This window comes from Aythya ferina, assembly GCF_964211825.1.
Source record: "Aythya ferina genome assembly, chromosome: 6".
In the NCBI taxonomy this organism is placed as follows: domain Eukaryota; kingdom Metazoa; phylum Chordata; class Aves; order Anseriformes; family Anatidae; genus Aythya; species Aythya ferina.
The window spans coordinates 34,033,145-34,094,092 of NC_140303.1; the positions used below are offsets into that span (position 1 = coordinate 34,033,145).

A 60,948-nucleotide genomic window follows, 5' to 3' on the forward strand; every position below is an offset into this window, starting at 1 on the left:
CCATATTAGTAATTTCCCTCTATCTCGGAGTCATGGTTAATCAACACCCTGAACTCAACACACACACTCCTTTTAAATTAAATATTGAGCACAAGGAGCGAGAGCCTCCTTAATGAAATCACAGCTGGATTCTGCTCTGCGCTGAAACCCTCGTCCAGTATTGGAGCAAATTTTGGTCCCTGGGGTAGGGAGTTTGTCCTCCCCACCCCTGGCACGAGCACTCCCAAAGCCCCTTTCCCTTGAAAGTCATGGGACAAGGGGCATGGAGATGTGAACAGGGATGGGGACAGGGATAGGGATGGGGACAAGGATGTCACCAGGGCTAGTGGGAACCCCAGCTCAAGGCATCTGTCGCCGGGAGGAGGACACCAGTCGCTGGATGTGCTATTGAAAAGGGTGTAGCAGCCAAGTGGGCATAAAGAAACATGGGGAGGGGAGTGCACTAAAGCACCCCAGTGCCTTCAGGAGAACTCCCTGGGTATAAAGATACTTGGGAAATAATATATATATATATATATAAATATACACTTTAAATTAAGCCCTTCTTCACATTTATGCTGTATCCAATATATTTTTGCCATTTTTGCTGTGAATAAGAACTGCTCATTTTGCCTCAAACTATTTCCTTATCAATTGGGCTTTCAGGAGCTGGAGCACGAGCTGCCTACCCTGCACATGGCCCAGAGAGCACAGCGCTGTGCACTGCACCAAGATGCCCAATTCTGACACCCGGGGGACAGGCTAATGCCCTCCTGCCACCAGCAGCACTGCTGGGAGTATGAAAGCCTTGGATCAAGCGTTACCATTTCCCTGTATGTGGCCAAACCTCCCCCAATCCTATCAGATCAGAAGAGAACCCCATTTCCCTGTGGTTTGTAACCCTCTCCAAAAAAAAAGTTAAAATTTTAAAGGGGAGCGTTCCTTCTTTTTTTTTTTTAACTATCCTGATACAAACAGAACTGGAACCCAGATGCAAAATAAAACCATTTTCATCCTCCAGTTTCTTTCTTCAGGCAATCAGCTTGTTTCTTTAATCCAAATTAGCTCTTCATATTCGAGTCTCATTTTATTTAATCTTCTTTTTCAATTAAATTCAATTGTCTGTGATCTTTTTAACTTCCCATGCTTCCCTGCATCGCTAATACTGACAAATTTTACATTTGTTCATTTCTCTTCCCTTTTTTTGGTGGTGATCTTCTGGCCTGGTGATGTGTCCCTGAATAAGTCAGGTTTCTCCTCCCTGATGCTGGCCGAGCTTTTTCCACTGGGTGATGCTGGGGCAGGAGTGCTGCTTGAGTGGACCCAGGGCTGTGAGGCTGGAAAAGGCTTTCCCCCTCTGTCTGCCAGCACTGAGACAAGGAAAAAGCCACGTCCCGCTGCTTTTTGAGGTGTCCCAAGCAAGTTCCCCATGCTCACTTTGTTGGGACACAAGTGCCGAGGGTGGATAAACAGCCCTGTGTTGTATGAAAGAGCACAGATGTTGATTCCTGAGCCTCCCAGGAAAAATTAAAGTAAGTGTCTCGAGGAACACAGGGTTTGAAACATCGGTTTCTGGTACCTGGTGGAGTTCAGGCAAGGTGAGACCCTGGTGGAGTTCAGGTGAGGTAAGGCTCCTGATTTACTCCAATATTTACTGCATGGCCTGCAATGAAACTGGGCAAGCTCTGGACAACGCTGTCAAAGTGGGATAAAGTCAGGAAAGCTGCAGAGGATAAACCCCCACACATACAGAGGTGATGCAAAGAGCCAGGCACATCTCCACCTGGCCGCTTCCCTGATGCAAGAGTGCAAAATGGATCTCAGAGCATCCTGCCCTGCACGGCTGCCACTAGGCCTGGCACTTTGCAGCAGGACTTGCTCAGCCATTGCCCTGCAGGTGTTTTGCTGCTCTCACCCTGCAGCAAAGTCCAGTTCTTTCACCACCAGCATCACCCTGAGGTTCTCGGTGCTTCTGCGAAAGGTTACAGGAACCAGCAGACCAGTGATCAGGTGAGACATTCAATTTCCACCACATCTTAAATACTAATAAATGTTCTTCTCTCTGATGAGGTGAAAAAGCTAGGAGCATTCCCCTTGTGCATTTCAAAGACTGAAAGACCAGAAGGCAAAGAATACAAAGCCCCCGATTTTATTATTTTGAATAATCAGAGTGTAATTGGAGAGCAGACGCTGTCTGTAGCTTGCTGGCACTAGGGATCCTGGATTTCTAATAAGAAATCCACGAGGGAATCGGACGCTGTTCAGGGTTTTGTGGCTGGTTCACGGGGATGCACCTGCAGACAGATCCCTGCCCCGAGTCACTGCATTGCACCAGGAGCAGGAAATTTGGGCACCGTTTGTAAATCCCTGCACAAAGTGGGTCTGCAGCAGAAACAGCAACAGCCCCTCAATTATTGCAGCACTGGTGGGAGCTATGATAATTAGGAGTTTCTGGTATTCTGGAAATCAAAGTGATTTCTATTCTCTTCTTTAATTAATTCAGGCTTTTATCGAAGAAGGCGGAGAAGAATTAAGGCTCTGCTCCAGGCAAAGTGCAACCATGCTGGTGCAGTGTCCAGCACGGTGAAGCTGCTGGACCGAGCATCCCTGGCCTCCAGTTCTTGGTGTTTTGGGAAAAAAAAATAAGGCGAAAAGCCAGAGGGAGCCGTGCTCCTTGGCACATGTGTGTCACAGGGACCCGCTGGATGGGGACACGCATGTATCCCCAGCAGAAGGGGGAATTCCCCCACTGCCAGTGGGAATTTGTGGGCCACAGATAACACACACCTGGCATTATCACCTCCCCATGCTGAGAAGGGCGAGTCAGGCTGCATAAAAATCATGGGACTGCTATAAAATCATGTTTGTTTGTTTGTTTTTTTAATACAAATTAATGTTGTGGGTCTCTGTTACTTAGCCCTGGGGGGTTCATGCAGGGAGGTTTCTCTGGCTCACCCCGAGGGCTGGGAATTCACGTAGAAAGACATCAGAGGCGCTTCCGAGGCACCCATGTGACTGTCAGAAAACGGCGGCGGCACTGTTATGGGATCTGTGGTGAAATCATGCGGTACGACGAGAGCAGATGCCTTTGCGATGGGAAATCACACACGCACGGATGGCAGGAAGAGGTTTCCGATGCGACCTCAGCGCTGGAAATGGCAGCGCCTGGCACCAACCAGAGCCTGTCTGAACACAGCAACCCAAGACAGTACACTGCAATTAATCCATGCGGATAATTAACAGGATCCAACCCTGATAATGCTATCAAGGAGCAGCCTGGAAAGGATGCATTTTGCCAGAGGCTCCTAAACCAGCCCCAGTGGTCTGCATGGTGGTTATATGGAGAGGTGCCAGCCTCTAGTTTTATATTTTCTGTATTTTAATATTCAGCAAATCAGGGCCCATTCTGGACAAGTTGCTTAATTTTGGGAGGTTTTCATACCCTAACCATTTGCTGCAGATTCCCACGAGCACTGTCCCCAGTCTGAACCTGCACAGCCCCAAAGCACCTCTGCTTTGGATTAAGCTATTTTCCTGCCCCAGGTGGATGCTCCTGCAAGAAACCCCTTTTCAACTTTCCACCGTTTCTTTTTCGGTGTTTTTCTCCTTTTCCTACTAGATGGCGCCTGCACGACAGGCGGGGACGAGCCCCGGCAGCGCCAGCGCTGAGCATCTCCACCAGGTCTCCTCCGCAGAGGGCTGATAAAATACATTTTTCTCCGAAAAGCCAGGCGGCTGCGAAGGCGATAACCTGACGGGAGCTGATTAGTGGCAGGAGTCGGTTTTCTGGTAGCTCTGCGTTATGTTTTCCAACCGACCTCCCCGAGGGATGCTGCTAGCCCCTTGGGAGGTCCAGGGGGGGCTGAGGATGGGGAGCGACCCAAAATGGGACCATAGGGTGCACGGGTTAGGTGGGGTGGGGGCGGAAGGCAGATCTCCATAAGCCACAAAGTGGTGTCGTGGATTTAGTGGTGAATTTGGGGTACCCGGATTTGGGTAAGCTCTACTGGGACATGGGCACTTACAGCCCAAGCATCCTCCTGGGTGTCACAGCAACACTTGTGTGTGGTGAGATGCATCCCAAATGCAGGCAGTTCACAGGTTGGAGTGATAGATGGAGGGCGAAATGAAGTCCCTAAAAAATGTGCTCACTAACACCATACATCCCTGAGGTCCAGCAAGCGGAGAGCAGTGATGGGGAGGAAGGAACAATCCTGCACCTGGATTTGGGGAGACTTCAGCTCAATGTCTGCAGCAAAAAAAAAAATAAACTGCAAGGCCTGAGATACTTAGCAAACTCATGGCCTGTTCGGATCCAGGAGATGGAGAAAGTAATAAAACAGGTGTTAATCCTGGCACATTTCTTTCTGAAAGAAAAGTGGTGACATTTTGGTGAAAATGATGGAGGGGAGAATCAGAAAGGTTACTATATTATGAAAAGGGAGTGACAATGCAGGTGTCAGCACTTTGGGATGAGGGCAGTGGTCGCTGCTGAGCCCCACACGACCCACAGAGACCTGAAACCCGAATGGGGAACTGTGCGGAATGAAATCTCCTTGACCAAGGGAGAAACAGGCAATGGCTGAGGGGTCTGTAATAAACTAAAAGGGCAGAAAAAGGGGGGAAAAGAATGCCTGATGCAGGAGGGCAGGCAGCAGGGTCCATAAAGCTTGGTGGTGCTCAATGATTTCTTTCTTTCTGCCTCCACGCCAGGCCGTGGCGCAGCAATAAAAGTGCACGGGACACCCCGTCAGGCCACGCCAGCCTCCTTGCTGCTGGCGGCACAATGGGTTGTTTCAGGAAGCCACGGGCAGGAATCACACCGGCCTCTGGGAACGGCTCAGGAAGCCTCGAGAGGAGCGGCTGCACAAAGCCGTGCCCAAAGATGCTTTTGGGAAAACTTCGCAAAGCCTCTGAGGGAAGGGGCAGGTGAGGCAGCTGAGCAGAGAGAGAGCGGTTTTGGGGAGACTGTTAGTGAATACCTGGCGCTGCGGTTTTATTTGTAGGGCCATCGCTGGGAAGGGAGCAGGGCCGTGCCGAGCCTTGGGGCGGCTGCACAAGGACGGGGCTCCCTCTCCCCATTATCTACCCCCCGGCACAGGCTGTAGGGACAAGTGCACGGCCCCCGATAGCGCCGAGCCGCACCCTCCGGGCCAAACGAAGGCGCCTCCAAAACGCGCCCCTATAGCGGGGAGCCGAGCCGTGCCCGGCCTCCTGCCCCCATATAGGGGCGGCCGGGGGGGAGCCGTGCCGTGCCGTGCCGAGCCGTGCCCAGCCGAGCCGTGCCGAGCCGGGCACATGGGCAGGGAGGGCGGAGCTGGCGACCTGACATCAGAGCGCCTCCCTCGCAGCCCCCGGACGGCTCCGTTCGCCCTCCTGCTGCCCGGCCCGGCGCAGAGGTGAGTACGGGGAGCAGCAGCAGGAGGAGGAGGAGGAGGAGGAAGAGGAGGAGGCGGCGGGGATCGAACCCGCGGCCCCGGGGCCGGGCGCGGCTCTGCCCGCAGGGGGTCAGCGGCACCCCCGGCGCTGCGAGCCCCCAGCCCCACGCTGGGACCCCCCCGATCCCGGGGATGAAACCCCCTCAACCCGAGGCTGGGATCCCCAGATGCCGGGGCTGGGATTCACCCGCAGGGCGTTGCGGAGGGGCTGAGGTTTGGGTTTTGCAGGAGCGGGGCGCGCTGCCCTGTGGCTGTGCAGGGCCGTGATTACGGAGCGCTCTGCCCGGGTTGCAATGGGAAACGCTGCGAGCTGGGAGCCTGCGGGGACAGCTCCGAGCACGGGGGTTTGGGGTGTGCTCGGAGCCCACCCGAGAGCCGGGGTTATCTGGGTGTGGGGCAGGGAGCTGCAGGTGGATGCCCAGCAGTGGGATGCGGCGCTTCTCCCTCGGAGCAGGGCGCGCTCGGCTTTCACTTTCTCATCAGCAGCTTTTTGGGGAGGGTAAGGACTTCTTCCAGCTCGGGAGAAATCAGGAACTGAGATATTAAAAATAAATAAATCTCAGTCCCCAGTGGGTGAGTGGGGAGCGGCTGCCAAGCTGCCTTACTTGTGTAGGGTTCCTAAAAGGCAGCAGGGTTGGATGCTCCGTGAGGTGGCTTCGGCATTTGCCCCGTGTCAGAGTGCTGAAGGGTGAAAGCTGTGAATGAGCTGGGGAGGCAGCATTCAAATAGGACTGTCCCATAGGCAAGGTGACCCGGCATGGGACTGTCCCTGCACGGTGACCCTTGCTGGGACAGCACGAGGTTGTGACATCCCCGTTTTGGGGAGAGCCTGGAGGCCTGCACCCTGCAGAGCCGGGCAGAGGATGGACGTGCACCAAGAACCCCAGGTCACTGCCGTCCATGTGCTCTAGATAAAACTGGTGCATTGGAAAATGTCTCCCATGGAGAGAAATCAAAACTGAGATGGCGAGAGAGGAAGGCCATCGTCTACAGTATCATTATCCTGCGGGCTGAGGAGATGGAGGGCTAACAAGATTTAAATACTACATCAGGCTTAAGATTTCTCCTCTCTTAAAATCTCATTTGCTATAAAACAAATGTACGGTAATACAGGATCCGATACTCACTGCACGTATTTGATTTCCTCCATAATTGTAGAGAAGAAAATGTTGGTGACTCAACAAGTCTTTGTTTAAAAAGAAAACACAGCGTGCCTCGGGAAAACATGCTTCTTGAAAGCATAATTTCTGTTTGTCTTGGGTTTTATTTTTGCTTTTTGTTTGTTTTGCTTTTTATTGTCAGGAACTATGCTTTGACTGCGACCTTGTAGCATTACACCCATAAATAGAAGCAGCTTTAGATTCATGGGAAACACATTTTTTCCGATGGTGGAAGAAGTAGGCCAGCCATGCCGGCTCTCCGGAGAGGTGTGAAAGGCACGGGCAGCCGTGGCAATGGGATGTCACGTAACAAGAATTAAAACCCACCAATTAGTTATCTAGGCGTTTACCATCACCGATTAGAATTACCTCTCCTGCCAACCTCACAATGGAGACAAGTGCTAATTATTTCTAAGCTTTAAGTTACTGCTTCTTCACAGGGTCACTTCCCTTGCAGTGGATTAAGCTGTTTCCCATCTGCATCTAAGTGAAATGTAGCTTAAAAGAAAGGATAAAATGTTTGGAAAGCATGTCAGTGATGTGGGTGCTTACATCCTATTTCAAAAGCCCTTAGGTACTTTGGTGCCCAATCAATTGAACATTTTTGAAAATTTTGGCTAGGGTTTAAGGAGTTCAGACAAAAACTCCTTCCATTTTTTCCAAGTTCTCAGATTTTCGCTGCATCTATCTAAAGACTCGATTGCGATAACACTTGCATATGCATTTCAGTTTAGTTTGTATAAATACACCACTGTACTCTCTGAAAAATGACCTAAGAGTTCCCCACAGACCTCAGGCTAAAGGAATGGGGGTCTGTAGATAACGTGTCCACCAGAGAAGTATGCTGATCCCACTGATCATCACTAGCAGATACCAACCTGCACCTCTTCGGTTACTTAAAGTAAATGAACTTCTTACCGCGAGGAAGTTCTTGGAAAGGTGGGTGCAGGAGACAGTGCTCCAGTAGATCTCCCATTAAAAAAAAATGCATTAAAACCCATGAAAGAGGGATCCCAGCTGGACAAAACCTAAAAACCAGACAGCACCAACTCCCTTGGCCAGCCACAGGCCCTCGGCTGTTGCGAGCACAGCGTGCAGCACAGCACAGGATGGCTGATGGCTCAGTGCTGAAATATTTGCTGGATGCACTCGTCTGGCACATGCTGCATCACTGGGGTCCTGTGTGCATGGTGTGCACCCCTGCACCATGCTTCCCTCATCCTGGAGAACCTACCATGGAATTATTTTGTGCTGTTTTACCCAGAGGAGTTTCCTCCCCAGACACCTCTCCTGCCCATCGCAGCTGCTCAGCAGAGCAGGTATGTCCATCACATACCTTGAACCTACCCCAAAGGACATACATTGTATTTGGGAAAGCAAGGGCTGCGTTCATAAGGCAGCATGATCACTGTAGTCATCGTCCTTCTGTGGTTAGTTCCCAGTGAAGCCACCTATCCTCTTCTCTTGCTTTTCCTCCAGTTCCTCAGACAGTAACAATTCCTCCTTTCCTGGTGGTCTCAGCACCCACCTGAAAGAGTGAAGAAAAATAGACAGAAGCATATAACAGCTGGCCAGAACTACACATACACCACTGCTTCACAGCAAGACGTTAGCAGCTCAGTGTCCCTGAAGAAAAGGGACCGAGGGAATTCACCTCCCCAAAGTGACCAGCAAGACCCTGTGAGCTTCAGAGCTCACCGCGTGCTGTGCCTGGGCTTTGGGAGGTGACAGCAGAGTCTGCAGGAGCCGGGCTGACCCCATGCTATGGGCTTCACCTCCCTGCCACCCTCTCCACTGCAGGGCCCTGTGCATCCTCTGAGTCGCTGCAAGAGGCAGAGCCAGAGATGCGAGGGCGTGCTGATCTTGGAGACCCTTCTAACAGGCGGCAATGGCCAAACCAAATGTTTGCATGCGCAGGCAGCGCAATTCCTCTGCGTCTTTCCTGGAAAGAAGTACGAGTTTTCAAACAGCCAGGGTCTGCCAGCTCCCTGGGGTGGCCGCTGGGCTCAGAGCTCGCGGCCACCAGCAGCAGAGCAGGAGCGGAGACTTTCCCCTGCTCGTTTCAGGTAGCAGCACCTCCTCCAGTCAGGCCTAGCTGCAGGCTGCCGTTAGATCTACCCAAAAGATTTTGCCATCCATGCTTTTGGCTACTTACCTGCTCTCCGTGCATTTCAGAAAGGTGAAAGCTCAAGAGCAGGTGCGTCACTGAGAGAGAGTCCTTAACTTGGAAAGAGCAGCAAGGCAATTAAGACCCCAAAAGAAAGCAATAGAAGCCCCCCAGGACTTCACTACAGCACTTAATGTTGCTGTAAACTGTCCCTCGATGATAAGCTGGGGAAATAACCTTCTTATTCAGGGACACATCAGCAAGATAAAGTTGTGTGTGCTATGCCTGTAGCACGGGAGACGTGAGCTGCTCTTTGGAGGCAAAATTGGGAGAGGAGAGTTTGGGGATATCTGTGACACAGCTTGGTGGTATCTGCTTAAAAGTGTGTAGTTTGGATAAAAACAGTCAGCCAAAAGTTTGTTTTCCGGTTTAGTCGAGTCACAGCCAATATTGCAAATGGGTGATTTTTCTGCCCAGCGTCAGCACTGCCCATTTAACCTCACCAGGTGCCAACAGGCTGTTGCATTTCTATAGGAAAAACGTGGCCAAAATGTCTGAGCTTGCGTGGGAAAAACTGACTTAAGTCGTTCCAGCGGAAAATTCTGGGAGCCCTCTCTCCTCCACTTTCCCCTGTTTTGAAACATGTTTTTGAGTTCTGAACATGGCAAAGAACATCCTGTGGTCAGGGACGTACCTTTGGCTTCAAAAACCAACATCCTCAATATTCATCAATGTTTAAACCGGAGGGTGCATGGAGCAGGGGGGGGCCAGCGCCCGCTTTGTGGGTGACCCAGAGGAAACGTTCGAGAGGAGAGGCTCAGAATTAAGGCTGTGACAAACTGGAGGGAGGGTCTAAAAAAGCAGGGCACGAGCTGTGTCCCGTGGGGTTGGACTGACCGACCGTGCGGACAGCAGGTGAGGGACCGGCTAGGCAGGGGATGGGGACGGGGTTAGGGGCATCACAGAGCACAAGTCAGCGGTGCCGTGTGGTTGTGCAAAAGCAAACAGCGTGCTGGGAGGTAGGAGCAGACGTGGCATGTGGGGGAAGCGGCGTGTGCTCCCGCCACTGCCTTTCGGGGGCTCAAATGGAAAATTCAGCTCCTCCAGGAAAACATGAAACTCATCCTCAAAGCGCAAAATGTGTCCACAGAGAAGGAGGGGGTGAATCACATGCTGTGACCTTTGGGGGTTAGAAAGGAAGCAGCAAGGGAGATTGATTCACTGGATCAAGAGACGCTGAGGGGAGAAAGCTGGGCTCTGTGTGAACTTATGGAAGTGGTTTTAACAACTGATCTGAAACACCAGCCCAGGGGTTCGGAGAGGGATGAAGGCACAGCATGGTGTAGTGGCAGGGGCATGCTGCAGCCCCGGGAGCCCACAGCAGGTCTGTTCCCACTGCATGGCCGGGGACAGCCTCAGCACCCAGCAGTTCCTGCCCGGGATGTCCCTCTCTGGCAAATGGGGACCTGGGGGACCCCGCTGCTGGCATTTCCTCATTCTTACCGCCTGGCTGGCATCCCACGGAGGTTTGCAACATTGCTTTTCTGGATGAAGCAACACAGACCGTTGGTTAATTGCATTTGCTGGTTCCTGGTTTACACTGGTGGGGAGCTAGCTCAGTCTGTTTTGAAAGGAGTAAGAGGGAAAGAGGCAGCAAGCCTGGTTTTCCCCTCTTCCTCCCTCTTCTGCAAGCCACCCACAGAGCAGACGTGTTATTTCCAGTCAGCCAGGACAGGACTAAGAGTTATCCTGAAGTGTGAGCAGAGCTGGGGTTAACCAGCTTTGGATAAGCCCTTTTATTACTTCAATCCGTGCCAATCGTAGCAGGTACATGGTACTGGCAGTGCTCTTTGTAGGGACTTTCTGGGTGTGAGAGAGACTTAAATGCTTTATTTTCCTTGGAAACAAAGCAGCTGTAGCCAAAAAGTAGGTATTTCTATGGACAGCAAGACCTGAACAGAAACTTCTGGCACTGAATGAATCTATTCAGCTGTGACTTCTTGGTGTGTTGACTTCATAGAGAATGCCAGGCTCTGCAAAGAGGAGCTGCAGGGCTGTGGTTTTGTGGTCAGTCTGGGAGGTACAAAGGTCCGTGTCTGCAGACTGAATCACCTGGGGGCAGAGACCACTGCCATCCCTCAGCCGTGTGTGTACGTATGGGACCATGCTCCATGGCACACAGGGAGCATCACGGTGCAGACACCAGGACATTCCTTGTGTGGAAGTGCCTTTCATCAGTGCCTTGATGAAGGAAGAGCTCTTCTACATCACCTGTTTCCTCCTGCTGCTTGACCCCAAAGCTTATTAGTGTATGTAGATAATAATCATGTGCTTTATCTCAGATAACCCACAATGCTGAAACTGAAGCCCTGATGAGGCTCTGTAAGGACATGCACCAGGTTGAATCTACAGCTACTCAAGACTCAGTTGTGGTCAGTCTAAACAAAATCTGACCTCAGGGGATGACACAGAAGTGGTTATTGTAGCCAAGGTGCTGCCTGCTAAGACTCTGTACGTGATGCTGAGCTCAGAGATGAGGCTTTATGCAAATAGGAACCAGTTTCATTGTGCTGTACAGCACCATTACATGGAGCTCCTTATGAGATTGCTGCCATGTTCTTTGGCACAGTTTGACTCAGTGATATCTTTGAGATATTGTGTTTGGTTTTTTGTTTGTTTGTTTTTAATCAGAGCTATTGTAAAACTAGATTGACTTCTATCTGCTAAACGCTAATACCAAGACAGTGAAATGGATCTCAATTTGGTTTTGTTTTTCCAAAAAGTAAAGCAAAGCCTGTGCCTTGCCATGATGGGTACATCCTGGTCCAGGGTTTACAAGCCAAGCACCACCAGACTGTGAATTATGGGAACCAGTGAGGCTATAGTTCTCTGCCCAGAATAACTGAAAGGGTCCTGAAAAGATGGTCTTGTTGTTAAAGACGTGGCCAAGGATATCAGGGTCTTCCCAGGCAAATGTGCTGGAGCCCTGCTATCATTGCTATCTCAGTCACCACAGTCTGTGGAGGGCGGATAACGATAGCACCAGCTTCCCATTAGCAGTGGGGTGTTATCTGAGTGCAGATTGACGTTGCTGGGAGTGCAGCCACACCTGGAGGGGCTCCTGCAGCCCTGCTCAGCCCAGAACTGCCGTCCTGCTGCAGAACCCTGCTGCATGGCAGCAAAGCTTTGTTTCCTGGCACCGAGCCTAAGCTAACAGCTTCTGCCAAACCTCAAGTGAAAAATACATCAAGTTATCCTCGCTTTTCTTCTGCAAGAGCCCCTCCTGCCCTCCACCTGGGCAGCAGAGATTTGACTGCTTCGTTTCACCCAGCTTTTGTCTGTCTGATCCCATTCTTTGGGGCAGGAGCTGCCTTCTATCCAGTTTTGGTTTGGTGCCTGGAGCTCCTGATCTTGCTCACTGCTGTCACCGCTATTGTACTGCAAATAATAGAAGTCATTGAGATGCAATAGGTGAACTGCAGGCAGTAACAAGCACAATGCATCTGGGTGCAGCATCCCCAAGCAGTGATATAAGGGTGTCATTAATAGTCTAGCTGAAGGGCAGCTTTACTTTGTATTAGATATTTTAATTACAGAACTGCTTCCCGGTTAGGAGTGAAGCTAGTTTACTTCCACTGGGCTGCGCTTTAAATCATCCCGCAGCTTTCTTGGTAAGACACCGATCTCCTTGAACTTCACACGCCGTAACTCAGCAGGGGTGCAGTTTCCTTGATGGGGAAGATCAATAAATGAGGTTTATCCAAGGCTGCGGTATAGTAAAGCTGTGTCCGGCCCCTGTGGCTTCCACCCCCGGGTGACTCTACAGTAACCTGGGTGGGCTGGCCTGGCCGTGAGGAGCCAGCCTTGGCAGGGAGCGTTGCGGGCAGGGTTTGTAGGTAAATGTGAGCACGTTTACCCCTGGCTTCACAGGGCCGAGCCCGAGGTGAGGGGCAGGCGGCCTGGAGAGGAGCCAGGTGGCAAAGCAGGGTACTGAGGGGGCGGCAGAAGCGGGACTGGTGGCAGGAGAGATGGTGTCTGTGTGTTCTGCAGAGATACAGAAGTTCAAAAGAACTGTTACCTAATCACAAGCTCCATTTCCCGGCATCTGTTAGCCAGAGACCACGGCATTTCTCTCAACAAAATGTGTTTACTGCCATAGAGAGATTTTCTCCCCCTCCCTCACAAGAGTCTCTTGTGGCGAGAAGGCGTGAGGTGGCCATGGCTCGTGGTGGCACAGGGCCGGCGCCAAGCAGGGACAGACCCCTTGCCAGAGACCTGACGGGCAGCATATGACCGAAATAACAGCACAAAAACCCACACCTCCAGTCCAAAGACGTTCTGAGGAGCCTTGCTTTTTAACTGTTGTGGTGACTTCACAGGCTGTTTGGTTCTGTCAGCCTTTTTAATCAAAATAACGGGGCATCGAGGCTGTTTACCCCCCAGCACTGCAAACACCGCAGTGCATTTTCAGCGGCAGTAACAGGACGGGCAAAACACACCACAAGAAGACTTGCTTGCAGCAGGATCCACACCCCTGCAGACCCATTTCATAATCACCTGCTCTGTTACCCTGAACATTGATTCCTCTCCCCGTGGCCGGGAGCCAGAGATGTGTCTCTATTGCAGGGTAACAGTTTGTGCACACAGGTTGTTGGAAAGGAGGGGGTTGCGTAGGCAGGAGAGCCTGTTAAGCTAAACAATAGCTCTGGCCCTAGAACAAATAGTGCTGGCCACAAATAAATCTAGGTGGAGCAAGAAAGTTTCTTAAAAGAGAAGCAGTGAACTTTTGATAAAGTGCCCGATAAAAAAGGGGAAAAAAATCTTTTGAAACAGAGCTGGCGTATTTACTGTGTGGTTTTGTGGCCTGGTTGGTTGCGGATGAAGAGGACTGGCCTTGCTATGTTGCTCTCAAGCCTTCTCAGGATCAGGGCACAAGGGTTGGCATTGACCTGAGCTCCTACCATGAGGTTGTTCTTCACTTGGAGAAGTTCTGGGTGGTCTCTTCTCCATCCTCACCTACCTGTTTCTTTTTGCAGTTGGCAGGCCCTGTCTCCTCTCTCACTCATTCCCTATGGGCCTTTTCTAATTTTATTCCCTCGTCTTTGCAGTGGAGTGAGCAGAACTGCAGTGTGCTGTTCGGTGTATGGGCTTATACAGTGGTATAGTTGTGTTTTTTGTTGTTTTGCAGTGACTGTGATACATACAGGCTATACCTAATGCAGGTGAGTGTGCGTAGGTAGCAGCCTTGATTAACCCGCCTGACCTGACCTGCATAACCAAGTCAGCCTTCAGGCGTACAAATCCTTCCATGGGTCTGGAACAGAAGCAGAAACCTTCAGAGTGAAATATGAATAATTCTCTCTTACTCATCCAGCCCATGAGAGGAAGTCTACGTGATATGTAGAAAGCAGAGAAGAGGTGTTCTTAAAGGGGAAGAAAGCTTGTCTTTTCTTGGCACTTGTTTATCTTCCAAGAGCACTTCTTCCACATACATGTATCTTCTGACTCTTGGTGAGAGAAAAGGAGAGCAGACAGAGAATAGTGAATTATAATTTTTAAGGTCCATCTTCTGAAGGTGTTTGTAGGCTTTCCATGACGGACGGGGCTGAGAGACCAGAGATGGCAGTGGCTGTTGTATCAGAAATCTCCCTGCCTGGTAACTCAGGCTGTGTTTGCAGTGTGACTATCAGGGAGCCCTGAGCTGGTACCTGCAAAGAGCTGTGGCTCTCAGATCTTTTTTTTTTTTTTTTTCCTGAGTGTTTTTAACAAATTTACAGCTCATTAAAGCATACTGATAGGGCTTTTTATATGCCCATATGATGCACTTGGCATGTGCCAGCAGTCAATTTTGGTGCTCAAGCACTTTGAATGAGGAGATCCTTCTGCACATTTCTCATAATAAAGATTGACTGTACTAAACAATTATCACCCATAAACTCAATCTTCTCAGTATTCAATCCCTTTCCCAGCTCACTTATGAGCATGTTGAACAACACAGATCCTTGGGGATATCCCTTGACAACCCATTCCCATTATGAAAATTATTTATTTATTCTTACCCTTTGTTTCCCATTGGTAACTATTCATGCAGGAGCACCCTTCCTCTTTGTACCAATATTGCTTCAATCCCAGAAGAGCATTTTCAAACATTTTTAGAGCATTTTTAAACATAAAGAACATTTGCAAAAGCCTATGAAAAACAAAGCCTAGTGACTAGGTCACCCTGTCCGAGTGGTCACCTTCACTTTCAAAGACCTGCATCAGCTCTAAGGCCAGACTGTACTCTGCCAAAACCAACTGTCTCTTTCCCAGTATTTCATGAGGCTGTTAATTCTGCTCATTATTATTATTTCTACCAGCATGCCCAATAGCAAAGCCATGTGTCCTGGTACGTAAGTTCTCCAAGCCATCTCCTGAGCACTTTAAAAGTATGGTGCCACATTTGCTATTTGCCATTCTTTAAGCACGAAGGCAGATTTTTGTAGGTGACACGTCCCGTGAACAGCCTGGCAGTTCCCTGATTGAGCTTCTCCTGACCTCCAGGCTTGGCTGGCTTGCTGCTGTTGAGTTCATTGATCTGCTTAAAGCCCCTTCATGGTCTCAATATCTAATCTGTTACGGAGAGCAGAGTGTAACAGGGCAAAATTCATTAATGTTTGTAAAGCTCGTCAAGATCTTTCATGAGCAAATCTCATCATATTTTAATATATTGTTTTAAATGTCATGAGTAAGTTCTCATTATTCATTGAAGAGATGAAGCAAACAGACCCAAATATTGGAACAGGCAAAGGCTGCAACTCTCTTCATTTACCACTTCTAGGATGCTTTCATTTCACCTCAAACTCCTTGCCTTGATTCTGCTCCCACAAAACAAAAGCACCCCTTGCCACTCCCAAATGTGGGCTTTGAGATCCCCCTGGACTCCAGGGCTTTCAAGAAGATCTCCCCTGGTTCCTTGGGGCTCCAAGAGCTGCCATTGCTGGTGGCTGTTAGGATTGCTCTGGCTTTGTAGTGCGAGGTGAAGAACCACAAAGGACAAATGAGTGCAGCCAGCAGGTGTTTGATCACTCAAACCAGGGAAACTCGTTCCTAAAACCATCTCCGTGCGGTGTCTTGTCCCCCTCCAACGGTGGCTGGACATTACTGCACACATGCTGGCGGGTTTAGCAGATGGGTCCTGGGTTACTGGGACCCAGAGCTGTATCAGGGATTTCCTTCCTTGCCCAAGGAAGAAAATGCACTTCTATTCATGCGGCATAACTACATTTTCCCCTTGAACACAGTTGTGGTCTGGGCATCTGCAAGAGCTTCACAGTGAACTTGCATTTCCCCTTGTTCTTTCCCCCAGGATGTCCGGAGGAGACATGGCCAAACCCCTCCTTGGCCACCGGAGCGTGGAGGGTGACCCCACGGCACCCGCAGCCGGCCGCACCATCGGGGTGCTGGGGAGCGGGGACTTTGCACGGTCGCTGGCCATCCGCCTGGTGTGCTCCGGCTTCAAGGTGGTGGTCGGCAGCCGCAACCCCAAGCGCAAAGCCGGCCTCTTCCCTTCTGCAGCAGAAGTCACCTTCCAGGCTGAGGCGGTGAAGAAGACGGATGTCATTTTCGTGGCGGTTTTCAGGGAACATTACTCCACGCTCTGTGACCTGGCCGACGTGCTGGTGGGCAAGATCCTGGTGGATGTCAGTAACAACACTGAAATCAACCACCACAAAGAGTCCAATGCCGAGTACCTGGCCTCCCTGTTTCCAGCCTGCACCGTGGTCAAGGGCTTTAACGTGGTTTCTGCATGGACGCTGCAGTCAGGTGCCAGGGATGGTAATAAGCAGGTATTGTTTTCTCCTGGCAAGGGCTAAATCCACAGTATTTCAGCAGCTGAGGCCTGACTTCAACAGTAAATGGCCTGAGGCTCCCGCAGGTTCTGCATTTCTTTGCTCAGAAATGAAATACCCCACTTACTCCTTGTTTTGTAGTCTTTGAAGTCTCTGTGTAAGTGAAAAGTACTATTTATTTGTCTGCTTATCTAAACACAGACAGTAAAACAAACTGGTGGTGCACACATGAAAGGAAACCCGTCCAGGAGAGAGGTCCTTGGCAGCCACAGTAAATCCCCATCAGAAAGCCTGCCAAGAAGCAAGATGCTTGGTGATAACACGGGCTTCCTTTAGCATAGCAGCCCTCCCGCCACACTCGTTCCTGCAGCCTGATCTCTCTTTGCCCTGTGTGTATCCTTCCGTTTGTTGCAGGTCCTGATCTGCTCAAATAACCAAGAAGCCAAGCGCACCATTGCAGAGATTGCTCAGGTCATGGGATTCACCCCCGTGGACATGGGCTGCATGTCCTCAGCCTGTGAGATCGAGAACATTCCCCTGCGCCTCCTGCCAGCCTGGAAAATCCCCATCTTTTTGTCTCTGGGGCTTTTTCTTTGCTTCTTCACGTACAACCTGGTGCGGCAGGTCATCCACCCGTACATCAGGGAGCAAAAGAACAAGTTCTACAAGATACCCATCGAGGTGGTCAACACCACGCTGCCCTGCGTGGCCTACGTCATGCTGTCCCTCGTCTACCTGCCTGGCGTGCTGGCAGCCTGCTTGCAGCTCTACTACGGCACCAAGTACCGGCGTTTCCCGGATTGGCTCGACCAGTGGCTCCAGCACAGAAAGCAGATCGGCCTCCTCAGCTTCTTCTGCGCTGCCCTGCACGCCGTGTACAGCCTGTGTCTGCCCATGCGCCGCTCCCACCGCTACCAGTTAATCGAGACGGCCGTCAAGCAGGTAACGTTGGCACCCTCCAGGTGTCAGCAACCCTAGTAATCTTCTGCACACCTCCAGATGTCGGTTAGCAGGTTTCCTATCTCGGCCTTTGCACTCACTTTCCAAAGCACGTGGGGGAAGGAGCTGTTATCTCTGTGAGCACTTCTCTCACGAGGTAACTGTGCCCCGCTGCGGCACGCCGTCCACGAGGCACACACCCATCCGTCCACACTAAGGACCAGGCACACTAGCGGGATGTTGTCCAGGTGTTTGCAGCCAGGTTTAGGATCAAAATCCCTCATGCCAGTGTGCCAGAGGAGCATAAAGAAGCCTTTGAATCGAGCATTGCCTAGCACCTGGCTTGCCTGAGATTAGATGTCCAGGGGAATCCCTGTTTGCTCGCACTGACGGTCACAGCAGATGCCTGCTGGAGAGACCAAGCCATAACCCTGAGGATTTGTTTATGTAGGAGGTGTGTCCTCATTACAATGTGCCTCCAGGAGCATAACAAAATATTGGTGAAGAGTTGGTCATAGTCTAAGGGAATGAGGAAATGTAAAAGTACTTTATTGCCTTGTTGAGGCTCTCGGCAGTGTTTATCCAGCGTGGGATTGCCAACCTTCAGGCAATCCAGCCAGCTCTGGAGCCTGGCAGTGCCATGGATCAGTGTGACTGCCCTTCCTCTGCCCCGGCTTCTTGCTGCTCCTCCCTGCTTCTCCTGGGATGGCAGAAGAAGCTTTGTGCAGCTGAGAGGTGAGATCGAGGAACTGCCCCCAAGCCAGTCTCCTTTCTGTGCTGGGATATTTTCCAAGCGTTCCTCACTGCGGCCACCCAAACGCTTATCCCAGCACAGAGGAGGGAAGGGGCTGTGGAGGCAGCTAGGAGCAGGGTGGCTGGTTTTGGCAGCAGTGCCTGCTCAAAATATCCATCAGATGACACCCCCAGCCTCCCAGTTCCAGCCTGGCACAGGCCCTTCTCGATTGCCAGTTGCACATTAATCTCGGGCAAGCATCCTCTGTTCATTTCCCTTCTACCTCCTGTTTTCTAGCAACATCTTTGTTTAGTAAATTAAACCCATTTAATGGGCTAAAGAGGATGGTTCTAAATGTTGTTCTCTGCCATGCAGCATAAAGCCCATCTTCCTTTCCATTAGCATGAACAATTTCCCCCCCCAAAATGCACTTAAAATGAAGGTTATTAGGAGACTGCTGCATATTCAAGCATCTGTATTTGTTTTCATGGCTTTAAACTGAGTTCTTATTCCAATTATCTTTCCAAATGCAACTTTGGGGCTTGCTGCTGTGGTTACAGGCTGTGGGAGCTGTGATCATCCAGCAGTTCTTCCCAGCAGGCTTCAAATCTGACCTAGCTGGGACAAGCAGCAGGGGGATAAAAGAGCATTTTCACACCTCCCAAAAGGCAGAGGCCAGTAGCACCTGAGGTGGGTCTAGGAACCAGCCTTCATCCAGGGAATCTGCTCCCAGAACCCAAATGAATACAGATAAAAATCAATTCCTCTATTCCTAAGCGCTCCATTTTAACGAAACTTCATTGTCATGCCAGGCTGTGGAGAAGAAGATGAATATCTGGGTAGAGGAGGAAGTCTGGAGGATGGAGATTTATATCTCTGTTGGAATAATTGCCCTGGGCTTGCTGTCGTTACTTGCCATCACTTCACTTCCATCCATCGCAAACTCTCTCAACTGGAGGGAATTCAGTTTCATCCAGGTAAAGTTGACATTTGCCAATGTCACCAAGTGATTCTGCAGCCAGGGTCAGGCCCTCACACACCACAGAGGGCAGGGGTCGGCCTGCTATCCCCGCGCGTGGCCACCTCTGCCACTCCACACATCCCTGGTCGGGATGTGAGCCCGGTAGACACCTCGGGGCAGCGGGATGTGGTGTGTCCTGGAGACCACCCCGCTGTCACGCAGGATGCGTGCCGTCCGCTGCTGTGTCAGGGGAAGGGAAAACGTAACCCATCGTGTGCGTCCACGTGGCGCTTAGTGGTGAGCTTTGCAAGAGCGAGTCTTTAATGTGCTGGCTGAAATTCTTCCTCACCCTGCTTCTAGCAGCATTAGCCAGAGATCCTGAGCAAAACCAGCCTGGACTTTGCCTGTGGGATGTCCCCATGCAGAGTCCTTGAGGCTCCTTTCCCCCTCACTCTGTGCCCCTGAGGAGCGCTGCTGTTCACAGGTTCACAGCTAAAACGCCCCTGAAGTCACACAAAGTAGAAAGGCAGAAAGCCTCGGGGCAGTTTAGAGAAGGCAGGGTTATTCCCTTCTGTGCTCAAGGTCCCCCGGGAGCTGGCCGTGTGTCAGCCATGCCCAGCAGGCTGGAGGTGCTGCGGGGAGTTTGCAGGCAGGTAACAAGCCGGGGAGACAGCTGGTGCAGGACACAGATCCGAGTGATCAGTGAAAAGTCCCCGTCTTCTAAAATGTGAATTAGGACTATAAGGGTAGTTCTTCTTTCTCCAGATTTTCTCAGTGGTTTAGGAACCTTCTTCCCACTTGCAGAGATGTCCAGATCCCCAGAGTGACCTGAGTACCCTGTGTGGGACATTCCCAAAAGCTCCCAGCACAGGGACACACATGGAGCCAGGCTTCAGGCTAACAGGGATAGCAGGAAATAAAACTTCTAATACCCTCTGCACTTGAGACCAAATTCACCAAATTCAGAGGCCTAAATCCCGTGATTAATTGTTCCTCCTACACTGCCGCTACTTAGCCTGCTCCACGTTTCGGGTGATGCTGCAGTGACCAGCGTGGCACCCAGCACACACAAACCCCATGGGACACATCCCCCAACACCTCCCCTGCGGAGCCTCTTTACCCGTGGCACCAGTGCACGCCCAGGGATTAGGGGATGCAGGGTTAGGGCATGCGGAGGTGCAAATCTGTCACTCATTCTCCCCTGCTGAAGCTCTTCAGCTGCACATAAATAATTCAATATTCATTAGAGCAGGAGTTTGAAGCTTGCTCTCCCACAAGTGCCCTGATCTCCAAGCTAGCAAGTCAGTTAGGGTTTTTTGTGGGTGTTTTTATTTGGTGTATTTTTTTTTTCCTCCTATCTTGCTGTGGGCTGGTGAGTAATTATTTACACTGCGTAGAAGAGCCTCACCTGGAGAGCTCGACCCCAGGAGATTGTCCCTCGGGGAGAATAGAGATCTGACTTTAAATATCTCTTTCAGACCGGACAACGGGAGCATATTAACGCTCACCATCACATCTCAGGGGAGGGCTGCAGCCGCCGAGACAGCGGATAAATTCTTGTCCTGGTTTAGGCATCTCATACCAGGAATCCCAAACGAAGGGAAAAACTTCCTTGCAGCCTGGAATGAGCTTTTGAAGCTCCCTGCATCTCCCTCTGGCTCCCCAGGCAGCTCTCCTGGTGGTGCTGGCACTGTGTCATGTAACACGTACATTGTCTCCTACCCGTGCACCTCACACAACTGTCACATCTCTGCCCTCTGTGATCCCTTCCCAGCTCTCTCTAACGATATGTCAGCAGTGGCACCAGACAAATACGTGACACTGGGCTCCAAAATAGCTCTTGGCTGCCCCACGTAGTGGCTGCCTGGCTTAGGACATGGAAATACCACTCAGAGCTCTATCTGTAGGTGCGGGATGAGGCATGGCAGCACTACACAAGCCCCCAGCTGAGGACATGCAGGAGATGCACGGGTGGCATTGTGCCTGAAAGGGAATACAGGTCTCCTAGCATGTTAGCTTCCAGCTCGTTAGTTTTTGTTTTTAATTAGAAATACTTTATTATTTTTTTTCTTCCATAAGTTGGTGATACCTTTCTTAAGGAAATGAATTGGAGATAGGGGTGCTGCTCAGGACATCCAGCATGTGACCCTATTACAGTGCATCAGAGGCATCGTGGCTTCCCATAGAAAAGGGAGTAACTAGGTAACAGGAATGATTCGTATGCAATTCAACTTATAGGAGACATTTTTAATGTTCCCCAGTGATTTACAAATCCAGTCTAATTGGCGCAGAAGTAAAACATGTATGATTGCCTTTACCTCCCCACCCTGAAAAGTCCTCCTGGAATCTGAAGGTTGAATTGACCTGGTTTCTTGCTTAGCTCCTGATTGCAGGATACAAAGAATCTGTCATCGGACCCTTTCTGGCGTTCCTGTCAATGAAACCAGAGCCAGAGCCAACTTCCACACAGCTAATGACTTTTTAGGGCTAATGGCAGCAGAAATCAGAAGCGTATTTGGGTCAGGAAGGGGTCTTTTGCTTCGGATGCTGCACTCATTTCTAAATGAGCCACGTGTGACAGAGTCACCTCTGCTGATGCATTGCAGGGAGCCTTCCGGACACTGAGGAGATGGAGGAGAGAGAAAAATCAATACAGAACAGAAAATGCATGCCAAGCCTGCATTAGGAAGATGCCATCCTCATACAGCCATCACTCTGAGGGCTTTAACACCTTCCCTGGCAGGCGGCCCCATATTCCCCACGCTGTGACAGTGCAAAAATCCCTGTTTAAAACATTAAAGTTTCACAGCCAGGAGCTGCGTGGAGAAGACAAACAAGACCAGAGCTTCCAAACTCTGGCTGTGTCAGGGCAAGGCACGTGGGCAAATCGGCTCCAGCACGGGGCTCAGAGCTGCAATCTGCAAAACTTTTTTGTCTTCTCACGTGCCTGCAGCTCGAGCCCTGCCCTGTGACAGCCTGCTGGGTGGCTGCAGCTGTGGGGCCGGTGTGCTCTGCAGAGCTGCCAGCCCCGTGTCCAGCTGCCAGCCCCGTGTCCTGCTGCCACCCACTTCCCCCAATTTCTTACCAATTAGCTTTTTTGCTCCACGTGACCCACCGCCTGCACACGAGGCTGGGTCACCACGCAGCTGTGATGGTGTGGTGCCTCTCATCATACTAATTTCCACTTCTGCTCTTCCCTGCTGCCAGCAGCAGTTGAAAGAGAAACTGCAGAGGACCAAACTAATTATCTGCAGCTCTGCCGCACACGGAGCCCCGGCCGGACTGACCCCAAAGGCCACCCGTGCTGCCCGGTGCAGAAAGCACCTGCTGCCTTCAGACTGCACTGTCACCTCTCTCCCTGCCCCGTTTTACATCTGTGCTCTGCCAGATTAGTCTCACGCTGCTACTTCCAGCCTCTTTCCACCCAGGGATGTTCTGCCTGTTGGAGGGAAGCTAAGAGTCGATAAATGATGGATGAGCCACGGGTCGGTTCCCACTGTTAGGAGCGTTACCTCTTTCAGCTGCAATCGTGACACGTTCCAGCAAACACCTTCATTTTCCCAGTGAAACAAATCTTGACCCTGTTTGGGTTTGCTGCCTGTTGTCACTTGGGCTTAGGACTTGGATGTGGCTTTGGGGAAGAAGGCAGCCTGGAAGACAGGGTGGGGATGCCCACAGGACAAGGTTCAGCTCGCAGGGCTGCTGCTGGCTCCGGGGACGACCTTGAGCAGTGCTCAGCTGTGGCACGGAGAGAAGAGCTCCCTAACTTGGCAGGGTGCTGGGAGGATGACATCTTGGCTGGGCTTACAGGCACCCACATGACGGCCTGATAGGTGCTGTAAAAGTAAAGTACATTGATATGGGGCATATTTTAGAGCTCTCCTTTCCCTGCCCACCCAGTTCTCTCAGCTGCCGAAATAATTTGCTGCAAAAGGTGGAAGAGACTTGATCTAGCTTGTTGTTAGCAGCACGGTGCACTTTAAAAAGTTATCTGGGTTTTAAAACGGTTTGTCAGTGACCACAAACAGGAAGGGATGTTTTGAAAGGAGACATTTTCCAGCTGAGATTCTTTTTTTTTTTTCAAGAGAATGTGACAGGTCCTTCCTCCTGTTTGCCCCGATCTTTGATCTCCCTGCTGTGCGTTCTTTCCTGGACATACCTGCAGGGAGACAGCGTTTCTTGCTCATCTCTGATTGCAGCAAGCCAGGGATTTCAACTTCTAAAGGCTTCCTTCCCTAAGCTGGGGACATCAACAGCGTGTGGTGAAATTTTTCCTATCTGGGCATCTTGAAGGTTGGTTGTTATACAGGCTGAGACCAGACAGTCAAAGCTGGGCAGCAGACACACACATTTGTGCACCACAATTTTGGATGCACGTTTTTCTTTGAAAGCACAGCCAGCGGCCCTGGGGAGGTGGCAGAGGTGTGTGGCTGGGGGGACCCTGGCAGCTGGAGCTCAGCTCGGATCAGACGAGAAATAACTGAGGGGACCAGTGGTGATTGCCAGCTGGCAATATTCAGGCAAAATGTTGTCTCTGTGGATGCTCGGAAGCCAAAACCTCAGCTGAAAACAGAGTAAGTTCAAGGGGCTGAGTCCTTGCTGCCTCTTTCAGTGGATAAAGGGCTCTTGGCTCCCAGTTCCATGGGTTTAGTCCATCACATAGCCTCAGGGTTCAGCTCATGAACCAACACACATCTCTAGAACAGAGAAGGAAACCCATCAGGGCTGTTGCTCACCTGAGACGGGAGCGCTTCAGTTTCTAGCTCAACCTCAGCACGCTGCAGTTTTCCTGTAGGTGCCAGCAGTTACCTGCAGATCTCTGCTAGGCTTCACCGACTTCTGACAGTGCCAACTGCTGCTGGGTAGCTGCGATGCTGTGCGAAAGGTGTGTGCTTTCCCTGGCTGGCCAGCAGCCCCTGGCCATTGCCAGCCGCGGCAGAGCCAGAGCATTTGTGAGCTCCCCGCAGTTACGGGCTCAGCAGGTACTGGGGCTGGGGCTCACCCCTCGGCTGGGTCAGCAGCATTTTCCAGGACACTCCTGCTGAACTAGTATCACACTTAACCTCTGATGAGAAAAAGAAAAATGCAGGCTGGCACACTACCCATGAAAGATTTCCAGTAGCATTTTATTCTAGCAAATAAAACCAAAAGATGGAAATCCTCATTGCTTTCTCCGCACTGTGTACTCCTACAGGTGAAAATACCAGGTCCTCTGATAACCCGTGTGTGTTTCTCTTCCTTTTAGTCCACCCTTGGATTTGTTGCCCTGCTAATCAGCACTCTACACACCCTCACGTACGGATGGTCGAGGGCCTTTGACGAGAACCAGTACAAATTCTACCTGCCTCCCACCTACACCCTCACGCTGCTCGTCCCATGTACTGTGATCCTAGCAAAGGTTGTCTTCAGCCTGCCCTGCATCCACCACAGACTCGTGCGAATCAGGAGGGGCTGGGAGAAGGGGAGATATGTGAAGTTTGTTCTGCCCAGTGCAACAGGGGAGTATTCGAGTGGAGAGACCTCTAGCCATGTCTGACAAAGCGCCGGGGCGACGGCGGATTTCAAAGCACTATCAACATTTCTATAAAGGTGTTTCTTTTTCTTAACTATATGTATGTTTTGGTATAATTATATTGTGGGTAAAGAAATAAAATTTGGTGACTTTAGAAAATGGGCTACCATGAAAGAGTTTAGACGGTAGTATTTAAGTGATATTGCTGGTTTGCTAGGACAAATGTGGCCTTAAAAATCACCGTGAAAGCTGAGCTAGCAGCACTAATACACAGAAAACTGATGGATTCTGCCTCTGGTGGTGCTGACTAGCAGTTCTCCATACCAGTACTTCTCTGTTGCTCCCCTATCTGCTATCATAAATGTCAATGCTTTTGTTCTTCTTTTACATATGAAGGAACAAGGATTTTCTGGGCTTTATGATAGCAGAGACATCCTGCCTCTTCAGAGTCTGGATCAGTGTAGGTAGTGAGGTTTAGAAACACAAATCAACTCTGGATTTGGTCTCCTCACAGAACTCCATAGCTGTGTAAAAGCAGAACAATATCTGTGTTGTGTAGTGTCTGCAGATTTTAGTACAGGTGTCCAAACCTGACAGCAAATCCAAGTATCCTGCTTCCTCAAATAAAGCCAGCAGTTCTGGTCCCATAAGCTGTGAAGAGAGTTACCAAAAAAGACCTGCAGCTTCACAAAACTTCATGGAGGAAGCCAAAACCTTATGTCAAATAATATGGTGAAGGTTTTTCAAATCATAGTCACCTGAACGTGCCCATTTACACAGACAAAACAGCAGCTCTAAACCCGCTGGTTTCACTAGCAGTGATAAGGTCTTTGAACTGTCTTGCAAAAGGATCAGTGAGTTCTTGGCCACAGCATGAAAACACAGGAATTGCACGTTTGGGGCACCATCCTTCATTGCCTTGCACCTGATGAAAGCACTTTCTAAATCACAAAGCTTTTCTTCTGACTTCACACACACACTTTGGATGAGGTATGGGGCAATGAAGAATTCCATCCTAATTTAATTTTATACCTCTCACTTCCTATCCCTTCAAGCCCTTGCTCTTTATCAGAATAATCCTTTAGCTTTTGGACATCCAAATAGAGAATGGACAGCCATTCACAAAAGCTCAAGCAACCAAGATGACACTAGAGGACTACCTCAGCAAGGTCAGGCACAAGGGCATGGCTGTAACAGCCTCATTTTCCTACAGCAAAGTAAAAGACACCACTCAGTGTTCAGCATTGCTTTGAAAAACAACTGTCAGCACCAAAAGAGGCATTTGTGGGACCAGAAAGCACCTGTTACAAGACCAGTTAATACAAAAAGTAAAATATGGATTGATTCTGGGGCAGATAGGCTCTTCTACAAGCCAACACTTTCTGTAACCAGAATGATTCAAGGACAGAGGAACTTCAAACTTCCCTGTTTAGTCTCAAATGACAACCGTGAGCAATGTTCTCCAAGCACTGCTCAAGCTGCCAATGAAACGGAGGGGTTTTAATTTGCGTAAAGCTTACAGTAAAGTCTCCAAACACCACTTCTTTTCACTGAACAAAAGGAAATCGGCATGAGGGAAATGCCAAGTTTTCACAATCAGCTGATTTGATTTATTTATTTTGGCAGCACAGGGAAAGCAGCAGTCTTTTCCTCCGTCCCTTTCAGGAAGCTGCAGTTATTCAGGTTTTCCCATTCACCTCCAGAGCCCAGCCCAGATCAGCACCTGATCAAATCACTCACCGAGCAGATTGATTACCCAGCGCTGGTTATTTGTGGTTGAATGGTAGCCTAAGCTTCCACACGGATTTCAGGCAGTTTCACATGAGTAAAATCCCACCCACTCCAGCTTAACTCATGTTTGAGGGAAAATTGGATTCAGCAAGCTTGTTCCTAGTCTTCTCTTCCGTTTCACCATCGAGCAAAGTCAACATAAAAGCACAAGTTTGCACATTTTCTGTTTACAATAAAGTATTCCAATGTTTGGATCTTTTTTTTTTTTTTTTTTTTTTCCTCTTGGCCAAGCTTATTTTCACATCTTTAGGTCAGGCAAACAAAAGAGTAGGAAGCAAGGAATGAGTATTACACAGGCTTGCAGGGGGAAGGTGTGGTTTTATTGCGAGACTCTTGAAGGCTAAAGACTCACCTTTTTGCCCAGCACAAGTGAGGATTGCTTTGTTTACACGATTTTCACACCCACATGCCCCTTCCCACTGATGGCAAAGAGACAATTGTCACGAGCAGGAGCTGGCTGTGTTGGTGAGGCAGCACAGTGCTTTCCAGACAGGTCCCAGCCCTACGGACAGTTCAACACCCCACAGCTCCACAGCATCTAAAAAAAGGCCGATCGGGTGCCTTGGGGTGAGGCCCCGTGCCAGGCCAGCACTCTGGGCAGCCACTCAGCAGCTCTTTAAAACCTGAAACCTATTCCTGTTACTGCAGAGCAGCATTTCTGCTGGTACCCTCTGTAGGCATCAGGTCTCTAAAACCTTTGACACACCAGTTTGGATAATTGATTCTGATTCTGGAATACTGAAAAGCAATTTGAGGTGCTTTTGAATTCCCTATGTATCCCTTTGTGGAGAGGGGATTTAGTGAGGTTAGCAAAAGATTTCCCAATTAATTGTTTTTAGTACATTCTGTCTCTCTATGTATATAAAGACATACACAAACTTATATTACTGCAGAGTATATAGGTGGAGTGTAAATTCTTTATATTTTTATTTTACTGTGTGCCTCTGGGACAGGTAAGAACCAACTGAAGAGCTGTAAGAGTAAGGCCAGTCTTAATCACTGGCTTCTTTAATTATATAAAAGATATTCTGAACAGGTCCATAAAATTATATCAGAACTCATTTCGGTCTTTCTCCATCCCCTTTCCTCCACAACTACCCCAACAATACCATTACTTTAATGACAGTAGTAGAGAGCAGGGTGATTATCTGGAATTTAACACTAGGAAATGAAACACACTCAGGCCAGCAGCTCCCTGCTATCAGGAAAATAAGTAAAAACTGAGCTTTGCTGTGACCCAGCATGCCAGGACCCATGTTAGGGAGCTACGTACGCACGCGGGAGGTCACCAGTGGGTGCAGACACACGTCAGCCAGTGCTATTGCACAGCAGCACGGGAACAAATGAGCTTAATTCACTAAACTGAAAGTCCTGTCGATACCGAGTTCAAGGAAGAGGGAGTTTCCAGTGAGGTTTGTGGGACTGGAAAGGTAAAAAAAGGAGTTTTAATACTATCATTTTGTTCTCCGTTTCTTATAACACTTCCTCGTAGAAGTGGCATGCCAGATCAACCAACTTCTAGATCTGCAGCGTTGCATTTTAATGAGCTAATTTGTAACTTGATTTTAATGAGTTCATTTAAATGCCTGTGCTGAAGCTTAACCTCTGCAGGTACAGTTCTCTCACTCCCTCTGTTTTATAATACGAGGCTTTTAACAGTCCAATCGGTTTCTTGCTCTTCAGGGATTTACTTACAAAATGACATATCAAGCTACAGTTAAATATTTAGGGTAATGCAGTTGCTTCAGCATCTCTGTACAGACTATTTCCTTCAGTTTCTCCAAGATGGTCAGCACAACGGTGTGAGCTGCTACAGGCAGCACCAAAAGTCTGCTGTACCCCTGGGCTTCACATTTCCTGCACTGAGCTAGTGGGATCCGCAGGCTGTGCCTCAGCTTTGAGGAACAAGATTTGTTGCAGTAAGACAATTTTCTTTTACCTGTTTATTGCATCTTAATAAGAAGCATGTTTTTCAGAACTTCTGCACAAGGTTTTTTGTGCCAGTCAGGGCCGCCCTGAAGTTAAGCATGCAATAAACAGCAGGAAGGTGCCATCTGTGTCTGGGGCCAGTTCTTTTTGGCAGAGCATGCACAGGAGTTTCTTATTCAAAGCCTAAAAATAGCTGCTGTGTGCAGGCAGTCGGGAGGATCACATAATACACATAGCATTAGAGGAATCTTTCAAAGACTTGAAATGGCACTAGAGCCATTCCCCTGGAAAGATAATCTGCTTTGCATTTAGAAACCTCAGCAGTGGAGGACCCACGGCAGCTGCTGTTAGCTGGTTACTTACTCTCGTTATCTGTTTCCCTGTGTCTGATCCACAATTAGCCAGCTTCAGCTGCTGCCGTCCCATGCCAGCCTGCTGGCTTAAAGAGCTGTCTACAGTTGGATGTCTGCTTTTAAGTAGCTGCATTATTCAGCACTCTGGAAAACAAAGATACTATGCAGATACTAGGATTTAAGCCTGCTTTCTGCAAGACCAGGTTCCTTTTATTTGAGGGGTGGGGAAGTGTGGAGAAATTGCCGTAATACTATTAGGATATGGGGTTTTCACTTCTAGGTTGCTTCTTTGACTCTAAAAGCAACAGATGTGCTCCAGTTGGACAGACACCAAATACATGTACATGTACAGTGTCAAAGGTGTGACCTCAAAGTAAGGTCAAAACCAGAGCGATACCATACCTTCCATTTAAAAAACCTCCATCCATGGAAGAAAAAGGGCTTCCCAAAATGGCCTTAAAGAATATGTTTGGAGTTTTGAAAAGTCAAGGAGAAAAGTAAGACACCAAGAACCTGTTTTCCTATGCTGGCCCTTGGCCCTGTAGGCTCCCTGGGCTCCAGGTTAGAAAGCAGAATTAAACCTTCCCAAAATGCGAAATGAGGGCAGACAGACGCAGTTCTTGCAGCCCTTGCTGACGTTGATGGTACACAACACCATGTCACCTGCCAGAGGGCAGAACTGGACATACAAAGATAAATTCTATTATTAACCTGAACTGTCACGCTGAGCTCTTGAACGCATTCACTGCCGACTGAAACTCGCACCCTTCTGGCCTACTACAAGAGAAGAATCTATCACTATCAGACGGAGAGGATGTTAGCAAACAAAAAGTACAATCCATATCTGATCAAAAAATACCATATCTACAGGAAGATGAAAGTTTTATGCTCCATCCTCTCCCCCGCTGCTTCACCAGCCCAAACACCCACCTCTGCTGTCAGCCACCCTCCAGGCGTACCACGCTTCCAGAGGAGGTCCTGGTCTCCTGCAAAGCAGAACTGGGTGCTGAGCAGAAGGAAGAGAAGTGAGAATAACACCTTGCAGACAATGTGCACCACAGTGCTGCCTGCACCCACGCACACAGAAGTCTTCTCCCACAGACGGCAGAAGGCAGCAGTCGCCCATGCATCTCCTCCAGGCTGTGAGCGGCTGCTGAGGGTTACGGGGACAGCCTGGCACCGAGGCACTGCTCCTAGCACACCGGTGCTACCAGGGCAGAAGAAATGAGCAGAAGCAGCAGCCCAAATCAGAAAGAAGGCTTGATGTCACCCACTCTCTCCCCATCGCGTACTTCCCTCTTCTGCAAGCAGGATGATGGGAATCTCAGCAGAAAGCTCAGTCACGCCTTGTCCCTGTGCAACAGTCCTAATTTACCCTCTTAACCAGGCACCATCCATGCACACTTCAATCACTCGAAGCATAAAGCTCTGCACAGTGCTTGGGTCTGGGCTCCACAACTCATATCCCATCTCAGAAAGCATGGCCCGGAGAGCACGGTGCCAGGTTCTCCTCACCCATGGCACTCCAAGGGAGAAATAGCAGGAGCTTAGGAGCAGAAGCATGGAGGACACGTTTGTTGTGTGTTTAAGCTGTGTTGCTGAAGATTTTTTGCTCTGCTTTGCATGCGTGTCTGTTCTGAGTGGTTTTCCTTGTGTTAAAAAAAAAAAAAAGGCATATTTAAAGTCTACTTGACAAAAGCTCAGCAAATTAACACTGATCTTTTCCAGACAATTCCTCAAATGAATGTTCTGCAAATGCCTCTTCACGGCGTGCAAAGATTTAGACACGCTGGAACTGTCTCCGCAAAGCATGCGCTCTAACAAGAGGAATTTAAGCACTGATACCAGTTCAATTTGCCGCTCTTTGATTTTAATATAAAAAGAAACACTTTCTGCAAGGAAAGTTTCAGCTTTCATTCCCGCAGCCCTAGCACAGACTTCGCAGGCTAAACCAATTCACAGATAAGCGCTCTTGCTAGACATTCAATATTTCTTGGCTTACGTAGGTCCTGGAGAAAGAACAGGCTGTGCTGACACCTGGTGGCTTTCTCTGCAGCCAAAGACAGTTTATGGCAATAGGTCTTGGGTTTTCACTGGGTTTTTTGAATCTGCTGTTGTATAGCAGATGAGGTACAAACCTAACCATTAAAGCACTGCAAATAAGCAGAGATGGCAGCATGAAAGAAAGGGAAGTGGCAGGGAAAACACGCAAAGGTGTGTCTGTTACCCCAATGTCATGGTGGGAAAGTAGGTGGCAGGAAAAAGCAGTGTCCTGATTACCTGAATAGTAATGAAATTATCTACTGAGCATCTTTGGTTGATTCATCAATCAGTTGCAAATCCACACACAGCAGCACTACAAAAAGGAAGTGATGGAAGGAAAATCTGGAGCCAACTGGTACCATTCAACCAGACTGGGCTCAGCCCAACAAACCTCAATAAGCAAAAGTGTGCACTTGCCTTAAGCACTTGTAATGCCTCCAGCCAGCTGCCATTGACTCTGAAGCCTGGATCATATCAGTCCTTCGAGAGCAAGAACAAGTGTTGCAGGTTCTGTTTTCTCATTCTTGATCTCTGAACATCCAGGATTTCAGCAGCTATTAGCTTGCAAGGCCAGAACCCCCAGATGTCCTGCCACGGCTGTGTCACTGTGGGACTGTGACCTACAAGGTCGCTAAGCAAAGGATCTGCTGGGATGTGCTGAATGTTCTGAGAATGAAAGTGAAACATCACAGCTTACAGTTTATCTTTGGATCACTTCTAAGAACATTTTCATCAGATAAAGCAGTTCTTCAACTTTATCTGCAGTGCATATCTGATTTTTGAGGACTCCTCTGTGCCGTCAGTAACTGTCAGCATCTAACTCAGCTACCTGTGCTCTTGCATCTGCAAGAAGCAATGTGACTGCCTCTGAACAGAAAACTACAAACAGCTGCACGTAGAAAGCACTATATCAGAGCATGAGAAAAAATAATCTATTACAGCAGTTTCTGCATTCAATTATAAAAAAAAAAATATTAAAATGCATAATGATATAAAAACACTATTCTAGTATGTATGTGCCAGGACTGTTGTACATTTATCATTTTCTGTGCTTATTCAGTTACGCCGTTACCTCTTCTTCTTCCTCATGGTAATTCCTTTCTTAAGATAATCTCCTCCTTTAGTAGGTATTTTTCCACACCTCCTAACCAAAACTCCAGTCTCTTACACAGTTTTCTTTCTCCGAGAAACACCATAGCTCCCCCAGTCCCAGCTTGACCACCTTTCCCTGCTACACTGCAATAACTGAGGAGGACACAGGTCTTATATCAGTATCCTCGCAGGATGCAATTGTTAAAATAAATAATAATAATTAAAAAAAAGCTGGTGAAAAGCTTGAAGGACATCATATTGTAAGACAAATTATTAATGCCACAATGCCTAAGAATGCTGACAAAGCTATATGACTTATCCCTCTATACATTATGGAGGCCACCTTTGATCAACAGTAGTTGTAAACCAACGTGGATCACAACCTCTGCCAGGGTAACAAACCCTGGTACCAGCTATGTGGGTGGTGAGCGCTTTCCTTTAATAGAGGATTTCATAACAACACAGGCAAAGACATCTCAGTCCTTACTGAGTTACTAGTCAGTGTTCCTAGATTTCATTCAGTGTGCAACACTCCTGGAATCAAACCCACTCTGCAACGAGGCTACACATGGCTCTACCATATCCCACCCAAAAACATTGGAGCAGCATCTTATCTAAGGTTTTATGGTAGCTCTGTTTTGGTTGTCAGTTTTATTTTCATTTTTTTCTGGAAACATGCATTATTAAAGCCTCAATTAAAAACAACAACAACACAAAACACAGTAGAAACACTTCAGGAAGAATCCAGTTTCGAGTGTGGTCACTGACAGCATTACAAAAGACTGTACTGTGCTGCGGCAGAAAGCAGCCAAGTGCCACTGCCAGAGCGAACAGAGCTCACAGAGCACTAGTTTAACTCTTTCATTTGAAAGAGAAACTAATCTAAAGTGACAGACAAATAATTATTAATCAGCATTAAAACATTTACATTTTTCTTGTTGATGCTGTGGAACTTCTCTTCCACTGTTACACACTCAGTGTCACACTGAACTGCTGCAACTGTACTAGCTATAACTATAGAGAGGACACGCTAAAATTTGGTGACTGTCCAACATGAATACGTTAGAGAGAAGGGATCACAAAAACAATCCAAATCAGTCTGAAAGGGCTGGAGAGCAAATTAAAATCCTCACAACAGGAGCAAAACAATGACAGTCTGCTCAGAGAGCCTAAGCGTGCTGAGAGACTCCCTGGTAGGAGAGCCCAAGACAGTGATCTCCACAGTATGCCATCTACTTACCACACAGTTACATTCATTATTGTAAATCTAGAGTAAAAAAAATTTGAAAAAAAACAAAAAAACAAAAAAACACAGCATAATCCCTTTCACAATAGAATACAACAACATTTGAAGCAAAGCTGTTGGGGAGTAACACCAGCTACCTGAGAGGTCTCCAGCCTACACCAGGGAGTTGTCATGAAGGATGAAGAAAATGAGGTGGGAACAATGCATAAAGGTTTCTTTGGCCCTACATCTAAAGTACAGGGGATTTTTATTTTAAAGCTTTGGATATCACACATCTGCTTTCGCTATCACCTGTCTATCACAATAAAAAATAAAATAAAAATCAAAGTTCTAGGAAACTGTAAGCTTACTTCTCTGGAAAGTCTCTAGTGGAAATGTTGTTGTCAGCTCTCACCCAGAGCTGAGGGTAGATGTCTGGGTCTAAAGCAATTGCACATGAGGTCACATTTGATTTAGCACAGCATATGCCCAAAAAGCCTACAAGGCAGAGAGCCAGAATCACTTCTATTTCCCTGAAGAGAGGCTTAAAGACACAGTGGCCCATCTTGGCAACCCCCTAATGAGCATTTAAGTGTCTATCTAAACTAGAAGCATGACTATTTTTTCTTGTTCTTAATTTGGTTAGTGTCCTAAATTTGGCTAATTCCAGGAAAGCCTGGAATTACCAAGAACTAACATATAGTGACAGAACATTTGGCTCTTGGAAAGCAGGAAAGAATAGTCTTGAAGACATCTGTTGTGCAGATTTGGCTTCTCCTTGCAAAAATGCAATCATTCAGGTTTCACTCTTGAAACTGAAACCATGGGCTTTCACAACATTTGGAATAAATCCTTACTCCTATTCATGCATGTTGATTCCCTGGCAGAACTCAGGTTGCTACCTCTTCCATGAAGGTGTCTCCATGAAGCAATGCAGTAGCAAGCGAGCTGGTCCTTGAACACAAAGGCCTCTAACAGTCACTTTCTCTTTCAGCATGCTAAAGAGGGCTAGAAGAAAGTATAAAGGAAAGCATTCACCAGTGAAGAGCCTGAAACACTTGCCAGTGTGCACCATTTAAACAAAAGAGCCTAAACATAAAGAGAGTGAAGTAAATCTATTACTTGAAACAGAGACTCTCTTGTCAGACACTCTAAAATGCCCAGCGATTGTGTCACAAAAAGTTTCCATTTTCATTAGAAGTTACTGCTAAGAGGGACTTTTAATGTGCATTGTGTAATATCAGTACGTAGCTAACATCTGCTGTAGGATCCTACCAAGAATGTCCGTCACAGGTGAGAGATTGGTTGCACTGCCAACATTGTAAAAGGCAAGCAAAGGAAAAAGAAATGTGGGAGGAAGGAACAAAAAAAAAAAGTCATGTATGCCCCTCAGTCTTCCTACTCTCAGTCTTAACATATTGACAGAAATTAATTTCTATAGGAAGGGAATTGCACTGTTTGCAAAGCAATCCTTTAGGATTTATTGATCTTTAAAAAAAAAAAAAAAACTCATTAAGCAGAACAAGGAAAATTTACAATGAGTATGGGAAAACAAAACAATCTCTTGGGATCTTCACCAGGCCGAAACAGGATTAGCTTTGTAGTTTCTGTAATCTTCCTCACAGAAGAATGCTAATTCGGTCTCATTTGCTAGAATGAATAAAAAATGAAATATTTAGCACACCAGTAAATGAACCGCCCAACAACGAGCTGTTTAGAAAATCAGAAGACAATTGGTGACTTTTTGGGCAAAGACAATTATAAATCACCACACAATCCCCAACCTCCCCCCCATATTTTTACCGGCACTAAAGATGCGGTTTAACCATGTTAAAAGAACAAGAACCTGAACATATAGAAGAAAATGTGTACACAAGATCCCTCAAGATTTGCTTAACGCAGATGACAGAATTGTTTGTATAAGCATTCAGCAAATTAAACGATTGCATTTCTAATGCCTTCAAATGCTGGAAAAATAATGAAGCATGATTTTCTCTTTTTTGTGCATTTTTCTTCTAGGAAAGAAAAAGAAACATTTTTTTTTTCTGTGAAATTAGCCTGTAGGTATAATAATTTAATACTTAGAGGATCAGTAGAATATTTTACAGATCACTTTACATTCTCCCTCATGACCCATCAAAATATGTGTCTGAAGAAGTTAATTTTTTGCCCTGCTGATGATTAATTCATGAGGCTTCAACAATATGCAAAGTGAAAGACACAAATTGGCTTCTCCAGCAATACCTTCAAATACCTCTAATTATTCACAGGGGATATGGCAGAGCTAAAGGACCCACAAAGGTTCAGAGCAGTCACAATTCTTTCAACCCAGTAGGTCAAGGACTTCCTCTTCTAAAACAGTAAGTCAGCAACATTACTAATTCAGAACAGAGACAAATCTGATGGAAAGCCTTCACAATTATTAAACATGGAATTCTTTAAGGTGCTGAGCCAATAAGTTCCACGTTCGTTTTTTAAATTAAACCTGAAGTTAATGAAGTCTGCCTGTCTTGTAAAAAAGAAAAAAAAAAAAAAAGTAGAAGGGGTTTTAGACTCTCAACTAGAAAACAGACAAGACTGTTTGCAATGAATGCTGAACACTTTATTAACATACACCCTACTCTTAAAAAAAATAAAAAACAGGCAAGCATTAACTTTGCTGAGTAGATAATAGCTGTAATAATAATGACTACCACCGAGGCTTTCCCGAGGATACTTATCTAATGTCCTCATAATTTATAACTCTCTAGCCCAACCCTGTAAAGTGCCAAGGGCAATCAACTGCAGCTTAGAATAAAATGGTCTGCACACCTCTGAATTTCCCAGATTTCCTAATAGAAACTCTCTGTTTTATTCAAGTAAATCTTGTCCAGATTAGATATTGAAGGAAAAAAAAAAGGATAATATACCAATAGGAGCTTTCAAATCTTACTGATTTAAATGAAATGTACAAACCGAGGACTAATGGCACATGCCATCATGCTTCACTTCCTTGGTTTCCCATTTTCCACTTCTTGTTGAAGACCTCTGCAAGATTTTACTACAAAGACCTCATTCTCATCTTAGCTAATTTTCATATCAAAATATGCCAGAACATATCAAAATTCAAAATCGTATAATAGCATGTTGTCATTTACAAAGCAAGAGTTTTTCTTTGCTGTCACAAATACAAACTACATCCTAATGACTAATTGTAAAACTTCTGCTAGCTATGTTGCAAATATTTAAGACTTGATTCCCAAGAATCATCCTTCCTGAGGAACCATTTTTCTTCCAGATGAACAGGTCTAGTTTACCTGGTTTAGTAAAAATAAATAAATGAATAAATAAATAAAAGCAGCCAGAGAATAACTATTTTTCATGTTATAAGAATGCCCAAAGACCTTTAGGAAAGGTATATTGAGGGCAGGTGTAGTACACTCCAGGGAAAACCATTACAGAGACACTTCAAATCACTTAAAAGTGAAAAGTAAATGGTAGAAATCTTGAAACAATGAAAAGGGGAAAAACAGAAATAAAGCAAACAAACAAAACCAACAATGACAACACAAAACCCCAACTTAAGAAAAATCAGGTCCCCTCTCTGACACCCCAAAAATCAGGGGTTTGTTTGTTTGTTTTTGTGGCCAAGAGAAAAAGGAGGTGGCTTACAACCTTGTTACAAAACATAACCAAGAACATTGAGGTGCTATATTCTAAGAAAGATGCAAGCAGAATACTGGCCAGATGTCAGAAGTTGAACTCTTTGAAACCCTTTAGACTATATGACCATGAGAAAGAAAAGACATTCTTTCTGGGGAGCAATCAGAGGGCACCAGGAAGAGGAGGGAGTTTTCTCTGTGACACCCCTGCACTTAGAGTGCAGGTGGTTAAACATCACAGCAAGGCAAATCAGAATCAAATGAGCAAATGTCTATATGAAGGTGGAATGCTACTACATCCCTCAAGTACCCCTCTGCCACAAAGTCATTCAGCCACGTTTATGAGAAGCCCAAAGGACATCCCGGGACCATCAATTTTATTATGACAGACATTTCTTTACATTATTACCAAAAGACATGCCCTATATGCAGTCCCCTGTCAAAACGTGAGAAATCAGGTCAAGTTTCAACTCCATGCTGCGTTCAGCACATTCTCTAAATGATACTCCTCGAGTCTTCCCAAGCAATCTGACTACCAAGGACTGCATGTTGCACATTAAAACAAATCCAATCTTATTTCATTATTCCATACTGGTTCCACTACTTACATTTCTAACCAAAACATCAGTTTAAATGTTACTGATAAGACTAAGCAGACACGGTACTAATAACCTATCTGCCAATCATTTAAAATTACTCTCAGCAGAATTATGAGCATACCTTCTGAAATCACAATTTGCATTCTGAACATTCAGAGTGCAGATACCTGCTGCCCTCAGCTCAATGATTTCAATGTACGTTATCCCCCCTTCTTCCCTGAATAATTACCAAGTAGTGTAAAGAGAATCAGGAATACCATTTACTTTTCAGCAGGCTATCCAAACATAATCAGCCAGTTATCAGTTTAATGACAACCACAGTGAACAGCACCTTCAGTCAATATAAACGTACTCATACCTACTCCAGCTGCTTTCAGCGTACTCTCTTCTTTCAAAATCAGTTTGTCATCATCTTCCAAACTCACTACAAGCTCACCAGTCTACAGATTAGAGAACCAGAATACAAAGATAAGAATTTACTGTTTCTCTGTCCCAGTCTTGTTTTACAGTGCAGACATCTGCCTGCATTAAAGCATGCAAAAGGGGAAGAAAATAGCTAATAACCATACCTTTGATTTGTGTGCTTGGTGAATAATCTTCATTGTATCTGAAAGAAAATACAATGTTTTCCTAAAATAAACTTTAATATGCAGGCAACACTAAAAGTTATGCTTGGAGAAGAAGACAGTAACAAAGGGGTAAGGTTTATTTTTTTTTTTTATTATTAACAATTTTACATATTCACTCTGAAAGAGGAGAAAACATTTTAATTTCCCAGTCCTGCAGCCACTGCCTGAAACCAGTCAATCCACCATCTTATTGGGCTTCTGTCTACTGGCTGAGTTACAATAACTGACTAAATGACCATCCCAATTGCCAGTCAAAACACATCAATTCAAATGCCAGCTAGGGTGTTTTAAGTTAGCAGGTTTTATACATGCAATTGGGGCAGGACAAACTGCATTTATGTGCTGTCAACAAATGCCACTAAATTGACAGACAGCACGTGATTAAGGCACAGTAACCTGACTACTTCAGATTATTATTTGAAATCTTCCTTCTCATGAAGAAGTCATCCATGTTAGAAAGCGTGTTGAGCAAGTTCTTTTTCCATGAATATGTACAACTCCCCTTTCTTTCTACATCCCCTTCATATTACCTGTGATATTTTTGTGTATTTTGTTTCCATACCTTCAATGCATAATTCTGTTTCCAAGTTTGTTGCCATACCTTCAATGTACAAATGTGTAATACTCTGGCTGGCCCCTTTTGAATGTTTTATTTAAAATATTACAGAAGGTCAAAACTACTCCATATTCCCACTGCAGAGTTCACTGAAAAGGCATTCTTGACGTGCAGTCCTAGCTGCAGTATTAGAAGCAAAACAAGTATTTGATTGCAATTACCAGGATCCATCTTGCGTAGAAACATTGCAGAAGAACAACAATCACAGCAAAAAGATACTGTAATCATGAAAACTTTCTCCCAAAGTAAATACCATCCAGCCTCTGCCTCTTAGTTTTAAACTTCTAGACCTACTTCGCCACATTCCCTGTTCTCTGGTCTTTGCACAGTTGTTCTCTGAACTCTTGACTCAATTTTACTTGTCCATATCTTCATCACTGGCATCCAGAAATTCACTGCATCTTCATTTGAGCTATTAAATGGCTTCTCCAATTCTGTTATAGAGATAAAACTGCTGTATCTTCTCATCCTAGCTACTTCCTCTCAATTGCTTTTGCTATATCGAATAGTCCCAACCTAGTCCCACTTAATCATATATATTTTTTAACTTTTCCTTTTCTGGTAACAGATCTTCCATGACAATAGATAAGAAAACACTTTATAAGCCTCTCTGTGAAGTATTGACCATACTGCTCTGCATTTATGGGGGAAAAAATGGAGAAGCTACTTATGAGACAAGATAGCACCCTTCATCAGTAAAAAGGAGGTAATGACAGGGTAGAAAGATGAGAAGATATACTAAGAAGAGTTCTAGATCAAGGACATGAACGATGTGTACAAAGAAATGAAGAGAACATTTGAAAGTCATAAGCTTGGAGATTCAAGTGAGTCAGAGCACCAAGAGGAAAAAGGTGGCGGTGATGTATATGAGGTCAGGAGAACCAAGTAGTGCTGGATTCTGGACAGAAGGAAGCCAAAGCAGTCAAGATGAAAACCAGCCAGGTCCAAGTGGCACTGCCAAACAAAGCAGAGAGATATCTGACTCTTACTAGCAGTATTCATGCATAAGTCTTACGGCCTCTTGATCACCACAATACAAGAAAGACAACAGAGCACGCAAGAGATGCCAAAAACACGAACCTGGATGATTCACAGCCTAAGGGGAAGGTGAGGAACACTGGCTTGATTTTTTTCTGTGTGAAAATTTCAGCATAGCTGGCACCATCCCACTAAAAGGCCCCCACTAACTGGTATAACAAGTTTGAAAGTTCTGCTGTGTTTTGCACCCACATTAAGCTCAGTCCTACGCAGCACAATCAGGTGCTCAACCACAACATATGCTTGCAGCAAAACTAAACTGATGCTGTGAGTGATGAAAGAACTAGCAGCAGGGATAGGCAGCACCAGAAATACAACTGGTAGCAGCCCTACGTGGGACTCATCCTCTCAAAGCAACAGGTATTAGGGGGCTGAAAGGCAGCACCAAATTCAGAATTACAATTACCTAGATTTTAAGTAATACATTAAAACTAATAACATTTAAGTCCTTGTCACTGATACAGTGCAAATCTTAATCCCTCACTCTTTTTCTGTTTTCGTTTTGTACTGTTTCACCATCAGCAAGAACAAAGTATGAAATATTTGCCTTTTTTTTTAAGAGGCAAATAGAGTCGATCACCATTCACATGTATTAAGAAGGTTCCTCATTCACTTTGAATCACTGTAAAGGAAGGAGTTTGTTACTGCCAAGAACGTGGGAGACAGATGATCACTTGTAGCAAAGCTCCAAGGGAACTTTCAGAACTGTCAGGCTGAGGAGAAGGTATGTGACTGACATCTGAGTTACCAACCTCCACAAAAGAAAATAGTTTAGTTTACTTTGAAAATATCTTCTATCCCAAACAGATGAATTGCACACATTCATGCCAAGCTTCACAAAAGGAAATACACATGTACATTTACATTATAAGATAAATTCAGTCTAAACTTGACACCAGACTATTTCTTTCCACTAGCTCTTAAGAGTTTTCTAACCTACTTTGAGTAATGTTCCCCTGCTCCTCTCATATTATGTAAATTATTTAAGAATATGAGTTTTATGCATTTTCCATTTACTGCCTTAAGCTTCTGCTTCATGATCCTTTTTGACCTCACAATTAGTAAAGAGATACTGAAATACATAAGTATGAACAGAACTACAAATTCAAAGTGTTTGAGGCCATAAGCTGCTCTGTAAAGTAAAAATAGGGTTAAAAGGTGGTTATAAAAGTAATAAAAAATTAATAGCAAAAAACATCAGTACCAATTAGCAAAGAATGTACAACATGCAGCCTAACTCAAAGATTAATACAGAAGTTCAAACCAATGGTCAGGTTCTGTAGATCCCAGTGCATAACCCCAACTACAAGAGCTCAACAGAGCTGCAAACATAGGCAAGCACTGCAACCTGCATGAGTATGCTAAAAGAGTTGCCTCCTAAAATGTCCAAACTGTTATAGATTACATCTAAACTGGTATAGATGTTAACTGGTATAGATTCAATGATTACAGCTGCATCTTGCAAGAATTAAAACAAGAAAGAATACCTACCATACTTGTAATTTTTAAAAGGAGGAGGAAGTCCTGCTCTTGAAGGCACATCTGTTAAAATAAAATTACCAAGTTAAAACAAAGTTGTCTTTTTTAATTTCCAGTAATGCACAGAAGTGCAATGCATGCATCCTAGCCACCCTTTACATCAAAATAAATCATCAGCACAAGTGACTTGTTTGAGCAACAAATACTGAAACACAACCTTTGGCTCAGATTTGACAGTTGCTCCATATTAGCTTAACTTCACCCAAGCACAAAGTTCCCCTGAACAGCATGACCCACGTGGATAGCAAGTCAATGCAATTAGGATGTGATCATGGGAGTCAGATCCTTCAGAATTCTGCCAGAAACATCCTGTTGTGGTTTGTACAGTCCAAAGTTCAGTCTCTCACTACCTTCTACCAACAGCATCCTGATAACCGCCATTCATAACTAACTGTTCAGTAAACACAGCCATGCTAACCAGTCACAAAAAGGAAGCCAAAGGGTAATAAATTAACTCTTTAGCCACATGAAGGACACAGCCAATAAGCCACTGCAAGAACACCAACACCTCCCTGGTGCTAGCATCCCCAGCGACATCCAGGGATTTAAGCAGGGCCTTGGAAGGCCCAGTTGCCTGTCAGCTGCTTGGCAGCAACATGGCTGAAAACACAATTTCATCAGTAGTACAAAAATTTATCTCAAATTCCTCCTTCAAAACAGATCACAGTAAAGGAAGGAACATGGATTTGGGGCCAGGAACAACGCTACCCACATGGGGAATGGGGTTCCAAAAAGACTGACTCAAGACACTAGCTTTGTCTCAAATAGCAGCAAGTTGCAATATTGCACACATCAAAAGCAAGTGTTTTTTAGCTTTATTTCTTTTATTTTCTTATTCATAACAGCAGCTGTACCATATGTTCTGCAAGTGCTAGTAGTTTTCTAAAAGCAACCTAAGATCTAGCCATGCCTATCACTGTCTACAAGTAAGGAAGTCGCTGAAAACACAGTACAGCTGTAAGGCCCAGGGCAACATCCCAGAAGTTGCTCAAATGTGATCAGCTGCAACAGTTCCAGACTTGTTTAAGCTGACATCATGCAAAAAAAATAATAATAATTAAATAAATAAAACCCTGTTATTCTGCCACTTTGAATGTCTCCATTGATGTGTGAGAAATACACCTGCAAGGTTAGTTAACACCCTGGCTACTAAGTTGGTGTGTGGGCTGGTCTACGTTTATTAACTTTCAGATACACTGTCACTTTCGTCCAGGCTTCTGAAACACAAGGTCCGTAGATGAGTAAATCCGCACCATAAAGCTCCAGATGGAGACAAACACAGAAGCCAACACGCAGACCAAGACCTCACAGTGTCAGAAACAATTTTCACAGTGCTCTTCCTTCGCACAAATAGCAAACAGATGTTCATTCCCACATTCCACTTACTGGTGTAGCTCCTATGGATCAAAGGCTCCCTAAATTCTATTGGTTTACCCATGTTAATTTCTGAAAAGCTGTCTGAGAGCACTGCTCAAGGAGCCTAAGCACAGAGCCAAATGCAGCAAGGCCTTTTAGTCAAAAAGGATCAAGCATGAGGAATTAGGCAGGTGGAGCAGCCTACCCAGATCTAGGCATGGCATGCTGACCATGGAAGCTCTTACTAACTCCAGACTTCTCATCCAAGCTGGGAGAGTAAACAGGGGATATAAATACAACTCTGGTATCTCTACCAAAGCTGCAGAATTCCCACTCATTTGTTTCCCTTCAATTTCTTGTGCAGGGATGGCAACATAAGCGACAAGAAAATAAATAACAGTCCCTTACCCTTCTGTACAAAAGTAATGAACTGCTTCACCGTCTGATCCAAGTTAACTCCATGATACACCACAGGTCTGAAATTCCGGTGCTCAAAAGAGCGAACAAGACGAACCGTGATGGTTGAGCTTTCTGCCGACATGAGAACTAATTTCGAATAACCTGGAAAACATCAGAGAGGAATTATTGTCTTTCCTCAGCACATAAGCACAGCTAAAAAAGAAGGTGCAGGTGAACCTCAGTCAAAGATTAAAACATGGTAAGAAATTTAATAGTGTTAAATCTTTCAAGACTTCACTTTTAGTGGTTCTACAGCAGCAATAAACTAGAATCTCAAAGCAAACAGTTTTTTTTGAGACTGAGGATATTATTAACACTGTACGTGAAATATTCCAATATTTGTACCTGTGCTGTGTGCTATATCAGACTGTCTGTTAAACAGACAAAATGTTATGGATAAATGCAAGTACGCTGCTTGGTTTCAGATGAGTAACCTATTAAGTAAGTACCTGCTAAGTGAGTAACCTTGGGCTCTAAAAGACTGTACTAACATGAACAAAACTAAAAAACCTTTTTAATATACATATGTTGTACAGATCATAATACCCCCAAAAATGCCTAAGCTGTTACACAATGCTCATTTTCACCTGCTTACAGAAAGTAAAACAACTCCCCCGCACACATACACAAATAATTTTCCCAGTGTATTACTGTATAATCAAGGGTTTATAATAATAGCTACCTAGAATGGCTCCACTGGGTTCATATTGCTTCAGCAGAGAGCAGAAACGACAATGGATTTGTTTTACCAGCCCAAGCACCTCTTTAAACAAACCACACATTGTTCAGGTGGCTTCTTTGTCTCCACAGGAAAATGAGCTATTTCCCACCCCAGCAATCTTCCAATTTTCTCTCTATTTTTCCTTTTTTTTTTTTTTTTTTTTTTTTTTTTTTTGTGCTGGGTATTCCAGCCCCCTTGCTTTCTGTTCCCAGGCTAAAGCCCTGCAGCTGCTACAGAAATGAGAAAAGACTGCAGGGCTGCAGCATCAATCGGGAGCACAGCACGGCCTCTGCATCTCGCCTAGCCATGGGCAACCACCACTTCCACAAGGGATCCCCTTGTGTATTTCACCCCTTTATGAGCTTTTATTTTGGCATTAAAAAAAAATAATAATAAACGTGCTGGGGGTGCTAATTTAAATGCCCCACCTTCGTGCAGGTATCCGATATCTCCCAGTCTTTGCTGTATTTATCTTAGCCGCACCCTGAAAAAGCAAAACGGGAATATTTTCCTCAAATGGCTTTTGCAGAGCGGAGGCACAGCGCTGGCACCCCACAGGGCTACATCCTCACAAGGGTTTATGTCCCGCTGCCCATTAATTCACAGTGCCCTGCTCCATTTTCCATGTAAATAAGCAGCAAGCCACAACTGATGCTGAGTACTTCTCTACACCCAATTATAACCAGAGGGGCACTGAGCAGAGAAGGAGATGTTTTATCGATGCTGCTACCCAGGTCGAGATCAGGAGTGTGCAGGGGAACAGGCACCCAAACCCGCTTCCCCTGAGCAACCTGGAGGAGCATCTCAGAAATACACACACAGACACAATAAGGAATTTTAGCATTTATTGGACAGGTCCCAGACTCCAATCCGGCCCCCTCAGGCGCGGCGCTACGCCCCCCACACCCCTCAGCCCCCAGCCCGCAGAAAATGGCGGCCGCCCCCCCCTCCCCTCACCCCAACAGCTCCCAGCCTTACTGCGACGCCCCAGCCGGCACCACCGCGGCTCGCCCTTTCGCCCCGCCCCCTCTCGGCCCCTCCGCCAATCACATCCGAGCCCTGCCTCCCTCCCTGCCGCGCCGCGCCTCAGGATTGGCTGCGAGCCGCTCCGGCCCCGCCCCTCTCTGCTGACAGCCCCGCCCTCCCCGCAGCCCCGTGTCTGGGCTCACCTCGGCTTAGCGCCCATGAGGCAGCGCCGCCTTCCCATTGGCCCTTTGCCCGGCTTCTCCCCGCCCCTGCAGAGCGCTGATTGGCGCAGCGCTGCTCGCGGCGCTGGGATTGGCCAGCGCGGTCTGTGGTGAGGGGTGAGGCGGTGAGGCGACCGTTGCGGCGGGGCAGAGCTCGGCATCATGGCGGAGGTAGGGGCTGGGGGCGGCGGGCTCCGGGCGCCTCATTCCCTATTCCCGGCCCCTTTTTCTCCTTTCCGCGTCCCGCTGCTCACCCGGCCCCGCTGCGGGGCCTTCCCTCCCCCTTAGGCTGCGTTCCAGAAGGCCGCCGAGGAGGTGAAGCAGCTCAAGTCGCAGCCTTCGGACCAGGAGATGCTGGATGTCTACAGCCACTACAAGCAGGCCACGGTGGGCGACGTCAACACGGGTACGGGCCGCCGGGGGGGCTCTGGGGGCTTTGGGGAGCCTCTGAGGGGCATATCGGGGATCTCTGGGGGCTCGCTCCCTGGACGGGGGGTCCCCTGGGGGCTCGCTCTCTGGACGGGGGGTCCCCTGGGGGCTCGCTCCCTGGAGGGGGGGGTCCCTGGGGGCTTCCTGGGAGACTGAACCTTGCCCCCTCCTCCTCCCCGTTGCTTGAGGTGCTGCACACAACCCCGTGCTTTACACAAAGTGACTCAACACCCACTTGGCGTGGGTCTGTAAGCACGCAGGCATAAGCTGACCAGACAGGGCCCTAGATAAGCGTTTGTGCAATTCATGGTTTTTAGATTAACCCAGTTGCAAATCTCTAAATTGCACAGGGAGCACTGTGCGTTGGCTTTGCGCAAGGACTGGGTTTGGGGATTTTTGGAGACCTCTGTCAGTAAGTAGCTGCCAAGGTCAAGGGATGCTGCTTTAACATAAGCACATCTCAGATAAACACACTTCAACAGCAAGGCAAGCTACACAAGTGTGTAATAGCAATACTTGGTGGGGGTAGAAGGTTAGTAAACTAGATTAACTGCTTAAAATAGTCCTGGAAAACTAAAAAAGAACAAAATAACACAGGATGTATGCAGTAGGAAGAACTCTTAGAGGAGCTGCAATCAAATATCATGTCCTGGAAGGAACTGTAGCAGAAATATCTCCACAGATGTGCTGTGCCAAATCCCTGCTGCTGCTTCTTGGGCTGAGACCGTGCCTAGCGTTCAGAATGAAGCCCGTCTCTGTTGACCTTGCGTAGTACTTGAGTAACTAGAGCTAGAAAGAAAAAAGGGTGTTTGTTTGCAGCCCTGGCCTCCTGACACAGTTGCCGCCAAAGGTTATTGGGTGTTGACTGAATTCAGAGCTGGCAGTGAAATATACTGGAAGTGGTAAATTTGGGTGTATACAGCCTGTTTTTTGCCAAGACAGACAGCACTTGGAGGGATGAAAGAACTGAGCTGGGTTTTAAGATGTGATCCTTCCGGTGTGGCTGGAGCTCAGCATTGTTGGAGCTGAAGTGTTGCCAGAGCTCGTGGTCTGGCAACGTTCAGCATAAGGGTATTGCTGTGGTGAATGTACAGGCTACTAATGAACAGTCCCATTTAATTCATAATCCTAGGAATTATATGTAATGAGACAAAGAACAACTCAGAGGGGACTTCATGTGAAAAATAATCACATCCACATCTAACCCATTTCTTCTCTCTTTGGCTGCAGCGTGGATTGTAATGGCGTTAGAATCCAGTGTTTATACCCTGAGGATAACAGGGCAGAGGAAGAATGACAAGTTACAAACACACAGTTAACTTGACGTTAACGCTTTTTAAGCTGTACATACGCCACTGGCTTTTGATTTCATGTCTCTGTGTGTAATGGACCTTGGGGCATTTCTGCTTTACTTTAGAGCTGATGTTCTTTAATCGGATTGTCTTCATGCCCCAGCAGTCCCTTCAGAAAGTACAGTGATAAAACCGAATCACACCGTTTGGTGCTCTTCTGTTCAAATGCTGCTCTTTTAAGGGAACTTGGCAGACCTTTTCTGTTGCTACGAGCAGCATCCCAACGTGTTCTTCAGCACATGGTGGCTGACTGCAGGTGATTAAGTGGAAGCTGCAAACGTGAACCATTGTGTTTTATTGCTAAATGACCTTCAGGAAGTAAGTATTATCTGCAGCCAGGCCACACAAACTGATTCTTTTGCTTATTCTCTCTCTTAGATCGCCCTGGTATGCTTGACTTCAAAGGTAAAGCAAAGTGGGATGCCTGGAGTGCATTGAAAGGTAAGCATCTGCTTAAAAAATCAAAATGAGTAAATAAAACCATGGGCAAACTAGTCAGAAAACCGTATGCTGTTCAGCAAGAAACCAGATGGTGTTGTCTTGTAAGACAAGAGCTTTAGGAGTTTAAAATAGTGCTCTTGATTACTTCTGCAAAGCAAAAATAACCCTGAAAAATGTAGGCTGTCTGTCAGAAAGGTGCAAAATGCCCAGCTGGCTGAAGATGTCTGGTCAGGCAAGTGAACAGGAAGGAAGGACTTTGCTTGGATGGACTTGTAGATGAGGAGGCACGTGTAAATGTGCAAGGCTTCTAAACAAATGTGCACATCGCCTGAATTTGCTCAGCATAAATCAACAGCCTTAGCCGTTATTTTATGCTATTGAATTCCTGATGGCACAGATTTAGGGTCTTTGCCAGCCTGGAAGTGGTCCTTGCAGGAGGGTGGAACTAACAGAAAATGCAGCAGCTCTGAATTAAGCTCAGACCGAGCTGCTGAACCTGTGGCACTGTTGTCAGCAGGCTTTTGTTGTCTCAGCATCTGCTTGCCCTGCTCAAAGAAGAGCTGCCTCAGGGCGGCCTGTTGGAACGGAGCGGGACAGTGTGTCTGTTCTGACTATTGCCTGTGTTACATCTTTCAGGAATGTCCAAAGAAGATGCAATGAAAGCATACGTAGCAAAAGTGGAAGAGCTAAAGGGCAAATACGGGATCTGAGAAGTGGAAATAGCAACTACTTGCACACCTGAACCATGCCTTATTTCTAATACTGTGGAAAACTGATTTCTGAAGATGATTTTACATGTGAAGTATACTGTAGTCTGTTCTCATAATGCCTGTAGTTCAGGGGAGATTGTGTATCTGCCTAATGTACTGACGTGCTAAAAATTCATTTTGAGGACAAAATAACCTGGAACTCATTAAAGTGCATTTGATACTTTAGCTGTTGTGGTGGTCATCCCTTAGGGACTATGTTGAAATCATCCATTAGTGGCCGTGTTGCAGCTTTTAAACGCTTCTGTCAGGGTAGAGCAGGGTCAGTGCTCACCTCTCCAGTCCTCACACCACTAGGGGGGGCTCGGGAATGGTTCATGCGGTGCGGATTTGTGTGCAAACCAACTCGGTGATGTCTACTAATGCTTTCCTTTTGTGTGGATAAATGGCAACCCACAAAAGCTGGAGCACAGAGGTTATCCTGAAGAGGTTAGTGGTAATGCTGTGTGTACTTAAACACAGCATAGGTATTCATTGCCTGTGTCTTTCAGATTCATTCCACGGTTGCCAAATCATCTTCCATAAAACACTTCTCAGAGGTGTTATCCCCAAACAACAGTGTTAGGGTTCTGGAGATAAAGCAGATACTCATCATCTGAACAAAAAATGGTCTGTGAAGGGCTCTGTAGACAAAGGACCTGTTGATGCCCTTGCTTCTGTACTGCTATAAATACAGAGCATTGGTGGTGCCATGTACTGCAGCTTTGGTGAGAGGTAAGTGAATCAAGCATACGTTTACCCCTTACAAGGCTGTTTGAGCAAGGCTTACAAGGATAATCATCAAATGTTTGTTGCAACTGTGGGTTTTGGAGAAAGCTGTAATAGCCCTTTAGCTAGGGAAGGAGCTTTTGCTTTTTAAATGTGATACTGAACTGTTCCAGCACATGAGAATGAAGTCACAACCTTACAGAGGAACAGTGCCTTTTAACTCCTGCTACGCTGTGCATCATCTGGATGGATGAAGACTTCAACTCGCAATGCTTTCAGAGAAGCAATTGACTTCTATAAATAGACAGAGATGAAACCTGTCTTTACACATGTACTAAGTTACACGGGCTTTGCTGTCAATGTTATTTAACTTGTATTTTGTCATACCACTGGTAAGAGACAGAGATGCCTTTCCTCTCAAGCATGAGCAGCAGCTGAGGTCCCTTGGTTTGCTCAGCCCAGAGCAGAGCAGGCTGAGGGGAGGCCTCATGGCGGCCTGCAGCTCCCTCACGAGGGGAGTGGAGGGGCAGGTGCTGAGCTCTGCTCTCTGGGGACAGTGACAGGACCTGGAACAGCACAGAGCTGGGACAGGGGAGGGTCAGGCTGGGCATCAGGAAATATTTCTTCACCAAGAGGGTGGTCGGGCACTGGGACAGGCTCCCCAGGGCCATGGTCAAAGCACCAAGCCTAAAGGAATGTTCCTGTTAAAGGGACATTTGGACAACAGTCTCGGAAACATTGTCTGATTTTTTTCGAGTCATCCCGTGTGGAGCCAAGAGTTGGACTCGAAGAGCCTTGTCAGTCCCTTCCAACTCAGGAAATCTTATGATTCTAAAAACTGTAACTTCCCCCTTTGCTACTTTCATTGGGAAATGCTCTCACAGCTGCTTTCCAACTTCCCTTTGAAATGTGTTGGGATAAAGAAGGGTTTGCTGGTCACTCTCATGAGGAAAACAGTTGCTTATTCTTGTTCTTCTGGGTAAGTAAAATAAACATTTGGGCTTTTTTTTTACTTCCTCTTGTATCCTCTGATAATTGTTTGATAGTGTTTATAGTACATTATAGTACAGATAGTGTTGATAGTACATTCACCTTGCAAAACATGGGTAAGACCAGACATGCAGCACAGGAGATGGTTGTAGCTTCTTGCCAGCCCTGAATTCCACCCAGCTCTGTCTTCACAGCTGTATTCTGTGATGCTGGGGAGAATTCTGCCAACTGGTAGCAGAATGCAGCTCACGCTGGCAAATGCTTCCACTTCTGCTCTTGTTTGCTGGAAGCTTATAAACTGTGAGCATGCCGTGTTTTGCCGCTGTGCTTTCTGTCAAAACTTGTATTTGGCTCTTCAGAAACACCATTTGCTAAGACAGCAGAACTGGGCTCTGTCTAAAAAGAGGGCTGGGAGCAGCAAGTTCTGTATCCTGTTCCTAAGTCAGCGTTATTTTACCTATGAGACCCAACTAATTATAACAGTAGTTTTCCTGTCGGCCATTAGGAAAACACGGCTGTGCATGCAGCGCTTCTCCCAGCATGGGCTTGGTCTTGACCAGACTTTTATACGTTACCTTCTGCTTATAACCAACATCTATAAAAATGACAGAGAACTCTTCCTTGGACATCTTTATTTAAGTACTTTCTTTTTTACTAGAGTAATAACTTCTTCCTGCTTGCAGCTTTGCCTTCCTTAGGAAAGTAACGTCTGTGGTTGTGCCACCTACCCTGCTTTTTGGCAATCAACAGCACATCTCACAAAATTCCAGTTATTACAGAGGTAAGAGTTACGCAGTAGGAGACTGCGTGGAAGGCATCAAGGCAGAAGCAAAGGTACTGCTGTCTGTAGGCAGTGCTGGTGATGAGAAGCAGCAACACACACATTGGTTGCCCGTCTAATAACTATGCATGTGCCTGGCAAAACATTACTGAACAGAGCACTGGATGCTATTGGCAAGCTGGCCTCCTGCAGGCGCTCTCTTTCTTCAAAAACACCGTGGTGTTACTGGATACTACCACTGCAGGAGGATGTTGAAAAAGCCTGTGAATTAAATCAAGGCGCTGCTGCTTTAGCAGCAGGGTGAATGTCTTGTAAACGCGTGGGCTGTGTGGCTCTTCTGAAAATATTGCTGACTTACAGACCACATAGTGTGTGCTGGCATGGAGCTTGAGGCTCCCGGGCTGCACAAATAACACTTTGGCAGCAGTGATGCTACAGCAAGAATAATTTAAGGACAACCACAGCCGAACTTGTAGGTAGAGGTAACTGCTTTTATTAAACGAACACAGTGGTAAGAATAGATAGGCTGTGTGCCTTAATGGCTTTCTTGAGCTTTAAAACAGAAGCAGCAAGTCTCAAACCAAAATATGACTTCAGAATCGTTGCTCTGTCTGTAACAAGGTGCCCTCAGTGGAGGAACAGATGCTTTTCATGACAGGACAGTGCTGCAAAACAAGGGATTGTTCTGACACCCGTTCAGGGAGTTGCTGCTATTTCCTCTGTGTTAGATCAAAGAAAGGACAGCCACATCCTGATCCTTGCAGTGTTTGGAAAGGGGAAAAGACGTGCTCTGAAACAAGCCCAACACGCCAGAGGTCAGAGGCCAGCTGGCATACATGCACTCGGGTCTGGTTTGCTGAGTGTGCAGAGCGTGCAGAACGGAATCTGGACTTTGGATATGGCAATAATAAATGCTAACTTGCATGTCTGATAAGAGAGTGTTCTGTCTATCGCACTTCTTCTATTCTTCCATAGAGAAATCAGTGGACTGGTACCGGTGCAATTAGAGATAAACTATAAGGGGTGTGGCTTTTCTTTTCTTTTTTTTTTTTTCTTTTTGATTTTGGTTTATGGTTGCTCTTACCAAAGACACATGAAAGCGCAGCATCCTTTGTGCAAATTTAACAAATCTGTATTGGTGTGCCACTTTAGGCCCGTAGCAGATTTCTTCCATCCTGAGAAGCTGAGTTTTTTGTTTGACTAAACAAAAGGCATTCCGAAGGTGACTGCAGCGTGCAGCTGTCTCTCTGTCAAAGTTCTCCAGCCCTAATCTGGAGTGATCTCGTCTCTCAAAAACAGTATTTTAACCTTTGAACTTATTTGACCCTGATGATACTGCTAAAAATAAATGACAATTGTATTTGCTTTTTAAAATATAGGTGCTTGTCCACCAAGTGTTCAGAGCTAACGCTGTTGGGCAATACCACTTTGGGGTGACTGGGTATCCGAACTGTCTTGTGCATATTTGTGGGTTTGATTATTAATGAGGGGTTTGGATAGGTTTTTAAACACCACAACTGGAATTTCAAAAGGGTTGTGCAGCCTTGCAGGTTGTCAGTGCTGCTCAGAGCTAAAACAAGTTGATGTTGCATAGACGCAGCAGATTTGAGTGAGTCACAGTAGTAAACTAGGAAGTGCAAAAGTTGATAGAATAGAAATACAAAAAAAAAAAAAAAAAAAAAAGACAATCTGTTTTTTTCCCCATCCACAAGTATATGAAGCACCTTCAGACTCGGATAAGTGACCTATAGATTAGCCAGTATTCAGCTGCTGTCTTACAGTACAAACAACACTGATCCATTCCAGGCATGAATCTGTCTCCTTCATTTACAAAAAGAGCCTATTTCCTCTAGAAAAGGCATATCTAAAATGTATACACAGCCCGGGTACGTTATTCTAGAAGTGTTTTCATGTGGAGTTTGACTGCAGCAGTATTTTAAATTTAGTTCTTGTTTCTGCCTGTGGCTTCTGGATGTATTAGTCCCAGTAGGCGTACATTTATTTTTCAAGCTCTGACCCTCTTAACACTTTGTTCAGATTAATCTGAACCTGATGATGAAGCTGATTCATCTTTTACAACACTCCTGCCATTCAGGGTAGTTCTAGAGCAACCTTTTTGCCGCGTCGAGTACCTGGAGGCATTCAGAGGTGTTCTCAAAATTTTTTAGTGTGTCGTGCTTCTAATGTTTGCAAACTTTCCAATACTTGAGACTGTCATGACTAAGGGAGAAACCATTTAAAAATGCAGTGTGGTTAATAAGCATGGGACAGGGGAGATTATGGAGCGTATCTGAAAACTTGAGGGCCCATTGCAGTCCAGGAACATCTGGTCAAAATTCTTGTATTTATGAAATTTATGAAAGCAGTGACATGAAAAACAGCCTGGATGTGGAATCAGCGGCTCAGCTGATGTGATAATCCTTACGTTAGCAGAGATTATTTTAGCTCCCAGTACTGCCACTGCAATGAGAAGTTCCTTATTGACATGAAAAAGAGCCCAAAGTCCTGACAAGCTGGGATGTCGTGTAATCTCTGCTTACTGGGTTCTAAGTCACACACTTCTGTTTGCAAGCCTGGATTGCCTCAGGCAGGTCATTCCACGCCCTGAAAAAACGACATTTCTTAGCTAACACAGCCAGAAAGACACCTTTTTCCACCGAAGTATGCAAGACGCTGTGTTCACCACAGGGCTGAGATAGGAGGGTTAGGAGGAAATGGCATATTGCTTATTTGAACGAGTTCTGAACCTGAAAGGCACGCTCACTAGTTCAATGCACTTGGTATTTTTAACTCCGAGTGTTTAGCTGCGTTGATCTGACTTTTTACAGAATGGGAAAAATGTATTACTCAGTTTCTCTTCTGCCTTTTGTAGGAATTTTCCTCCAGCTTAAACATAAAAATGTGGGGCCATGTTTCAGTATTAAAGGGCTAGAGTTCTATTTTCTGTCTTGAATATGTATTTCAAAGCATCACTTTATGCCGCTGTAGACTCATGAAAACACTTTACAATAGGACCTGAGCCAGCACTACTCCTGCTAGAGGTCCCTGAAAAGAGCTGAATCCAAAGAACGAGCAAGCACTTGATATTGGGTGTCTGTAATCGGATGCTTCAGTAGGTCCACAAACTGATGAAAATGGGAAAAAAATAAATAAAAATAAAAAGTGTATTTCTTTAAGTCTGTCCTTCTGTTTAAAGTACCTCTCTTATTTTTAGATAAATTTAGTTTTGGGGGGCTGGGGGAAATCAAGGAATAAAGTCACTGTAACGAACGTGCATGTTATCAACTTTTTTTTTTTTTTTTTTTTTTAGAGTAATGAGTACCTTAACAGATACTGTGTGATTTGGGTGAACGATCCCAAACTTCTGCACTGCATCTTGCCATGTCCAGCAGCGCATGAGAGCACCGGGGGCTGCAGCTCCCGCAACAGCCCCCAGCTGGGTGAGTGCAGTAAGTATACAAGAAATTGGCACGGGAGAGGCCTCAGACAGGAGGCGAAGTGAAGCCATCTGGCCCAGGAGCTGTCTGCTCTTCACGCACCGAACTGCAGCTCTTACGTGTTCGGGCAAGGCTGTCCTGTTGGCTGCAGCAACTTGCAGTGATGTGAGGAAAATCGTGAGCTAAAGTCTTTGTGACAAGGGGTTGGTCCAAGCCGTACGGGCCCTGGTACAACCCAAAACCCCCTCGTGTTAGGCGAGCTGCCTGGGGCACAACTCGGTGAGGGTGACTGTGCCTGTGTTCCCAGAAGCTGCCTGCCTTAAGCAGTTTTGCCAGCTACTTGCTGACTCTTTACCCCATTCCAGAAGCTCTTTTTCAGTTGAACGCAGCCTGAGCTGAATGCGGCTTCTTGAACTTGTATTTTCAATCTGTTGCCTGCCTTTCTTTTTTTGGAAAAGAACAATGGTGCAAGACAGCTAGCCTCTTTCTCAAAATACTGCCTAATTTTTTTTTTATTTTTTTTTTAAGCAAATATGAAGAAAACCATCTTGCCCTTTGTACATCCCTTGGGCATCTCTCAAAGTGTCAGTTCACAGATACTGAGGCTCTCTTTGTCTCCAAAATCAAATCAATTTCTGTCTGGAAAGACACCTTGAAATAGGGATCCGACAAAAATGAAGACTTAAATTCTTAGCCAGATCAGTTGCTATCCCAAGAGTTACGATGACATGACTGTAAAGAGATTTTCTCAACAGGCAACTAAATGCATTTGCAGAACTAGCCGACTGCAAGATTGGAAGAACCTGTACGACAGGGTACGTGCTGCAGGGAGAAAAAGTAGGAACAGTTGTATGTGTTGTGTATGTAAGCCAGTGAGTATCATGCAATATCCAGTCACTTCCAGAGCATGCGAGTTTGGGTTGGTTCGTAATGTTTGCGGGCAGAAGTTGGGATTTATCACTGTTAAATATTTGTAGGGTGCTTGGCGGTGTGGCAGGTAATCGCTGCTTTACCTCAAAGCGAAATACTTCACCAGGTAACTGCTTCCTAAGCCCCGGTGACACCCAGACTTTGAGCTGACCATCTCGAACGTTCCTCATGCCTCTGCAGGAGAAAAGCTGGAAATGATTCATCAGTGTTAAAAATGTTATTTGAAATAAAACAGATTAAACTATCCCATGCTTTACAACAACCTCTGGTAATTTCCATTATTTATGAACACATTTCCCTGAAAATTTTCTCTCCAGGGATAGGATGTGAAATATCCACTTAAACAATAGAGAAAAGGGACTTTATAAACAGAATAATGAAACTGGCAATGTCCCAAGCACTCTAAATTAACACGGCTGAGCTAAAAATACATTTGAAGTGTTTTAAAGGTCATTTACCATACTGTTACAATATAGGTAACATCTGCAGGGAAAAATATTAATTTTGGTTTTCCTTTTTAAATATAAGACACTTTTTATTGTAAAACATCCTTCATACACGATTTTCCAAACTGATCATCTTGAGGCATTTTTCTGCAATCTTTCCCCTTATCTTTTCTTCAAGCAATTCTCTTATTTTTAACTTGGAAAGGCATAAAGTATGTTTGGCTTGCTTGTTACAAAATGATGAAGAGAAGTTTTTTCTTCCCCTGGAAATTTTTCGTCCCCTGGGATTTTTTTCTTCCCCTGGTTCTAGCAGGTTTTATAAATCCAGACATCTTTACCAGAACAAATCTCCAGCCCAGCAACAGCAGAAACAAAAAAAATAATAAACCACTAGTAATTTTAATTAACATACAAGTGTTATCTTCATCTTCCTCTTAGTTACTTAAGTAAAGAATGAATCTGAAAATACTAATCCAGTTCTGATATTGATTACATGTCAAGTTTCATTCTGGTTTGAGTTTTATATTTGAGGGGAAAAAATAAGTGCAAAACATAAAAGCAACTTTGTGTTTGCAGGAGAAATAGTGTAATGAAACCATCCTTATCCTTAATGAACCAGCTTGGCAGATAACTGTATATCTACTAAAGGATCCAAATATGAGAAAGAACAGTTTTGGTTTCCAAAATAATCACCAAGTTCCTCTTTCTGTAAAGATTTCTGCACGTATTCACTCATGTGAGCCTCCCATTAGCCTTCACAAAAAATGATCTTGTTCAGCAGGATGCTTTTTTCATTAAAAAAGAAAAAATGCTGAAGTCATTAGGGTAACACATGCTTTAAAGTCAGATCTATTCTTAATAATTTTGTTAATTGGGAGCCGAATTGCCTAGTGCTTTGCTGGATTGAGTCTATGTTACAGAAAGCATAAGTCACGTGAGGTTTCTGCCACAGATAAGAGTTGGTGTATTTTGTCTGGCCCCAGCCTGCATTTGCTTAGCACCGCTACGTGCAGGCAGAGTTTGTTCATCTCCTGCAGCAGATGAGACAACACAACCTGCTTGCCATTTTGACCCATAAGTAAATGTTGTTAAATCTAGAACTTAAAACGCAGAAAGACATAACAGCCACTGAGTGTAATGAGTCTCAATGCTGATGTGGAAATGCTGTTTAAAAGCTCAGGATGTTCACGAATCTCTTCTACCATCTGATGAACCTAAAACGAAAAGGGACACAGTAAGCATCCACTTTGTTAGCCTGGATAACGCTGTTGGCAAACAAAAACTGGTGCAGATCACAAAGATGTTTTACCAACTGCAAAAATTTTGTGTTGCAAAAGTGGAAAATCCCAATGCAGTGTTTGATCGAAGTATAATCCAATAATGCATACAGCCTGGGAGAGAAACAATTAAATGAAGGCTTTTGCAGGACAAGAGGAAGAAAAAGGTCAGAATTTATCATTAAAATGTGAACTGCGCAAACTACAGTAAACATGTTGTTCTGAACAATCCTCCCTGGAAGAAAAATACTAGAAATGGTGCTACAGGAAACACCCCCAGCCAAATCAGTGCAGATACAGATAGAGGTATGTATTTTTAAAGGAAACATGAGCGTACAACTGAGTAGAGGTGACAGCGATGAGACAACCCGCACAGAGGTGGGTTCAGAAACTCAGAATTTGTTCAGGAGTGGAAATTGGAGCAAGGCTGAAGTTACAAGAGCTGCTACTCTGGTGTGGTGGAGGGGATGGGGGCAGCTCCTTGTGCTCGGGCCGAGCCCCGAGCAAGCACCCATGGTGCGTGTCCTTCACGGCAACCACCACAGCCACCTCTGCTGGAATTGCGACCAGCTTTCGGCAGCGCCAACAGGGGATCCTGATACCCCTTTTCGAGCTGCTTCTGCCCGCCCTAATAATAATAATAATGAAGTCAAATACAGCTCGGCTCGGCCCGGCTCCGCCCGTCGGGGCCGCGCTGCTGCTGACTCAGCCGCGGGGGGGCCCCGCAGGCGTGGCGGCCGCCTCCGGGGCCATAAAGGGCCGCGGCCGGAGCCCGCCCCGGCCTCTCCTCGGTGTGAGGTGCCGCCGGCAGCATGACGGCCATCGGGGCTCAGGTAGGGCGGAGGCAGCCCCCTGGGCCCCGCGGGGCTCGGAGCGGGTGGGGATGGGGGGAAGGAAGCTCCAGCTCCGGGCGCCCCCTCGGTGCTGTGTCCACCCCCCCCCCCCTCCAGCCCGTCCCTGCTGGGACCCCCAGGCGAAGAGCCGGGCTTGGGGTGGGGGCAGAGCTGTGGGGGCTGCACCCCTGGGACCCCCTCCTGCTCCCTCCATCCTTTTCCCCGTCCTCTGTTTCCTCCAGCCCGGGCAGGGAGCAGGATGAGGCTCTGCACGGAGCCCCAGCCCCCGACGTGCGGGCAGGCAGCGCCAAAATCACCTCAAACGCTGCCACCACCCGTCCTGTGAGCCCCCCTCTGCCTCGTCCCCACAGCCTCCTGCCCTCCCACAGCAGCTCTCCTAACTCTATTTATCCTTCCCTTGAAGGCACAGAGGCTGCTGGCGCAGCGGAGACCGCAGAAAGCCTTCTTCGAGACGCTGATCAGGAGCCTGATCATCCTGTGCGTGGCCATCGCCGTCGTCCTCTCGTCCATCTCCGTCTGCGACGGCCGCTGGCTGCTGGCGAGGGGCGAGCTCTTCGGGCTGTGGCACTTCTGCACCGTCAGCAACAGCAGCGTCCTGAAGTGCAGCACCGACCTGGGGCTGGCCAACGTGGAGGGGCTGAGCGTGGGCATGATTCCCATCAGGAGCATGGTGTCCTTCGCCGTCGTGGTCGCGATCTTCGGCCTGGAGCTGCTGATGGTCTCCCAGGTCTGCGAAGACGCCAACTGGAGGCGCAAGTGGTCGATGGGCTCGGTCCTCATCCTTGGCTCGTTTCTGCTGTCGGCCGCTGGTGTTCTGAGCTTCTCCATCCTCATGAAGGATCACCTCACCTTCATGGGCTTCACGCTGACGTACTGGTGCGAGTTCATCGCGGCCTTTCTCTTCTTCCTCAACGGGATCAGCGGACTGCACATCAACAGCATAACGCACCCCAGGAACAGGGTAGGAAAAATCTAGGCGCTGAGGGTGTACTCTGCCTTTGTGTAATCAGCTTTGCCAATTAGACTGGAAAGAAAAAAAAGGGGAGTCTAATGAAGTTTGAAAAGGACACCATGCCTTAAATCACGTGCAAGGAGGGAAGCGTGAGGCAGATAATTGCAGAAGACTTGCCCAGCAGTCAGCGTGGAGGCTGGGACCGGCTGCTGCTGGCACGCAGCTTCCTGGGGGAATGGATGAAGAAGGAGGCTTCCTGCTGAGCCTGTGGAGGAGGAGCAGGCTGCAACCTACACAAGTGGGCTCAGCTTTTGAGGCTTACCCGAAGCCTGTACTGGTGTGGGTTAGGTGCTGCTGGGCTTTCCCCTGCGCTCTGGAGCCTGTGAAGAGTGTGACGCACCTCCAGGGCATCTCACGGCTTTGTTCTGTCTCAGGGATGGATGACTTGTGCCTGGCCATGCTTACTGAAAACCTTCTCTGGGCCTTGCTCTCCTCCTTTTCCCTTTCAAAGGAGAAGGCACGCAGGCAAACTGATCACCTGTTTTGTGTCCTACAGCTGCAATCCCTGTCCCAGCCTCTTTAGGTCTGTCTCTAGCTCTGCTGAGCAGAGGGACAGGGCACTGTGGTTGTCCTGGGGCCCGAGGGCAGGTTCTAAGCAATGCAGGAGTACAGGGAAGGCTGCACTTTGGGCAGCAGCACGTTCCTGTGCTTGCAGCCTCTCCCCTGCTGCTTGTCAGTGCCCGTAGAGCACCGTGGTCAATGCCAAGTGCCCCTTGCCCACGCTGGCCCCCTCACAGCATTTGCATAGTTTTCTGTGATGGGGTTTCCCTCCTCCTGGTTTGTTTTCCATCTGTCTGGTGACGGAAGAAGAGGGACAAGCTTTAGTTGGGCATTGTGGCTACGCAGATCATGCTTACTCCTGCATCTCGGCACACCTGGGGTGTTTGGTCATAAAGGCTTTCCTCCGAGGCAGTGGGAAATGCACTCATCCTCTAGCTGAGAGTTTTCTCTAATATTTCTCCTAAGCAGAGAAAACTCTAGGTCCTCCTGGTCACACCAAGTCCTTTTCTTCCTTTGATTAACACTGGATCTAGGAAGAGAAGCCTGTGATCACTTAAGGAGCAGCTGATGGGGGCAGCTGTGATCCCTCACAGCTGGAGGAACTCCAAGGAGACTTGACTGAAATATTAAGGCTGGCCACCCCTTGCCATTGCTTAGTTAAGATCTCTAAAATTGTTGCAGCTTTGAAGTTCCTTGTGGTGTCTGATGTAAAAGGAGAGAAGACCAAGAGGTTGTTTGTCCGAAATGTGTCCTCCCCGTGCAATGTACAACACTGACGGTGAGATAAATGTGTTCTGAGTATTTCAGGGTCTTTAGTTTAAAGTTGTTTTTGTTTGTTTGTTTTGTATCTGCTGTTAAGAGTGCTTGTATTTTGTTCTAGTACAGGTGTTGCTACATGTTTCGTTCCTGTAGTTTGTTTGGTAACTGTAGAGCAAGATTTTCATTTCCCGTGCAGCGCGTTTAACACAAGTTTTCACCCAAGACAAAAGCATCACAGCATGAAGGCAAGCCACGAGTAAACAGATTCATGTTTAAAATGCTGCTTGTAAGGCAGGAATTGTAAGAGCATACATCTGCACTTAGTGAACGCACTCGGTGGGGACTTCCTTCGTGAGGACAGTCCCTGTGCCTTCTTGGGTGGCCATAATCTTTTAAGATAATGTTCTGGGGTAAGTGGTGCAGCCATTCACAGAGAGAGACTGCAAGGTGCAGTCCCAGATGGCTGGACCCTGGCGTTACCAGGTGGTTGGGTGCCCAAAGTGACCACCGCTCAGTCCTGGTGTGCAAGGATGCCCGTGCTGGGGCAGCACAATTTCTCCTTTTTCTAGGAACCTGGGGGTATCTTCACAGAGTGCCTTCCTGCTGGCATCCAAACAGAACTGAACTGCGTGCAGGATGCTGCCTGCAGCCCCTGCTCCCTGGGGAGGAGGGTGGGCAGAGACAGCGTGTCCCCAGCCGGTGCCTCTGACTCCACTCAGATGACAATTGGTCTTTGAGTTCACACAGGGCTTGGTGCAGTTGAGGGTGATTTCAAGATGCCCTCTGCTAACTAGAGAAGAGGTCTTTTGTTGGGGGTAGGGAATCCTCTAAGAAAAATACAGTAACTTTTTTTTTATTTTTTTCAACTAGCTTTCTGTAGTACTGCTTGACTTCCTGGTGCTGGGTGAAAATGCATTTTGGTGGCTAAATGCTACAAAACAGGGTTGATTGTCTCAGAGATGTCCTCGTATACAGCATCCTGTGCTGCATTTGGTAACTTCATTTTCTGGAGCCTTTGGAAATGTCAAGCAAGCAATATTCCTGAATTTTGTTAAATAAACTTCTTTGAAAAAAAAATAGAGAAAATTGTCATTTTTTATATATTTGGAGGTTTAAGGGGAGGAGTGGGGTTAATGTGCCCTCCCAGGCGCTGTCTACCCAGCTGTTTACCCAGCCAGACTGATGAAGAAATGGCAGCTCAGGGCTTTGCTGAGCTCCCACAGGGGGAGATGTGGCTGTGTGGCCACCGCTCACCCCTTTTCCTTCCCCTCCGTGTCCGCACCAACCCAAGCAGCCAGCTCGCTTGCTTGTGTTTTGAAACAAGGGGTGGTCAGCTGCATTTTGTGGGAATTAGAGATAACCTTACAGGCTCCGAATGACTTCCT

The 60,948-nt window shown here is 46.7% G+C and overlaps 4 protein-coding genes across 7 annotated transcripts; 3 read left to right on the forward strand and 1 right to left on the reverse strand.

Annotated features, from left to right (window-relative positions):
- Positions 1-4,742: 4,742 nt before the first annotated feature.
- Positions 4,743-24,820, forward strand: STEAP3 (STEAP3 metalloreductase). Of its 4 annotated transcripts, none has more exons than XM_084524368.1 (5): positions 4,743-4,908; positions 16,033-16,513; positions 16,931-17,458; positions 19,001-19,165; positions 24,395-24,820. In XM_084524368.1, the coding sequence occupies exons 1-5, from the start codon at positions 4,766-4,768 to the stop codon at positions 24,683-24,685; spliced, it is 1,608 nt and encodes a 535-aa protein (XP_084380494.1). In that variant the 5' UTR covers positions 4,743-4,765; the 3' UTR covers positions 24,686-24,820. The 4 variants fall into 4 exon arrangements, with proteins under 4 accessions (XP_084380494.1, XP_084380495.1, XP_084380496.1 ...); XM_084524369.1 differs by lacking the exon at positions 4,743-4,908 and adding an exon at positions 5,140-5,378; XM_084524367.1 differs by lacking the exon at positions 4,743-4,908 and adding an exon at positions 5,438-5,916.
- Positions 24,821-34,541: 9,721 nt separating this feature from the next.
- On the reverse strand, positions 34,542-43,073 carry LOC311439087 (UPF0538 protein C2orf76 homolog). The gene is made up of 5 exons (XM_084524371.1): positions 42,921-43,073; positions 41,109-41,159; positions 37,904-37,941; positions 37,693-37,774; positions 34,542-34,744 (listed from the first exon to the last, which is right to left on the reverse strand). The coding sequence occupies exons 1-5, from the start codon at positions 43,051-43,053 to the stop codon at positions 34,668-34,670; spliced, it is 381 nt and encodes a 126-aa protein (XP_084380497.1). The 5' UTR covers positions 43,054-43,073; the 3' UTR covers positions 34,542-34,667.
- Positions 43,074-44,910: 1,837 nt separating this feature from the next.
- Positions 44,911-48,036, forward strand: DBI (diazepam binding inhibitor, acyl-CoA binding protein). The gene is made up of 4 exons (XM_084524372.1): positions 44,911-45,050; positions 45,168-45,285; positions 47,039-47,101; positions 47,738-48,036. Exons 1-4 carry the CDS (start codon positions 45,042-45,044, stop codon positions 47,809-47,811), a joined length of 264 nt encoding a protein of 87 aa, XP_084380498.1. The 5' UTR covers positions 44,911-45,041; the 3' UTR covers positions 47,812-48,036.
- Positions 48,037-57,161: 9,125 nt separating this feature from the next.
- TMEM37 (transmembrane protein 37) lies at positions 57,162-59,706 on the forward strand. Its single transcript, XM_084524684.1, has 2 exons — positions 57,162-57,270; positions 57,695-59,706. Exons 1-2 carry the CDS (start codon positions 57,250-57,252, stop codon positions 58,265-58,267), a joined length of 594 nt encoding a protein of 197 aa, XP_084380810.1. The 5' UTR covers positions 57,162-57,249; the 3' UTR covers positions 58,268-59,706.
- The last annotated feature ends 1,242 nt before the right edge of the window (positions 59,707-60,948 follow it).

Bases quoted from the DNA above. Each gene is read 5' to 3' on its own strand.
- DBI (XM_084524372.1), top strand. The intron at 45,286-47,038 runs GTACGGGCCGCC...TCTCTCTCTTAG, and splicing joins GGTGGGCGACGTCAACACGG to ATCGCCCTGGTATGCTTGAC. The intron at 47,102-47,737 runs GTAAGCATCTGC...TACATCTTTCAG, and splicing joins TGCCTGGAGTGCATTGAAAG to GAATGTCCAAAGAAGATGCA.
- LOC311439087 (XM_084524371.1), bottom strand. From the start codon at position 43,053: ATGTCGGCAGAAAGCTCAACCATCACGGTTCGTCTTGTTCGCTCTTTT. The intron at 37,775-37,903 runs GTATGGTTATTA...TCTAATCTGTAG, and splicing joins ACCAAGCACACAAATCAAAG to ACTGGTGAGCTTGTAGTGAG. The intron at 34,745-37,692 runs GTATGAGTACGT...TATTCATTCTAG, and splicing joins GCTGAAAGCAGCTGGAGTAG to CAAATGAGACCGAATTAGCA.
- STEAP3 (XM_084524367.1), top strand. From the start codon at position 5,711: ATGGGAAACGCTGCGAGCTGGGAGCCTGCGGGGACAGCTCCGAGCACG. The intron at 5,917-16,032 runs GTAAGGACTTCT...TCTTTCCCCCAG, and splicing joins TCAGCAGCTTTTTGGGGAGG to GATGTCCGGAGGAGACATGG. The intron at 19,166-24,394 runs GTAAAGTTGACA...TCTTCCTTTTAG, and splicing joins GGGAATTCAGTTTCATCCAG to TCCACCCTTGGATTTGTTGC.
- TMEM37 (XM_084524684.1), top strand. From the start codon at position 57,250: ATGACGGCCATCGGGGCTCAG. The intron at 57,271-57,694 runs GTAGGGCGGAGG...CTTCCCTTGAAG, and splicing joins TGACGGCCATCGGGGCTCAG to GCACAGAGGCTGCTGGCGCA.